Below are 72,089 nucleotides of genomic sequence, written 5' to 3' on the forward strand. Positions count from 1 at the left end.
ATATCGGGGCTGCATACAGATTAACAATTGTTTCCATTTTGTGAAGAATTAAAATGACGAAAAGGGGTTACAAAAAACTTAAAGGAAACCAAAATCCAAGAAGAGAAGCATTCTTATTGGAAAGAGTAAAACGAGAGGAACAATATAAACAAGTTTCATCAAATCGGTTAGAGAATAAGCGAGTTATGGAAGTTTGAAAAGTCTTGTTGTACTTAATTTCTATAGGGATCCTCAAATTGGCAATCGTGCTTAAAAAACTTATTTTGTGGACAACCATCCATTTGTTTTGTACACATATTTTCAGATTTTCCCCTTTATTTTACATAATTCACATCATCTCCTGACCTTGACATATATGATGTGGATTATATTTTCCCATGACATATGTTATGCTCAGAATGAGGCAATGTGTAACTTCAAGATAATAGGGAAAATCTGAAAAATTGTGTACAAAACAAATGGAGAGTTTTCCACAAAATCATACATTTCTACACAAAGAATTAAAAAAGTTTAATCAATTTTTGTAATTGTGAACAGGAAAATTTGAGGATCCCCGTAGAAAGTACAAGACTTTTTAAACGTCCATAACTTGCTTATTTATAAATCGATCTTGATGAAACTTGTTTTAAATTGTTCCTCTTATTTTACTCTTTCCAATAAGATTGCTTCTCCTCTTGGGTTTTGGTTTCCTTTAATGATATATATTTTGAAAATGCATCAGGTCGTCCTTGAAGGGGTACTCCGGATTGGAAATAATTGTATCTAAATGAAAAGAGTAAAATTCACCGAGCAAAACGCTGTAAAATCATCGAATCTGATAACATATAGGTGGAGGTGCCGTGGCCGAGTGGTTTAAGGCGCCTGGCTATATACATAGAAAGTCCGGGGTTCGATCCCCGGCCGCGGCACCTATGCCCGTGAGCAAAGCATTTAATGTACAATGCTCTTTTATCCTGCTTTCAAAGAAATGTAAATAATATATGCATTATTGGTAACTTGGTGTGCACTTGTTTAAAAAAAATATATATATAGCCAAGTTGTTGAATTTCTAAATAAGCAATATTTTGTAAAAACATGCACGCCGTCATCATACGCATTAGGTGGGCTGATGATGGCTGTGTAACATAAACGTTTGTACACTCCAAAATCTTAAACTCTTGCACTTCAGTCTCCTATGCTCTCCTGTAAATTCAATCTCCAAAGCTCTCCTATCTTTAATTAAACTAAAATTATCAAACTGAAGATTGGGTGAACGCAGAATAAATTAGAACTTAACACGATGAAGTCCAGATCAGCACTGACTTTACTTTTCAATCTAATCTTCTGGGAAGTTCTGCCAATGTACCCACATTGGATAATCATAGAAATCAACCAATCAAATACAAGGAAAATGGTATGAACTATAAAATGAACTAACCCTATTTAAAAATAAGAACCAATCAGAGAATAGAGAAGGGTGATCATGAGTTAAACTGAATCCTAATGAGAATTAAACAATAAGACCATGTGGAGTGGAAAGCTAATGGAAAACCAGGAAGCATAACTGAGGGGAAACTGAATGAAAGAATGAAATGCAATGAACCTGTGTTGCTATGTGAGATGTATTGTGGAGATGGAATGAAAGATGAGATCATGACAATGTATGTGGATTGTGAGGATGGAAAGAAGGATGAGATGAGTTGGAATGGAAATAAACAAGTTGAATGTAAACAATAAAGTATGGAAAGCCAAATGTAAGAGTACAGATTAAATAAATAAACCCAGCAAAATTTACTGTTACAGCTGCATGTCCCCCACTTTCCCTTTTCTTATGTTAATACATGAAATTATTATTATTTGACATTTTCATACATCAGATATGTCTCCCTTAAAACAAAATAAGTTGCAGCAAGAAATATCTTGGGGATGTGACATCCTCAGCTCGCTGAATGCATAGGCTATTGATGAGGACATACAGAGAACTGTTGTACTGAAATAATGCAAAGCTTTAAAATGTCATAATTTTTTTGTTATTCCTTATCCGATTTTGATGGAATTGTCAGTGTTGCTTTCATCCGATTTTACTCTGTTAATAATAGGTCCATGATCTGTTGAAATTATAGTATTTCTAGAAGCGCGTTTTATAATATCATTATTCCATGGACGATTGTAGTAAAACTGTTAAACATAATTTTGTTCTTTAAAAATATAACAGTTTCGATCTCCGTTCACCCCAATTCATTCCTAATATATTATCATTTCGATGATCAAAACGTGACCGTTTGTTTGACCCATCTCTACAATTTTTTTTCCAAGTAAACAAAACTATAAACCAGAAACTGCCAAACGGTTCAATACTTCGTTGGCATTCGATAGTAAATAAGTATAGCCTTTGCTTTCGTCCCTCGATGCCTGATGTATTGAAAGCAAGTCGCGCGTTTCTTACCGATTGTTACGTCATCGACTGAGTCCATCTGTATTCATTCGTTCTAGGACATTGGCTACTCAAGCTAGGATATCTGACTGACGGGTGAATCAAGCGTGACCAACTGAGCAACAACAAACCGCCGATGAATTTCTATTATTTGAAACCATCAAGTTATCGTATATTCTTACGATGTATTAATAATTTATAATATACCGCCATTCAGACGCAAAAGCTGAGTATGTATAATATCATACGTCCAGAAATAATGTTAAAACTACCATTCGCAAGAAACGACCCGCTGTGAGACAGAACTTTATAGGAACATACAGATTTCCTATATTAAAACGACGCATCAACTTACGACCATTCCTGCCTCCTCTATTGAAACGATCGACGTATCAACATACATTCAGACCTCCGTTATATGAAACGACATATCAACTTATCATAAAGGAGATTTTTTAAAAGTATATTCATGTATTAAACAATTAATGTTTAATAATATTAGTCTTATGTTATTATGTAATTTTCTGTAAATGTGATCAAATGTTACCTTTAATAATTATTTGCAATATTCATTTCGTGTTGTAATGTTTTGTGATACATGTATAATTTGTTTGATTATGAATATATTGAAATAAAAAAAATTGTTTCAAATGAAAAAAAAATAAGTCCATGCAAATTGAACAAAATGTCACCCCCCCCCCCCAACACATCACTGTCTGTGACCAACTTTCTTTCGATTATAGTACTTGTTGAGTAGATGGCATTTTCGCATATCACTTAGGTTTGCCATGTTCATAGAGATAGATTTATCAATAATGAATGCTTCATCGAGGTAATTAATCAATTGGATTTATTGTTAACCCCCATGAATCTCCTTACAAGCATTAAGTCCGTTCACCTGACTGATTTTATTGTATAAATGTGCAGGGGGCATGCAGGTCCCGTTATAACTGTAGTTTCTGATATTATACACGTTTAAAGGATCACTCGAAAATGAAAGTGTTGTGTATTGATTAATTGGAATGAAATTAAACACAAAGCAAAACACTGCAGTTCTATTCAAAGTTGGAGGAGAAACTAGCTTGTTTTTTTTTGGGGGGGGGTCGCGTACCAACAAGAATGTGCGGTGATGATTCAATCACACAATTGCATAATCATCAATTCACGATTATGTATATTTCACAATCACTTATTTTAGTAAAATGAATAGTAACACAGGCCTTCGTAATTACAAAAATAATGAATAATGGAATCAAAGTTCCAAGAGAAAGGACTGAACATTAAAACTAAAGATGATAGTCAGTTTTACAATTAAAACGTAGCTGGAAGCCTATGGTAAACCATGCACAAAAGTTGAAATCAAAAGAAAATGATGATCATGTGTGTTCACATGACACCACACCCGGGACCACACCCCACGAGCTGGTATTTGATTCCCAAACAGGACGCGTAATACTGCCATTAATATATTTGAAGCCTACGCAAGCAATTCTGCACATCATTTATTGATAATATAAACATGTCTACTAGTTTTCTCATCGTTCAGCAATTAGCAATCAAGAGGGCAATAAACAGAATATAGAGTGTGCAGTTACCACGGTAACCGTGGTTACAACTGTACAAGTGATAATTGTCTCCGAGCCAGATGTGTGAATTGTATACGTTCTCACATAAACTGCGGAGATGATTAAACGACAATGTCTTGGAGATTGTCATCATATACATATTAAACTCCAAGGCCCGTATTTTGAAGTCGGGTTGAACTTAGACCATGGTCTAACTCTGTGCTAAAATTATGGGAAGCCAAACGTTGCAAAATTTTGTTTACAGTGAATGCTTCTCATGTTTACTGTGCTCTTTACTAATTCTTTAATGGTGAAGACAAATGTCAAACTTATCCTTCCCAAGCAGTTGGTAATGTTTTGGGAGTCAAATGAGCTGAAACATTGATCCTCTACTGTTAGAGATTTATGTGACAACTGGCTTTCCATAGTTAAACCACAACTTAAAACCAGAGTTTAAATTAAACCCGACTTCAGAATACGCGCCGAAAAGAGTTCAAGAGTTTACTTTCAAAAGAATGTAAAGAATGTTCTGAAAACAAGAATGAAATAAACACATTCGTCCATGTATACCTATATAGTATGTGCATACATAATATTAAACAGGTCAGTCAGTTTGATTAATAATGACTTCCTGTTTCCTAGCGCTATTCATGTAATTATTATTACCCCGGTCATTAGATACTTCACTGTTCCTAACATAGAATGCACCAGCTACACTTCCTAGAGAGCACCCTGTGCAGGTAAAGTTTTTGTGTTTTGTTTGTTCGTTTGTTTGCTTTTATTTATTTTTTTGCACATACACAAGTGCACAAAACATCACGCGTGCTAATCTAATCACATCGACATTAACGCAATACGAATGGAAAACAGTTTTACACGTGGTTGGAGAGTGACACTCATGTCATGTGTCTTGCCAAAGGACGTAAGTACCGGATGGGTTTCGAACCCTCGACCCTTGAATTAAGAGTAACGCGACTGAACCACTACGCCATATCATCATGACATCAAAACGTGTTGTTTTTTGTGGCGAAGTTATTATGCAATCTATATATAACACTGGGAGATGATAAATGGACACGCGAACTTATCAGAACTGGACGCCGCAAATCAAGCATTGATCAACATTAATAATCAATATAGTGGTCTCCCAACAAAGAGTACCCAAAGCCCATTCATTCCCTCCTCAATGTCACTTTCAAACATTTCAAAGTATTTATTGATCGACCACCATCCTTCCCCTTCATACTGCTTTGGTTACATTTTGTTTAGCGTTACCTTCTTGCTATTTGTTTACATTTTGTTTTAGCGTTACCTTCTTGCTATTTGTTTACATTTTGTTTTAGCGTTACCTTCTTGCTATTTGTTTACATTTTGTTTTAGCGTTACCTTCTTGCTATTTGTTTACATTTTGTTTTAGCATTACCTTCTTGCTATTTGTTTACATTTTGTTATAACGTTACCTTCTTGCTATTTGTTTACATTTTGTTATAACGTCACCTTCTTGCTATTTGTTTACATTTTGTTTAGCGTTACCTTCTTGCTATTTGTTTACATTTTGTTTTAGCGTTACCTTCTTGCTATTTGTTTACATTTTGTTTTAACGTTACCTTCTTCGTATTTGCTTACATTTTGTTTTAGCGTTACCTTCTTCCTATTTGCTTACATTTTGTTTTAGCGTTACCTTCTTGCAATTTGTTTACATTTTGTTTTAACGTTACCTTCTTGCAATTTGCTTACATTTTGTTTTAACGTTACCTTCTTGTTATTTGCTTACATTTTGTTTTAACGTTACCTTCTTGCTATTTGCTTACATTTTGTTTTAACGTTACCTTCTTCCTATTTGCTTACATTTTGTTTTAACGTTACCTTCTTGCTATTTGTTTACATTTTGTTTTAGCGTTACCTTCTTGCTATTTGTTTACATTTTGTTATAACGTTACCGTCTTGCTATTCAACAGTGTGAATCACAAGTTCACATAGTCGACCATGTGAACACACTGTGAACAGTCACACTGATGAGGTGTCAACAGTGTGAAAACATCTTCACACTGTTGAATGTGAGCATTTTGTCAATAATATTTTCACATAGTACACTATGTGAATTGTTTTCCAGCAGGGATATTAGTAGCAATTTCAACTATCTTAACATCATGCATATTTCTAAAATCACTTTAACAGGATTGGAACCATGGCCCTGGGAAGCGGGTGTTCTGTGTTTTTTTTTTTATGATAGGCAGCACCCCCATGGAAACCTGCCCTAGGTATGATAAATGGCAGAAATGCAATGAAAATTTAACATATTGTAAAAAAACTTTTTTTTTGCTTTTTTGCGAAACCACTTCTTGCTTCTCGAATTTCTATTTATATATATATTTTTTTATTTTTTTTTTGCTTTTCAAATTCACTTCAGCACCCCAACTAAAAAAAATCGTTCCCAAGGCCCTGATTGGAAATAGCCCCTGAGTGGCTCTCCATTAACAATGTTCGATAAGATACTTAAAGGTTTTCATTTTGCTTCACTGAGTTTATATGCTTATTTACAGTATTATGCCTAAATAAACTGATAAAAATAGCCCAAATCATGCATAAAAGGACACGAAGCATGTCGAGTAGGATTACATTAAGATTTCTGTATATGCAATTATCTTTGAGTAAAGGTCGAGTAAGAGCTCGGGGGGTATTTATTATTTTTTATACATTATACCATTCGAGTGAGCAGTGATAGATGGTGCTATCATTTTTGGTTGAGCTACTGCACTGCAAAAAAAAACACCGGTGTTAATTTAACACCATTGAGCCTGCATGGTATCTATACCGAAAAACACCAGAGAAATGTTGAAACAACACCTGTCGAGAATCAAACCGATATTGGTTTGTTTAACCATGGTTTAACACTAATTGGGGTTGCTTTACATGTCAAATTGGTGTTAACCTAACGCCAAACCGGTATTGTTTCAGCACCTCCCTGCGGTGTTTTCCGATATATATATACCAGGCTGGTGTTGAATTAACACCGGTGTATTTGCAGTGTGTTGTTGGCACGCATTGGCAGCGACCCCCCCCCCCCCCCCCGTTCTCTTTCCAAGGGATGGTCCACGAGACGGTCCACAAGGCTGTGTGTTACCTCCATTTGTCTACGCGTATACGCACAGAGATTTTCTTCTGTTTTTTCTGTTTTCTGTTTTATGGTAACTCCCGTAGGAACTCGGCAGGACAGCATTTTGCTAGTAAACGCCAAGCTGGTATACAACCAATTACATAGGAAACATTTTACGTCTAGGTTAATCAATCACAGTGGCCAGGTGGCTGACCTTCTAGACGACAGATATTACTCTCGGGCCTTTTTATCAAAGTGGAAACAGTGGCAGAGTGGGGATTCGAACTCACAACCTTGCGATTATGAGTCCAATGCTCTAACCACTGGACCACACGACCTTCTCAATCTTGTTCTCCAATGTAAACTGACATATACACTCAGGAAACCCCCAATTTTTAACCATATACGTTAAAGTCCACTACACACCTTTTGGGCGTGTTTTGAAACTGAAAGCAAGGTTTATAAGATTAGCCTTAACAGAAATTGATTTTGAGGAAAATAAATATTATCTGCGGCCTAGTAGTAAGACTATCTTCCCAAAGACAGGAGTTTTTGCTATAGACCTACTTACACAAAAAGCTGTTACTAGTGTTAATAAAACCCCATTTTGCTTAACCGTATTCTTCCAATAAGCCTGATAATAAAAAGAGTTTGAAATACCGAGCAACAATCTTGCAATAAAAAAAATTCTTAATGAAAAAAAAAGCAAAAACAAAGACAAAATTTTTCGTTGTTTTGACTGGAAAGAACACACTGTGATCACAGTGTGTTCACAGCGTGTTCAACATAGTAGACTATGTGAAAATACTCGAATTCAACAGTGTGAAGACATTTTCACACTGTGTAATACATCGACAGTGTGGCTGTCCACAACGTGTTCACATGGTCGACTATGTGAATATATGAATCACACTGTTGAAATACTAAAACTTAACAATTTGAAGCTGATTTCATATTATGTTCCACACTGTGAACGCACTGTGACATATACTGTGGGACACCGTATTCTTTCCAGTAGGGAAACTCGACTGTAAATTGTGTTCATTGACTGAAATTTTTTGGTGTGAATATGAACATGGTAAGATAAGTTAAGATTGATTTTATTTACACAGTCACGGTTAAAAAGCCCAAATAGTTCACAGACTGATTTCCATTGGAGCCGTGTGGAACATAATATACAATTGACATATAGTAAACATTTCAAAAAATATGTAAACATAAACAGAAGCATGAATGAAAACAAAGGAATTATAAAAAGGTGAAGAGGAGGGGAGGAGAGGAAGAAAGGGAAGAAGAAGAAGGGAAAAGGGATAAGAAAAATGCAACGAAGAAAATAAAACAGTAGAAAACTGAGAAGAAGAAAAAGAATAATAATGATAATAATAATAGGAAGAAAAAATGATATCGTTCTCAAAAACATCAATAATATACAAAATGAAATATCTATCGGGTAATTGAATCATCGGGTAATAGTACTTGTGATTATGGAAAAGTAAAATGTCAGAGTAAATTCATGTTTCTATAATGGACAATCGAGCACAAGAAAACTAATACATGATTGGATGTTGAAAGCTAAACACATAAATATGACTGGAAATTCATGATAACTAAATATGCCCTGAACATAATAAAACATGTTGTTTTAACAGTTTAAACAACCATGCTTAATTTATTAAGAATTAAATATAAAAATAAAACTGTGTTGTTTTATATATATCAAGCACTAGTTAACTATATTTAAACAATTACTGTAAGGTTCATTTAGTAAAAAAGTCGTAGTATAAAACCTTTAAACAGCGTTTTACTGTATATTGTTAATGTACATGTATATATATTTACATAAAATACATTTTCATACATTCTATAAACTATAAATAGTGTCTGCTGTGTATATCTATGTCATACGTATGTATGTATGATATATGTGTGTATGTATGAAGTATGGGTTGGTGTGTGTGTGTGTGTGTAAGAGGTGGAGGTGGGGAGGGTGCGTGGGTGTGTGTGTTTGTTATGACACAAATCTTGTAAATTATCACAGATAATTATTTTTGCATCGGGTAACTATATACCGTGTTAGTCAAAAAAATTACACCTCACAAATCTCCAATTTAAGGATAACATGTGTCATGAAAACATAAATATTACATATCGCCTGAAAGAGTGTGTATTCATTTATTCATCCAAATGTTTCCTAGGTAATTGGTTATATACCAGATTGGCGTTTACCAGCAAAAGCTGCCCTGTCGAGTTCCTACGGGAGTATCATAAACAGAAACAGAAAGTAACTTGTAATATCTAATTCCCATTGTCACGAATCGCGCCGCGATTGAAACGGTGGTCTAAATCGTGAAGTTATCGTACTGATCGTATCAGATCGTAATAAGATCGTATCAGATCAGTCGAGACAATCGTATCGATCGTAGAAAAATGTTTGAATGGTTTAAAAAAATCGCGATCAGTTACGAAAGGCCAATCGCGGTGTTCGTAACCATGCATGGTAGCGACACTGAGAATATTACCAAGGAAATTTTGCGTGGGTCGAGCGTGCTTGAGATACACTTCATGTTGTTTTGAATGTAATTACATTTCTCTATTCTCACAATTTCCAATTCTTTTTTCATCAACTTATCAGCCATCCAATTGATTTTTATTCCAACTGCGGTACTTTCGTTCGTACTTGAAGATAATTATTTTCCGGTCATTATCACTGAATAGGTAATTTGGGAAAGATGCAAGTACAGTATTAGCAGGAATCCGCAATTTCTCAACCTGTTGAGTAAAATCCTGAGAGCAATTATGGAATATAGCCGTATTCAAGGTCCAATCCAATTGACTTTCTCTTATGGCAAGTTGCATTATCAATCCTTCCAAACATTACTTAAATTCGACATCAATATTTTCCGCAAACGCCATATGAACTTTATTTTCATGGTATGTATTAGTTAGTTAGTAAGTTTTGAATATGGAGTTTTTGATGATCATGGACACCACGATTATTGAGTGAAAAAAAAAAAAAATTGTCTTGGTCGGTGCATGCGAGTCGATAAAAGGCGCATTCTTTCTTTCCCCCTCTCCCCCACCCCTCGCCCCATCTCTCTCTGCGTGTATCACTCTCCCACCCCCCCTCTCTCTCTCTCTCTCTCTCACTCACTGCCCCCCACCCCCCCCCCCCCCCCCCCAGCTCATTTTCCTAATTCCTTCAGACTTCACTTTCTGTCTTTTTCACGGTCTCGGATTTCCTACACTAACGAACGGTCAATAGTATCGACCTGAATATCTCTGCCAAAGTCAATACCATGAAAAGTGGATCGTTAAATAGAAGACAATGACCTTAGTTTAACAACCTATAATCATGACCGTTGCTGAAGACTGCTTTGTTTGTGTTATTGTTGGGGTTTGTTTTTCCGCCTTTCACACGGTTAAAAAAAATCGTAATTTGAATGATGATTCCAGTGAAAAAGAAGGCTAATGACGAATTTTTTAACACGTGTCAAACCAAACTAGAATCACGAACGCTAATCACAGTCACGATTTGAAATTCCAGTTAAGTTTCACTCAAATTACGGTACGAATGTTACGTGTGAAAGGCTTGACCTTCAAAACATCTTTTGGGGCGGAGCTTACGTGTCCTTGCAAGCACTTCCGTAGATAATACATGCTCTCGTCGTATCGATGCAGTGCTTTGATTGACAAGTCACCAAGGACACATACCGTTTTCGAGTGAGCGTGTGAAAGGTCCGATGATTCAAGATTTACATGTGAAAGGGTCTTTTGTTTTGATTTGATTTGATTTATTTATTTACCAACAATATTCACATGTTTACAGGGTATAAAACAAATTGCATAACAGTTACACATGTATAAAAATACGATGGTAAATGGGACCAGAAAATAGCACAAGTGCTAGTCGAGCCTGGAAAGAGAATGTATGTGAGTGACAAATATTGGAAGATGTAAAAGAGGGTTGGGAAGTTGGGAGATTGATTGATTGATTGATTGATTGATCATTGATTGGAGAGAGAAAAGGAGGTACAAGGTATGTTGGGGGTGAAGATAGCGGTGGGGTGAATTCTCTACTTGTCAGGGGAAATAGAACCAGATGGGTATCTATACAATGTATAGGCCTATAGTGTACACAAAACTTGAGGGGAAATTATCCTAAATTTGAATGTATGTGTGTCATCGCGAGCAAATGATTATATTCATATTGTTCATTGTAAACAATACATTAAAGTATGAATTTATGTTGCAAACAAAGCATACACATTCGTTTTAAAAATCTTCGAAAAAGGCGGGATTCAATATAAAAATTGTCTTGGAAGAGTCCAGTGTATAGGGGCATAATTATATTTGTACTGGAAACCTACGGTGCTCACTATGTTTCCTTCTGTATTTCTTTCTTCTGAATAAAAATATATATCTGATTCTCCAGAGCTAGCGTGTTTACTTGGGGATAATAATCATTTTAAAAAAATGCTGGACAAATGAAACTGATTATGAAAAGCTGAAAGGCTTAAAGATTGTTGACGGGAAGAAACATCCCATGCGGTGTAAAGCGCTAATATCAATCATGGCCATGTAAGGGTAGTCATGGTTAGGTGAACCGCATCATGAGCAATGAATCAAATGTTTGTTTATGAAAAAAAAAGTGGCTTGAAATATCAGAATGACAATTCCCAGTGGTGTATTGAGAGAAAAACCTTGATCGATAGGGCCAGATATAGCGTATCGGGCAAAATTTATTAAAAGTTGGGAGCGAGCGAATCGAGCGAGCAAAAATTTCGACATTTCTATTACAAAAATCTAATTTTGTGATAGATTTCGACATAATATTCCGAAAATAATATTACTTTTCACCCTTTCTCTCTTTGCATTTTTCCTTTTCTCTTTCTTTCTTCCTTGGATGTCATTTTGATTTTTTTTGGTGGGGGGATCCCAAGCCTTCCTATATACCCCACTGACAATTCCTTATTAAAGGTCAAGTCCACCCCAGAAAAATGTTGATTTGAATAAATATTAAAAAAATCAAACTAGCATAACGCTGAAAATTTCATCAAAATCGGATGTAAAATAAGAAAGTTATGACACTTTAAAGTTTTGCTATTTTCACAAAACAGTGATATGCACAACTCAAATGAGAAAGTTGATGATGTCCCTCACTCACTGTTTCTTTTGTTTTTATTGTTTGAGTTATGCAATATTTCATTTTTGTTTATAGATTTGACAATGAGGACCAACTTGACTGAATCATATAGTATTAAACAATGCTCATTCCACATGTTCGGGAGGAATTAATTGTTGTTTCACTTGACAAGGAGGAGAAAAATAGAATATTCCCTATTTCATATAATAAAATACCAAAGAAATAGTGAGTGGATGACGTCATCAGTCTCCTCATTTGCATACCCACCTGGATGTGCATATAACTATTTTGTGAAATTAAGCAAAACTTTAAAATATCATAACTTTCTTATTTTACATCAGATTTTGATGAAAATCTAATGTTCAGTGTTATGTTTGTTGGATTTTTTCTTTTTATTAAATCAACTTTTTGTTGGGTTGGACTTGTCCTTTAAGCAGAAATAGGCAAGGAGAGATAATTGACTTTTTGACCTTTTGATGGAAAAAAAATTACACAATGCCAGTTATTTTTGTGCATTCACACTCACAAAGAATTCTTCATGCAAGGAATGTTTGTCATAACATACCCCATTGTTCCCCGGCGACAAAAACTTTAAAATTAAATTTCAAACTCATGCTTATCCGAACTTAATTAAACGGTAGAAAAGCAATGAATAGTACATTATCTACATGCGCCCACCAGTTATAGCCCTGTGAATGACGATGTTTTGTTAGGAAAGCGCACAATTTCACGCCCGAGTATATCGATCATGTTAACAATGAAGTTTGCATTGGAAATCATAATTTGCCGTGGGAATAAACTGAAAATATGGCGTTCTCATCAATGCATATTTATGGGGGAATATTCCCATCCCTTTTTTCTGTTATTTACTATTTCAAACTGCTTCTTTACAATTGTTTGCTTTATAAATCGTCTGGATTATTTTGTATTCAGTTTGTTTCTCATGCAGTGACTTCAATTATTTTGCATAAACAAAGATGAATACGTATTGATATAAACGTCAATATTATTGAAGGAAATAAATGTAGACAAAGTTGCTATTTGGGGTGGATTTGAAAACCTTTAAATGCTAGAAAATTCAAAAATAATATCCTTCATACTAACATTGCAGTTGCCAATATCAAAGAAGTCTCTACTAAGGAAAAAAATACTCTATAAAACTCTTAATGGTAAAATTAAGAGTGCTTTTTTTTAATGATTTAAATTTCTGTTAATTAAGGTAACCATACAATATATTGCGAATCTTTAATAGAATCTCAAGATGTCCAAAGCTCATATTTCTGAAGAAGAAGGAGAAGAAGAAGAAGGAGGAGAAGAAAAAGAAGGAGGAGGGGGAGGAGGAGGAGGAGGAGAAGGAGGAGGAGAAGAAGAGGAGGAAGAAGAAGAAATACCACTACAATAAGACATGAAAAAACAGGAATCACATCTACCAATGACAGATCATCAAAGTAGCTATAACTAGGAATAATAATTGTCATGAATTAATTGTTCATGAATTAAATTCTAAACTGTACATGACATATGAACTGTTGTCGTTAGGTGGCGCTATACAGTTTGAAATTTAAGACACATTTACTGTCAGTTGCAAAAGGAGCACTTTCCATTAGCTGTGCTGCACATTGAAATAATTGATTTTGATTAGGTATATGCTTATCCCCTAAAAGATGCTACTTCTAGTAATTTTGTATTAAAAAATATTGATTAATTATCAATGTAACCTTTCCCTTTTATATTGATTTTATCTTTATCCTATCACACTATAATAATAGTATCATATTGTATGAAAAAATATATGTAAATTGCAATGTTAAAATCGCAATGTTTATTGCATGAGATGTAATGCACGCCATTCTGAATTTCCAATTTAAAATTTATTTTAAGACAAACAGGTTAAAATAAATCGATCGCAAATTCCAACAAATAACCAAATCAATTAGATTATTTGCATATTGGGGTTGAATCGATTGTGACTCCCCTCCCCCCTGCCACATTACAGACAATTCTTTCTGTCAATCAATTGAATTTCTCCATCTATCAACATAATTTCCCATTTTCTCCCTATTCTCTCATCCCCACCTCCTTTCTCTCTCTCTTCTTCTCTCTCCAAAACTAATTTCTGTACGCAGTAAACATCACCCTTTTCCCTTTTGTTCTTGTTTGACTCTCCTTCCTATCTCTCTCTCTCCCCCTCTCTCTCAGTCCCTCTTCTTCTCTCCCAATCAATTTCTATCTACACTATCACTCTCTTTCTCCTTTTGTTCTTGTAACAGTCTCTCCTTGTTAATCCTCAATTATTCTTTCTCTCTCTCTCTCTCTCTCTCTCATTCTCACGGTCCCCCCTCCCCTCTCTCCTACATTATTTTTTTTAATACTGTATCCTTTTTGTTCTCCTCTTTTTATTTTTGTTTTCGCTCCATCCCATTACTCTACAATATTCATTCTCTCTCGTAACAAATTCTTACACACCCACATGGAAAAAGCCTTCATACTCATCACGATATCAACAGAAATTATCAGACTTGATGCGATATCCGCTGATGTTGTTCAATAAAAGCACATTTATGTCATAAACTACTTACAATCACATTAAAACATCGTGGGTTAGTTCAGCCTGAACAGTTGGAAAACAACAACAACAAGCCTCAAGTGAATACAGAAAAGTACACGAATACAGAAAAGTAAATGAATACAAGTCATTTGAATACATCGAATATTACCACATCACTCCCAGAACACAGAGGTTAGCGATTAATCGTACGCTCGATTTTCATGATTGAATGTACATTGTGGTCAACGGGATTCAATCGTAGAAGAATGATCTACGGTCATTGCTAAGCTTTGTTTTACCAGACCCATGTGCAAGGAAGTGAATAAAAATGAGTAAAAAATGGAGTCACATAACCAATACAAATAAATATGTTATGTACTCAGGCATGTATGTAAATCACAGTATCACTGCACTCTTCGAAAGGTGACACAACATTTGCTCCTGCGACAATTGCTCTGGGCTTTATTTCGTCTAAGATATAGGGTTAGGGTTGCCATAGGGTGTTATGTTAACTTTAGGTTTAGGGTAATGTTTAGGGTTAAATCCAGGGTTGAAGTTGGTCATTTGATTAATGTATCAATATCAAATAAAGGTGTGGAATTTGCAGTGGAGCAATTGCCGCCAGAGCAAATGTCATGGAACCCTCCGAAAGAATTGGTCAATTAAAGTAACCAATCTGTTGGTCAATACGTGTCCGAGCGATCAAAGCGGTCAATATCAGCCAGAATTCGGGTAGATTCTTCCCAAGAATAAGGTCGCCAGACACCCATTCACCAACTCACTGGTTGTTTTAACCAATCCGTTTCAAGAGTGTATGGATATGCATGGCTTTGGAAAAAGCGCCAGTATGGGGTGCTTCATGGGTGTCTAAATCAATCTGATAATGAAACTTATTATAAAATTATGGGCTTGCACATTTATATCTATAAATATCTGACTATCATCTGCTACAATAGCAGTCCAATTACAACTAATTACAGCAATACTTTCTTAAAGGTATCATGTTGTGCAATTTGATTAATGAAATACACAAATTCAATAGGAGTTGTTAATCTGAACAAGTTTCTTACAAATAGGATAATAGGAAAATACAATATAATACAAAAATTAATCATAAGAATGTACTAGATATTCCCCTAAAGTTGAAAATGATTTTTTAAACATTATTGGCAATTGAGTTCAATTTGTAGTTAATTTTCCTGTCCAATTTTACTAAACATGTTATATTGCATCATACAAAATAAAACATATGTATCATTTTACATTACAATCATAAGTACTAAATACACTCTAAATTTCAAGGGTTTTAAATAAATCTAGATCAGGGCCCGTTTTCTGCGATTGATTGCATTGACTACAATGTACAATCACTCGTGAAAATCAAGCACACGATTAATCGCTAACCTTTTTGTTACAGGACCCAGGTGTGAATAGTGGCCAGCTGAATATTGGATTTATTTACAATCTCAAGGATTAACTTCGAAATCTTAAAAGATTGAAATTCAAATCTTTTAGTTTTATATTTAAATCCACAAGGTTTAATCTAAATCTAATATTCGATTGGTCACCATTCACAACCGATCTTGATACACTTTAAATCCTTGAAATTTAGAGTGTGTACTGAACGAGTCTTGTTTCAGCCATCTCACTGATTTAAAGGGGAAGTTCACCCTGAAGAAATGTTTGTTGTAAAAATAGGAGAAAAAATAATCAAAAGTATTGGTGAAGGATTGAGGAAAATCAATCAATGATTAAGAAAGTTATTAAAATTTTCAGCTTTGGATTTGTGATGTCATAAACGAGCAGCTGCCCCATATGTCATGTAATATGAAATGTATATATTTCAATCTTTCGAAGGTTCATGACTTATTTTGTTTTCTTTTAGAAATGGGTGTGAAATGATTTGCCTATTAACATAATGAAAGTACCGTAAAAACCGTTTTCAATTTTCTGAAAAAAATGACATTTCATCGATTTTTTACCATACGATATGTAGAAAAGCTGCTTGCATATAACTCACCAATCAAATAATTTAAAATTCTAAGAACTTTTTTATTCTTTGATGGATTTTTCTCAAACCTTCGGTAACATTTTTCATATTTTTTCTGCTATTTGTACAATAATCTGAAATTTGGCAAATCAATAGAGTGAATCACAGGCTTTCAGAATATGCAACAACAAAAATCAATCTCGAAAATTTGACCAAAAATGAGGTTTGAGCCGGTTCGTAAAATCACTGACGATTTGACGGGCATTTTCAACATATTTACCGTGTTCTTTACATCTGTCATGCATCGCAGAGCTAAATCTGCCTATTGTCTGTATAGTAAGATTGTGCACAGATTTCTTTTGGTAGGATATCTTCCAATCCCGTGATGTTAACTAATATCATACGCTACAATTAGATTGCCACAGACAGTCCCAATCACATTTATCAATGCAATTATAACATCAAATCACAAATATCGTATCTCTCTATCATAATCATGCAATAATACACAAAATCATTGTGAAAATAATATATATTCAATTTCTACATTCATAATCTATGACCATGCCTAAATTTAATTGGTGAGCAAATCATTGAGCCTTGAAATGAAAAAAAAGAGAAAAAAAAATGGCAGTCAGCAGAAAATTGACTGCATAATCTTTTGAGAGTTCACTCTATATCTGAACCTCTCATTATCATACAGCGCATTTATGCATCTTTCCATAACTCCAAAACTACATTTCTATATTCATATTCTTTGCAAGGCTCTGTCACCAAAAAAAACAAACAATAAGTCGCATCCATTATCATCTTAAAGATAAGAATCTGCGCTTTCCGACATAGAAAATATTCTGTTTGCGACTGATCAAGTGTTTTGTGATGGAAGGTATCATATTCACTATCAGTATGTCATGATTCAACACTTAACTAGGCCTTATGTCATCTTTAAAGATAAATGCCAGTTGTGGTAACGATTTCAAAATGAGTTCGTACAGAATCCAATGAAATGACCACCAAAGTGTCTGTTTGTATAAATAAAAAATATGTGCCAGAGGATTCTGGAAGTAATCGTGTAATTGCTGAGCAATTAGCAAATAAGCACAGGATTCGAGTCAAATGTCGGCCCGACATTCAAAGCAATAACAATACACTGTCCCACATGCGCTTATCTGGGTTGGTAATCTTCAGTGTGAACATTTTCCAGCTTAGATTTGAGGATTTCACAAGGTTCAGTTTATGTAACTGTACTGACCAGATCTAGATCCATGATTATTTAGTGACAATTAAGCCTGGTTTTACAGACTTTCCCATGAAATCAGTGTTTACTGCAACTACTATCATTTATCTTTAAACAATGAGCTTTAATCTTAAATCCTAATATTTCAGGAGAAGAATTTTTAATATGAATACACCCTGTAGATGAATACTGAAATATGAAAGAAAAAAAATGCCATCAATTCAAGCTCATCTGAAGATGTAAAAACTACTAGCCCCCTCTATAGTTTGATGCCAGTCAGTCAGATGAGTTCCATCCCACTATTCACCAAACAGTGAATACAGTTTAGTGAATACAGTTTGAATAGATTTTTTATCATTATATAAAAAATATAAAATCATACTATTCCTCCACTATTAATGATACGAGAATACATTTATTGCCTTACAAAAAAACATCATTTTAAAGACATAGCTACAGAATTAAAATTTTAGGCACAATATAAGAACGGTGGAAAGTTCAATGCAAAGCTCACTGTTAACATATATACGAATGTATATCGGTGGGAATATTTGACTATAAATACCCCTAAAAATGTCATTCATTTCAGTACATATTCATTGATATCAAGTTGCTCGACTGTGCAATTACTTCTGAAAACTAAATTAATGCATACAGTATCTGACCAATGAATATTGGAGTCTTGCGTATGAATTATGACTTGTAATTTAGCTTTGATATTATACATGTAGTTACTAAAATTGAATACATGATTTAAGAATTTCAATTATAAGATTAAAAATACACACAATTGATCATTACTTATTTCATACTTCACAGGAATTGAGATGTAGACAAACACGATTCACGTGACTATTTAAAAAAAAAATTATTAATAAAATATGAAAAATAACACAGATATTACAGATAGATAAGCAATCAATTAAAAAAATCTTTGGTACCATTTGAGATGAAATATTACACAATTTGGCAACCCTACCAATGCAATATAGAAAACATTAATTCACATTTTACACACAATAGAATTTATCCTAACTATGATGTTATGGAACAAATAAAAAAAGGGGGAAAATGCATGCGAGGGGGGGTAGTGGGAGAGACAAAGGAAAATAAAAGGTGACAGGGAGAGAGGGGGAAAGAAAGAGAGAGAGAGGGGGAAGAAAGAGGGGGAGCGGAAGATAAAGGGGGTGGGGTTAGAGATGGGATGGAGATCTAGATTGTTTGCAGTGATACTGTGTAGTTTAGGTTGTTCAGAAGTCCGAACAAAGTTACATGAATACCTGAAATCCAGACGCAGTTTGGCATAAGAATTTGGCAGTTTGTAAATTGGAGCCAACGGTGACCCATTTCTGAAAACAGGCATATAAAAAAAATATTATTCTACAGTTATATAGTCGTGCAGCATCCTGATCTACTTATATCTTACATACATCATGAAAACTGCACAGCTGATCCATTAGCTATATAATCAACAAAATCCAATGTGTTACCATTCAAAGCTGATCAGTGAAAACAAGAGTAAGGATACCCTTTGCAGGGGCCTCGGAAATGGGGGGGGGGGGGGGCTTCAGCCCCCCCCCCCCCACTTTGAAAACCGTTCCCTGGCCCCTGCTATGTGTTTCATTTATAATTGATAATAGTATGAAATCATCATTCTCTCCGACTGCAAACCATTTATTTAAATGATAAGAAAAACATGTTAAGAACATACAAAAAATATACAATTGGAATGTGCAGTGAAATTTTCATGCAAACAGTATAATATAAAAAAAATAATCATAAGAATATTGATCCTTAAGCAAAATGCAAGGTTTCAGCAATATATCATTAACACCGCGGTAGATTCATAATGCATAACATCATCTAATGGTCCACTTGTCAAACAATTCTGTGTGGTGCATCACGGGAAAGATAGAGTCAAGAAATAGTCAGCCATGGTATTACGGTAAATTGACAATTCGTCCACTCACCACATGGTCTAGCTTCATTTAGTCTAATGCCATTCCGTCCATCAACATTTCGTCTAACAACCATTCGGTCCAATCATCACTTCGTCTAATCACCAGTTCGTCTATTACCATTTCGTCTAATAACCAGTTGGTCTAATACCCATTTTCTTTTTATTGATTTTGCACAATTAACACTTTAGTTTGATTAGACCACATGGTACATGGACTGAATGGCTATTGGACCAACTGGTTATTAGACGGAATGACATTAGACTAAATGAAAAAAGACCATGTGGTGAGTGGACGGACTGATGGTAGACCAAATGATAGTAGACGAGTTGGCAATTGAACGAATTGGCATTAGATGAGTTGGAATAAAGAAAACAGTATAAATTGATGGTAAAAATATGTTACACTTCTTATTCTAAAATTCAAAATTCTTGACTATTAACAGAGTGTGAACATGAAATTTCTGTGGTCATTGATTGGTTAGTCTTTACTGCATGAATAAGGAGCTTTTATCTGTGATGTGGAATATTCAAAATATGGGAAATCAGCGTTATACTACTCATGAATTATGAGAAGAGTTCAGCATTGAGAGAAGGAAGAGCCAGTGTTAAGGGCTAGAATGTGAAATCTAAGACCCGTTCTCAGAATACTTTCCTAAACTGGTTTCCCTTAAACCAGTTTAGGAAACTAGATAAGATCGCTTTGCCAACGTTCTCATCAACATCTCCTGAACTGGTTTTCAGAACCCCTTCACGCAAAGCGGTCATGTTGCCATGCCGACATCCTCAGTGGGATCAAAAGTTTTGTGCGAAATTTGAAAGCGCAGTGTACATGTAGTTATTCTTCCCATGTGCGTGGAGTATAGCACGTCGGCGAAGATCGCTTCCTGAAGAATGGCTGTGTCCTCTACGCTTAAACCAGGGCAAAGCGATCTTGAAAACTACATCGCGAGCTGGTTTTCCGAATCAGTTTGGAAGATCGCTTCCATGACCACTTTGAGCGTTCGCATTACACATTTAACTAGTTTCCTGTAAACTAGTTCTAGGAGTGTAATGTGAGCGGGGTCAGTGTTATGGGCTAGGTTGTAATATCTAAATCGCCCTGGAAAAGGTGGAGATGTCAATGGACAGGCATAAAGTCAAGCCTGTCAGGACTTGTCACGTGGGGGTGCTGTTTAAGTTGCGAATCCACCCTGTTTATGTTTGGCTCTTTATAATCTTATACTGCAAAGGCCGGGTTACACAGGGATTTGAACCCGTAACATGCATACCTACCAGGCGTGGTGGCTTAGTGGTAGAATGAACGTCTAGTGAATAGGAGGTCACGGGATCAATCCCAGCTGAGTTGTACCACAGACTTTTAAATGGGGCATTCTTGTCTTCTTGAAGTCTAATGGTTTATTAGAAAGTCCAGAGAGAAGAAGGGGTAATAACAACACGTCAGGGACCCATGACACAAAGCTTAGCAATGATCGTAGAACGTTTTTCTACAATTGATTCCATTGACTACAATATGCAATCAATCGTGAAAATCAAGCTTACGATTAATTAACCTTTGTATTACAGGACCAAGGTTATGCAGAGCCCCCTCGGGGACTAGCTAATAACAGAAATGGCTACCCTCAATAAATAAAAGCTCAGAGATATCATTATTATTCAATGATAGGAAGCATAGTAATAATAATCTTACCAAGGGTAGCCACTTCACTTCTGAAAACTGTTCTCCCAGCGGGCCCTGTTTAACATAATACTGTTTTTATTACCTCGGCTTTAGCACAGTTACCTTGATTGGGCGCTCGAGCATCCGAGGAATTTCTCCCTACCAGGTACCCTGGGTCAAGTGCAGCACAATGTGGCTTGGATTCGAACCCACGTCCCTCTGATTGAAAGACGTTCATGGGTTCAATTCTACTGTAGTCCGTAGGGGTTAATTTCCCTCGGCAAAAATTCATCCGCACTGGCTGCACTCGATCCAGGTGAGCTGAATGGGTACCAGGTAGCATTTATACATTGAATGCTTTTCCACCCTTACAGTAGCTCAGCTACAGCAGGGGTACTAAAGTGATACCAAGTATCGAACTCAGTAGAGTATTATGCATGTACAGCTGCACTATACATACATATAAATGGACATGTTATATCACTATGCCATATACTATCTCACATACAATGGAAACTATACTACGGATACATTGCAGATTGCCACATGAACAAAACAACATACCATTTATATACTATAATCATAATCTATGCAATTCATTCAGCCTGTACTATCTCCTCTTCTCCTCGCCCCAGTGAAAATTTTGCCCGATCATGGAGTAGAACCTCTCATTGTGGGGTTTGAAATATCTATAGACTTTATGAATGACGGACGGTGATATGTGAGGGTGCTCGCGGCCCTTGGTTTCCCCGAGACAGTCCGCCGTGGTGTCCTCAACGGACTTCTTCATGCAGTAGAACCCCTTGGTGGAATTATACACAAAGTATCTCTCATCGATGATGGTATCGATCTTGAGGAACCTTTGAAGCTTCATCAGCTGCGGGACCGGGTTCTTGATCATCTCGTCGCCGCTGATAAACAGGAACTGCGAAAGCGGGAAGAATTTTAACCAACGTTCTAAGTGATCCGCGTACCTTCCGACCATCAGAGCGTAATAACTGTCATCGACGACCCCCGTCTTCGGATCGGGGACGGCCAGTCTCTCAAATTCGTTCTCTTTTCGTCGACCTGTGGCGACTGATTGAACGTAGTCGGATATTGCACGGACGACTGGGTCGCGTACGACGACGATGAGTTTCATGTTTTTGTCTAGCTTGTGTATCCGTTCAGGTGCTTCTTCTGTTATGTAGTAGCCTGGTGTCTTTTCGATGGTGATTTGTCCTGGTTTACTTAGAGGCATACTATCTCTGCAATGTGGAAGATAAAAACAAGAGCAAAATTAAATTGTGAGATACATGCCAACATTGGTTAATTTATTTGTGGAGCGTTGTGGCCCAGTGGATTAGTCTTCTGACTTTAAAACAGAGGGCCGTGGGTTCGAATACCAGCCATGGCGTAATTTCCTTCAGCAAGAAATTTATCCACATTATGCTGCACTAAACCCAGGTGAGGTGAATGGGTACTTGGCAAGATTAATTTCTTGAATTGCATGAGCGCTGAAAGGCAGCTCAAGCTAAAGCCGGGGTAATAATAATAATAACTATGCGCCTCGGAATAGAATATTTCTAGCTAGATGGCGCTATATGAATGTCTTTTAATTATTATCATTTTTATTATTATGTATTTGTACATGTACACATATAAAAATATGCAATCCAATTGAGAAATAAAGATAAGGCAATATCTACAAAACTGTCATTTGCAGAGAGATCACAAAAAGGAGTGTTAAGTTTCTAAGAACTGGTGTCAGAAATAATAATTGATAAATTCATGATAAATATTTACAGTTGGTGAGCTGAATATGATTTTTATGATGTTGTTGTTATGATAATGGTGGTTGATAATGGCTGTAGTGGCGATGGTCTTTGAAGTGATGATGATGGCGAAGATCTTTGAAATGATGATGATGAGGATGAGGATGATGCTGATGATGATGATATGATGATCAGCTGATCATCAGCATCACCCACCACCATGTATGCTGTAGACAAAAGTCACACACTAGAACACTGAGGAGCTCTCAGCATCTCTAATTTAGATGCAAATTCATGTGCAGTCTCGCTACCCCACTAGGCGAGGAACGCTTTCTCAGAGTACCCCAGCATGACATATCAAGATAAGCAGGTGAAAGCATTGGAAACTCAACCCGAGAATGTAACATCAGACCGGAGAGTGGAAAGAGTTTGGAGTCTCATTAAAATTCAGCTGTCTCTGACTCTGCGTGATAGGTTTTGCACACTAACTGAAATGTGAAAGAGAACCTTCCTAGGATCCATAATCAGGGGGAACAAGTAGGTAGGATGTTCAAGAATATGAAAGAAAAAGGGGCGAAGTAATGAAGCCTTTATTTACCACAATATTACTGTAATATTGAGGCACCTTTTCAAGAGTTCAATGTGAAAATACAAGCAAAATATGCGTTAAATTAGGAACAAATACTGGTTAATCACGGAGGTAATAACTACATGGGTAATTCACTGGCCCGTATTCTGAAGTCAGATTTAACTTAGACCATGGTCTAACTCTGTGCTAAAATTATGGGAAGCCAAATTTTTTGTTTCCATTGAATTCTTCACGTTTACTGTTCTCTTTCCTAATTCTTTAATGGTGAATACATCTATCTTATATTCATCATTCCCAGATGGTTAATAATGCTTTTGGAGTCAAATGAGCTGATAAACTGAACCTCTACTGTTAGAGAGATTTATGTCACAACTGGCTTTCTCTAGTTAACCACAACTTTAGACCAGAGTTTGAATTAACCCTGACTTCAGAATACGGCCATAGACACAGACCCTCATTAATATTTATACACCTAATTCACTGACAATTTGATTCATGAAATGCTCTGCAGGAGATCGAGTTCAATGGATATTGCACTTGCTATTGACCGAAGACGGCTATCTGAGGTCATCTATTCCCTGACAATCTTACCATAATTACTTCAAAAGAGGTGTAATATACCTGGATAAGACCCTGGAATTTTGTGTAAACACACGCAAATCTTCCCATTTCCAAAGGAAAGCAAGCAGGAGATCCAAGAAAAGCAACCTTTGGTATTCGAAAGGATTTCTCTCCGCAAGTGTGATGGCGTTGATGGACAAAGTCAAATGGTTGTCTAACACATCCACTCATATTTCAAGATGTCCACAGGGGTATAAGTGCAAAAAAACATAATATGTGACTCTTCTATTGACAATACTAGAATTTCATGAATGTGTTTTGCATGATTTACTAATATCATCAAGATACCAGTCCAAAGAATATTTCAATTATGCCTACTGTGATTGGAATTTCGTTTTAAAAAAGGATACATATTATGTTTTCTCAATTTAGTGGTTTAATTCAAGTCCCTTTGGGCAAATATCCCCCAAAATTACTACATCTTAAATAATTATATCATAAATATATTTCTTTTTTTTTACATTGTTGTCCCTGAAAGTTAACTTTTTTTTTCAATTTTCAAGATATACACTATTTATCCAATGTTGTTTAAAAAAGTAGAATAGGCTCATATCGCATTCCAGAAAGCAAGATTTAGGACTAATGAATACCAGGCTACGACCAAGCAGAATTCATGTAACACAAAGTGCACATTTTCAAGTTCGTCGACTCTTCTTCCATCCCGAACCTCCCCATCGAATTCATAAAACTAACCCCAGAAATTCCCCGCATCAACAGGACCTAAATCAACTAAACATCTTGCCACCATCTTGGGCAATGTCGCCCTTCATCCCCCATCAGCTCCGTGGCTCATTGGGGTCAATTCAGGCCTTTTGTCCGCCCGTGACCCCTCTCGTCTCCGCAAGCAACCCCTCCATGCTCCCAGACTCCCCTCACTGCCAAATGCAGGGATGTTTTTGTTCAGTACCTACTTGGGTTTATCTTAGAGCTGAAAGCAAACAGGAATATTATGAAGGATTCCATGAGAGGAATGGAATAGAGACAGACTAGGCATTCCGATATATAAACTGATTTCTGCAAGCATGCTGACCTAGTTAAAGGGTGATTAGGTGCCCTATAAGCAATGGTGTGGCCAATTTAGGGCATACTTGGAAATAGAATAAGAAAACAAAATGGATTAAGGTTCAGTAGAGAGTCATGTAGGAGGGGTATCTTTCAAATTCTGTTGGGGGCTTCAGTAATTTTGAATATAAATTTGAAATCACTATTCCAGCCTTTCCATGAATCAAACCAAGTTGGAAGAATATGAAGAAAAAAACAAAAATCACTCAATCTTGTAGATAAACAAAGAAGACTAAAAAACCTCATCAAATCTCTGGTGAAGCACAGTGGTCACTTCCCCAAAAATGTGCAACCAAAATTTGTAACAATGTCATCTTTATTACCCCATCTCCCCTGCATGCAACCTTTCTCCTATGTGACACATCATTTATATAAGTCCTAGAGACAATTCAAGGTCAGCTAAGATGCCATTCCAATTCAGAATGAATAGGTTTGTTGCAATAGCCCATAATTAAACATTTTCAAACAACTATTCAGGAAAGTATGATTTTCCCAATTTTGAACTTTCATCTTTCAATTTCAACTAATATGTTTGTTTTTTTAAACTAGGGTGCGTTTATCCGCCACTTTTTTACCCTAGAATCATGATTTGAATCATGATTCAAATCATGATTCTGCAGAATCACGATTGCGTTTAGTCGAAATTGAATATAATTATGATTAGAATCACAAACATGAAACACGAAAAAAGGGGCGTTTGGAAAGACGTTTCTGCAGAATCACGTACGAAAATGTTCGAATAAACGATATCGTGATTACAATCATGATTATATGACCTCACTGTTGTGTCGGGCTACTTTCGGTTTGACTCTTGCCAAGCTCAAGGCGCTCTATATGCTCATTGTATGTACATGACTATGTACTATGAATTCATTTTTTGTCATGTTCAAGTTCTGTGTTGGTCATCGCATCGTCCACTACTTTTCATTTTTTGGTCATGTCTTCAACTTCAAGTTCTAGTAAATGAATTAACTGGACAGACAATGATCTCAGTTGTTGTTGAGTATACAGTATCAATATCAAATTGGATCTACGCTGAAATTCACTTCCGAACACCATTTTGGATAAACTAACAAGATGAATAGAAGCATATGGACCCTTTATGATAGAAGTAAACAAAATGAGGTATAGACTGAATTCTGATGGAAGCAAAAGAATTTTCGAGAGCCGAAACACGTGCGAAAAACTTCCTCTGTCAAACTGCGCACTAGTGATGCGCACTGGATTGGCCCGAATCTGAGGAGAAACAGCATTGGAATGAAGGTCGTCTAAACGCTGATTCTGTGATATTGTGATTCATGTTTGTGTTTTGAATCATGATTCAAATCATGATTCAAATCATGATTCTGGCTTGAGGTCGCATAAACGCAGCCCTAGACTGGCCATTTAGTATGCAGTGCTTAAAGATGAAAAGGTATTAAATGACCTATATCTTGACTTGAAGTGGGATTAAAACACGGTTAAATAATCATTCAGGACTACATTTTCACCTAAGTAGCTTAAAATAATCACTTGAAATCCTTTAAAACCTAAATCTACCAAAGAAGCTCAGTTCATTGAGGCAAACTTTCATCAGTGACTTGGATGTACATATAAAGAATGAAACATGAGAGTAAATGGAGAAGTCAACCTAACCCCCACCCTGGGCAAAAAATATAATAGATATATTAATAAATAAATCTATAAATAAATAAATAATAAATAAAATAAGAAAATAAATAAATAAACAAATTTTAAAAAATTGCATCTTCAGCCCACCTTTTGCATATTCATGATGTGCATGTAACTATTTTTCGCAAAATATATTGCTAAACTTTAAACTTCAAGATTCTTATGAATTTCTTTGCATTTTACTAGATGAATTTTACTCTATTTATTTAGATATGATTATTTTCCAGCCAGGAGTAACCCTTTAAACTGGATTATAGATGAAGAATGGCTTCCACAAGAGTGTGACCCTTCCATTAGATCAGGATTAAGAAAGATTCAGTGCAATCTGATTTGGGACCAGTCCAAGGAGGTTCGAATGCAAAGGCTCACATACAAAGAAATCATATTTCACATCTCTGATGTATGGCCCCAGTTGAATACAATACTTCAATACAATGTGAATTAACCAGAAATAATGTTGTCTTGCCACAAGGAATGAAAAATTCTTGAAATCCCCTAGTTAGCAAATGTCAAATATTTGAACAACTCCATTGTAATCCTTGAGAAGTAGGGGGAAGCATGCAGCAACGATTGTCCCTCCTTTTATTCCTCGATGTTTAGGGTGGCTAAACATACAAGGTACTATAGCAAACAGGAGCAGAAGCACCCTCCCTTCCTTCAGATGCCAGGATTCCTGTACCAATACATCAATCAAACACTTCATATCCAGCGTGATGAGATTACTTATGTTTGATTTACCATTTTCCCTCTTGAGATTTAACAGAATAAATCAATAGGGCCAATTTTGTTTTCTCCTGCCCCCTTTGCCCCTCCACTATCTCAGTAGGGCCGTCAGCACCAGCCCGAGTTTTCAAATAATCGCGCTATTTCTGATCCGGCCAATTATCCCGATCTGAACAAGATTATTTGTAATGGAGACACAATCATCACAATAGTTCGCTGGATTGCAATCCTAAGTCAACTTAGGATTATTTGCAAAATAGCGCGCTATTTTCGATTTATCCCGCTAATTCGTAGACCCAGATGCACTCGTGATTATTTATACACGGCGTCAGACCATAATGAATTGATTGCCTCGCTCAAGCACATATTCCTCTTCTTGCGCTGGTGTAGATGGGGTTTCTTGAATACCAAGATTAATCACGAAGAGCTGGCTGATCGGGCTAAAATCTCGAGATTGAGCAAACTTTGGCTGGTGCAGCACCGCCTAGTATCTCTTTTAAAAAAAAACTTTTCCTCTCAAGCATCTCTTTTACATTGTTTATGTAGGCATTCTTTTCAACCTAAACTCTATTAATTCACCAATCTTAGTGTTAAATTCAATTATTCACAAAGCTGGAGTAGATAGGATGCAATCATCCAAAAGTGAGATATATTAAAATTCTCCTCCCCTACCTACCCAAACTCCCCACATCCTTACCCAATACCCCCTCCCCCCACATCCTCACCCAATAACCCCCTCCCCCCACCCACACCCCCACCCCCACTCTCATCCCCTTTCCCACTCTCTCAACAAATAAAATATACAACATAAAGGCAAGAGACTGAAGAGAGATGTTTGCATAGAGGTACAGTAAGAGAAAGGAAATGATCCGATCCGGCTGAAAGTGCCCCCTTCTATCGACCTTTTTTTTCTCCAATGGACGCTCTCTGCATCTGGTGCATCTTCTTATCTGCCAGACACTTGCCAATGTAGCTCCATGTACTAGCTTCTTCTGAATCTGCTACCACTACATTACGGCCTATTCATGTAGTAGTGGGACCCTTGAAAAATCTTGAGTCTTTAGGTTTTTATTAGTATATTAACAAATCCTATTATGACTAGCTTTTTTGTGCGCAAGAATGTGTAATGCCATGACACTCCAATTGCACCAAATGCTGCCTTCTTTGATTTTTTTTATAAACACTTGCTCATTTCCAATAAACAAATATATCAGGCTTTGAGAAAGTATAGTGGAATTATTTATCCGAGGTTGGTCTGGCAATTACTATTTTTCCCCGAGGGGCGAAGCCCCGAGGGAAATATAGTAGTTTTGCCAGTCCAACCGAGGATTAATAATTCCCACTATGCTTTCGAATGAAACGCCTGATATATTTGTTTTATATCCTACTTTTAATAATTTATAACCAAAATCTATGCGCTGAGCATGCAGAGTCCTGTTACTTGCGTTGAATTACCTACTTTTCTCCGAGCCACCGCGCTCAGCGGAACGCAGATTACTGTCTGCGCTGACGCATCGCGCTGGACTTGCGCGGGAGAGAGAGCGCGCAAGCCGGTGCGCCGAGGTATCCAGTTTTGTGAAATAATGTGACGTCAGAATATTGGTATATCCAAAAATATATCGAGGTCTGACGTCACGCAACATCATAGTTGAAATATATTCGGTCACATGATGCTACTTGAACCAATCACTATACAGGATTTACTCTATGTAGGATATAATACCCAATATCACTGACTTCATGAGGTCATATCTCATGCCCCCATAGACCGATTCTCACCAAATTTTGAAAGTGGGGGTTTTTCATCACGCGTTACCAAAATATGGTATAAAAAAACGCTGAAATGCTAAAAAAAGCTTTTTGTGACGTCATCACTTCGGTACTCTATATTAGGCACATATTTTGAGAGAAAACATGTGAGAAGACATTTTATTTTAGCTTCAAAAGTAAAAATATAACATCTTTACAATGTAGCTTTAAATAAAATGTCCTGGGCAAAAAAAAACTTGACCCTACGAGATTCCCCAGTGTACTCAGAAACTCTGTAAATGTTCTCTGTATTAAAAGATTTGATTTAGATTTCCTGCAAAGCGGATTTAAAGGAGTATAGAGCCTACCCAACAATGGATGAAGGGCATACGGATTCCTAATCCCCATTCATCTTAGAAAAAATCACAAAGTTTCCAAAGCCGCGAAGGAGATTAAAAATGAAAGTCTTAAATCACTGATCTTCTTCTTCAGAGGGTTGTTATACAAAAAGTTGTAGTTCATTCCCACTTGTACACGCGGTATAAAACTCATTGGCCAAACCTCATTGGCCAAACCATGATATGGACACTACCATGGCATTAATCAAAGAGATTGTGCATTATATATCATCTTTAAATTGGCACTTAAGTGTGACTTAGTTTAAGTCACACTTAACTCTTGGCGAAATATCCCTGAAAGATCTGCTCCATTTCAGGTCTGCTTTTAATTTATGATTTAATCTAATTTACTATATATCTGTAAAAGTGTGAACACAAAAATTTTTGTACTCTTTAATACTCATAGAATATATTCTATCAAAAAGCAATGGCATTAAAAATATTACATATCAAGTCTTAAAATTCACTTGGTGGTCAAGTGATGAAAATTCATATTTTATTTCATATTATTCAAAATAGACATGAAATGAAAACTCCGAAAAATTCGCTCTGCCCAATTGATCGTGGGCCCGTCAGCCGCTGTGCAGCGCCAGATCGATGGGGCTCTATCCCTTTAATTGTTGAACGCCAAACAGGGTGGCAGCAACTCCCATCTTTTAACATCTTTTGGTCTGATGCGGCCGGGATTTGAACTCCCGACCTCCCGGTTGTGAGACGGACGCTCTACCAAATGAGCTAACTCACCGGTTGATACCTGTGGGTGTGTGTTTATTTGAAATAAGTCATTCCATTTCGGGCTGAAAGAGGCCACAGAATAAAAACACAAAATTGTATTATATGGGAATAGCTTAATAATGTTTTTTTTTTATTTGTTCATTTACTGGTATATCTATTCAACACTTCCAAGACAAACTAAGAATATCATCTTATTCAAACTTTCTCATTCTTGTCAAATAAACATTTATCAATAATATATCATGGCGATGAATGGATTAATTCTACACCATTCAAAGGACAGGGGAAATGCAACCAGGTCAGGCTTGAATAATGTCTCTCGGTGTCAACATCGCACAGGATGCATGTCTTTACTATAGGCTCCATCTCCCGGCCTCAGCCTTCAATTCACCTGTATACCATTGGAATATATAGCTCCATGATCATACCTACATGTACATACATGTACTCAGGTGTTTCTTATTGCATTACATCATGCATGAGGCATTCCACAGGTCTCGATGGAAAAACAACACATTGATCCGCTGATGCAGTTTCAAAATGCCGACAGCAAATGCTGTGAAAGGCACGCATGTGGCATCCATATTGGATAGGGATATATATGTATATGTACGGATAGCAAAATATGGAGAAATTGCTATGTAGGCTACCTGGATGCCTATCCCTCATGTATTCTCAGGTGTTTCAATTTGTAATACATCATTGTGCCCCCAAAACCCTGACTGATATATAACACTGATCTACATGTAAATAACAACTGGTAGTCATGTTTTGCTGCTGTGTTGGGACATACAATGTATATTGTTTAAGAGATGAAATTGAAATGAGCTTAAACTACTCAATTGAAAACAACTTCATTTACTCCCTTTTGGGGGTTATAATCTAAATATGGATAATGTTTATTGAACCATTATAACACTCACAAAAAGGAAAGGATATACAACATATGTATATGACAATTACAAAACAATTTTTCAGGACAAAGTAAAAAAAAGGTGAAATCATTATAATATCTGATCGTACCACAGAGATATCACTTTATACCTCCTTGATCATACAAAAATTGTATGAGTATGACCGGTATTCACATTGCGCTAGATGGATGCAAATGAAATTATAGCCATCAACATTCTTTTTCAGTTTTTTTTTTTTCTTTTGTAAAATCTAGTAAGCTACCTGAGTTAAAAGAAAGTTTGCCTCTAAATAAATTCTGATGAAAGAACACCCTTTTTAAGATTCCTTCATCATCATCCCCATCCCCATACTCAATAAAAAGAAACAGCATACTTTGCACGTATTTGTACACCTAATATCTAATTCCTGACATGAGGTAATTAATAACGATCGTCAAAACAATCTGATGGCATATCAACACCAGCCGCATATAGCGCACGCTGAGGCACATGTCATATACATGTATGAACAAACAGCCCTGGATAGTCTAAACATGTCCCAGACATGATGTCATAGCAGCAACCAGATAAAGATGGCCAGATGATACACCTGGGGGATGAAGGCCATACAGATGTACATGTAGACGTGTCTTCATCAGCTTAAGTTCACACTGATATGTTGCACAGTCCAAAGTGTCATTACATCGTTGCTCGAGCATGAATTCCACCTTTGAGGGCCGTCTGCACCAGCCCGAGTTTTCAACTTAGCGCGCTATTTCTGATCCGGCTAATTATCCTGATCTGAACAATCTCGAGATTATTTGTAATGGAGACGCAATTATCACGCTACTTCGTAGGATTAATCTCGAGATTGCAATCCCAAGTCAACTTGGGATTATTTGCAAAATTTTACGAATTACCCTGCTAATTCGCAGGTGCAGACGCACTCGGGATTATAATGCATCGATGCCTCGCTCGAGCAGGAATCGCTCTTCTTGCAATGGTGGAGAGGGGGTTTTCTTGAATCTCGAGATTGAGCAAACTCTGGCTGGTGCAGCACCTCCTTTAGAGCTAATATAGACAGTGTTTCTTCCATCTCGAGAATAAATCTTAAACTGGTCTAATCAGGCTAGAATATCTAGACTGAAGACACCCAAGGCTGACAGAGGACCACCTGATGTCTCGCTAATGAGAACTATGCAGTCAGCAGACCAGTAAGAGTTTTCAACATGAGATAGTGATCTAATGAAGATGATGAAACACTATCTTTAATAAAGTAAAAGAATACTGGTTAAAGAATTTGAGAGGTTTATTTACCATTGGTCCAATGCCAATTCATCCAATTACCAACTCGTCTACTATCATTTGGTCTAGCATCAGTTCGTCCACTATCCACATGGTCTAACCGCCATTTCGTCCACTCACCATTTCGTCTAATAACCAGTTGGTCCAATAGCCATTGAGTCCATATACATGTACCCCTGTACTATTTCGTCTAATTGGACTAAGTGTTAATTGGGCAAAATGAATGAAAATAAAATGGATATTAGACCAACCGGTTACAAGACGAAATGGTTATAAAATAGACAAACTGGTGATTAGACAAAGTCACGATTGGACCAAATGGTTGTTATAGGAAATGTTGATGGACGTAATGGCTTTGGACTAAATGAAGGTAGACCATGTGATGAGTGGATGAGTTGGCAATAGACGAATTGGCAATTTACCCTATGAGGTCGACTGGAAAGAGTGTATCACTTTGACACCGTTCTCACTACGTTCCTTAAACTAGTTTACTGGAAACTAGTTTAACGCGTAGTGAGAACGGTCGAAGCGATCTTCCAAACCGGTTCAGAAAACCACCTCACGATGTAGTTTTCAAGATCGCTCTGCCTCATTAAACTGGTTTTAGCGTAAGTGAGGACACAACCGTTCTTCGGGAAGCGATCTTCGCACATTTTAAACGCGCTACTCCACACGACAGGTGCATAGAATGCCTACGCTGCGGTTTCGAATTTTGCGCGAAACGTGTCACACCACTGAGAGCATTTCCATAGCAACAAGATCGCTTTATGTGAAGTGAATTTGAAAACCACGTTCGTGTGATCAAGTGGGAAGGCTAGCAAAGCGATCTTCCAAACTGGTTCCCTGAATCGGTTTCCAGTAAACCAGTTTTAGAAAGCGTAATGAGAACGGCCTCATACAGTATGTATCCCCCTACCCTCCTCTCCTACTGTACCTCTTCTCTTGTTACAGGGAAAGCATATATACCCTGGAAGATGATAGTCACATACTGTCACGTCACACTGCTAACTGTGACGTCATTCGCCTGCATGCTAACAATATCTAAAATCAAATGGGCCGTTGATAATTCAATCATGTTTCACATGCATGCATAGGTAGAAGTCCTTTTTTTTCTTGAATCAAACTTTCAAAACTACATAAATTTGATTAATCATATTTTTCTTGTAATGCATACATGTAGGATTTTTTGATCATTTTTTCCCTTGAATTAATCTACCAAAACTACACAAATTGGAATGTTAATGCAAAGAAATGACACATACAATAGTAATTTTGCAGTGTTAAGTGAGCTGTGGGAATAATCAACATTAGATATACTTCTATTAGAACCCCCCCCCCAAAAAAAAAAAAAAAAAAATCAGGGATTTAAAAATTATCTGTATGTCATTGTCAAAAATTATTATCATCAAAAGTGAAAAGCTCCATTACATAACTTTTTAAATAGACCAAGATTGACTTTTGATAATTAATGTACATAAATGTAAATGTAAATAAACTTTAATCAGTCTTGTATTAATTAGTTTACCATCAGGATAATCTCAACCCTCTAATAATCAAAGCATTGTAATTGATCTTCCATTGATTTTTAATAGCAATAATCACATAATCCCATCAATGCAATCAATCATAAAAATCAATCTTTGAATAAATCTGATATGAAAATTTGTGTCAAGTGGGCCCAAGCGATGATCCTAATGGGAGATGGGGAATATTTATAAATTGAGAGGTAGTTGAGTGACAGAAGGCAGTCACTGGTAGAGAGATCAAAGCAACAATGACTTCTTTCTTGCGGTAGAAATAAGAAAAATACATTAGGCCAAATTAACCCGCAAAGAAAACAAGACTCCTGAAAAGCTGAGAATCGAGTAAAAAGGGGCTGAATGAAGTTGGATGGGTGTATATCCTCGGGGGAATTGATCTTTAAAAAGATGGCTAAAATTATGGAAAAAGTGTGGTGAAGTTCGTTTGATCTCAACAGGTACATTAACGTCTTTAATTTCTTTAAGTTCTTTTAATAAAAAATCAATTTTCTTACTTTCACACAAAATCCTAGTTTGTGTCTGTAGTGTAAGGTTAATTCTTTTTGGGGGGGAGGGGGATAGTATACAAGATCAAATCAAATCAAATTAAACATATTAAATTTCTGTTTCATATTTAGATCATACATTTCTTTCTTTTTATACCTCTCTGCCATATTCTTTATAATATAACTATCTTCAATGTATACTCTAAACATTCTACAGTTGCCCAAAGCATATTTACCACAAGAATAACTTCTGGATGGACAAAAAAGGCCAAGCGTTTGGTAGAGGTGTTTGTAGCCAAGTGGATAAGTCTGCTGGCTTTGAAGAACAAGGTACAGGGTTCAAGTCCTATCAAAGCACTTGCGTCCTCTGGTAAGGTCTATATCTACATTTGCCACTCTCCAACAAGGTAGAGTATATGGGTACCTGATAGAAAAGAATTCCTTGAATTCTTGAGCACCTGATCAGGGTAATTTACTAAAGCCAGGGTAGTGGCACGAGACACTATAGAAACATTAATGTTCTACAAGTATAAGTATTAGTCTGCACTCTGCAGGCACAGACCCAGATTGAAACTTTGATCAACAAGTGTGTCTCCACGCAAAGACTAGCACATTTAAAACTTGCTGCTTCAATTGGGCCTTCAGTACACAAAGCATGAGTAGACTGCACATTCAGACTCTAAACTCGAGTTGAAGGGTTTGCCCAGCAGCTAGACTATACAAGTACATGTATTATAAACATATTTATGTCACCAATTAGCAATTATTGTGAGCGTTGTTCAATGTGTTTTAACTTCAAATAAGAAATGTTTAGAGCTGTGCGAGATCTGGACTGATAATGACTCATATGTTTTCATTTCATATTTTAGAGAGTCAAACTACAGAACATGAAAACGGACAGGTACATTGCCGTCTACCATGTGAAAAAAATTATGCACAATGGAGAGAATCATCACAAACATTAGTGTCTATGGCTGGGTCTACTCTGTACAGCACAACAAATATCAACCGACAAAGGTAGGATATTGGCAAAGGAAAACGGATGGCTTGATCGCGTCATCACCAACAACTATTGTGTGCATTTATTCCACTGCAATGCTGCAGATCTTGCCCGCGGCTAAATTTGTTCATCTTCACGCTCCCCTACATTTATTACGGAGAGCCCCAGGCACCAAAACTACTTATGTACAACTACTTGGAGGAAGAAAAGGGACGCTGCATGAGCCTAGTGTCAAAAATGCTCTGTTTGTTCTGGGGTTTCCGTTGTCATTTTCTTTTTCATTTCTCCCTTTCACCATGGCGGTAGAAATGCTTTCAATAGTTCAACAGAAATTTATCATACACAATGACATTTATAGCTATAGGCCTACTTTGAAAATATTTTAACTAATGGAGAATAATAATGATAATTCTGAGTCAAATTAGCTTAAATTCATCATTTACAGATAATTTATGAAAGAAGAAAAATTGTTGTTTTTTAATTTTGCACTAAAAATATTTGATTAATATCAAAATTATCACATAAAACTGTAAAATCCTATTTTTGGATTCTAAAATAGGTAGGGTGTACACATATAAACCCTATGTATATCTATTAATCAAACACTTCATGCAACAACTTCCAGTCTAGTCAGTAGAACCTGTGCCCCCTCCATCTACCCTAGTCCCACACTCTCGCATGCGATGCCCCTACCCATGATGCTACCTGCTACGCCCCCATGATCCATGCGCGACAATCATCCACTTAACACAGTCAGGCAGACACAATCAGCTAACCTCAAGGATAATCACATTCAATTCACTTGGTTTTCATCACAAACATCACCTCGCACACCATCAATGCAAACATACCATGTCTGATTCACTGGGGGGAAAACTATTGTGAATTCCTGGTAGAGACAGGAGTGTGACTGCGGAGGAGGAAAAAGTACATTGTACTATCAAATATATTCCATATTTTGTACCAATGTTTTCTTTTGAGTTATTGTGCTAGATTATTGAGTACTACATGTATGTACATGTGTGAGCAATCACCATTATTATACCGAGGTTTACCAATCCTAGTTTATACCAAGGTTTTATTTACCTGACTGCTAAGAAAGCACGAATGCCTGTGAGCAAGCAACCAGGGACCAACGGCTTAAGGTCCTCTCCGAGGGACCTGGTAATGAGGATAAATGCCTTACCAAAGAGCACTAGCGCACCACTTGGGAATCGAACCCGGGTCACCGGAATCCGAACCCCCCGCTCTACCGACTGAGCTATCGCGCCTCCCTGGTTTCATATACATGGTTCAAGTACTATACAACCATGTATAGGCTCCTGAAAGTAAAATACCTATAAAAGCAGACACCTGGATCCTTTTACTACTTATTGTTTCAGCATTTTATGGAGAAAATAAATTGTATAAATACAGCAATACCATTCAAAAGAAATCATTTCAGATAAAAAAAAAAAAGGAATAGGCCTAGCTAGGCCTATACATTTGAATGATAAGACATCCAAGGTTTGAAAAAAAAAGTGTTAAAATGGCCAGTTTGTCAATACCCTCAGTAAAAGCACAATTCCCAAATGCAAATCATGATACCAGCCTTGATGGCAATTGAAATATTAAATGGAATCAATAGATCTACCTGTAAAGTGTAGGCCTATGTCTTAAAATATGAAAACTTTTTTTCCCCATTTTATCTCATGTCTTCACTGCTCTTTCAACACAATGGTCTTGATGGCAAGTTCAAGAGGAGGAGAAAAGTACAGGAGAAAAGAAAAATCTTCTTTTCAGATCAACCTGTGATATCAATCTGCTGAATTCAATTCTGGATGTGAAAACTTGCCACTCAACAGTCGTCCAACTGTTGCACAGTTGTGCTATAGGGAAATGTCATTATCACATTCCCAGGCAGTAACATTTGCGGTTGGTCTGACATTGACACACAAAAATTTTATCCTATGGAAATGTTCATTTTCCCAGCTTAAGAATACATTTAAAGGAAGAATTATCAAATTCCAAATAACATTTCAACAGATATGATTTTAATAAGTAGGCATATCACATAAAATTCATATACCGGTATGCTTCTATGCTCCTGGGCCCTGTCTTACAAGGAGTTGTGATTGATCCAATCAATCGTAACTCTATGGAAATCCATTAGTATCATAATATTTTCGACAGGAAATTTGCACAATGTCCTTTGTAAACAAAGAGAAGCGCAGTGAATTTTCAAGAAAACAATGAATGCATGTATATACATCATAGCTAGAAAATGTTTTGAACAAACGTGCATAATAGATGTTGATGTTGATGGCCGTCCATAGTTGTGATTGATCGGATCAATCACAACTCTTTGTAAGACGGGGCCCCGATCAACCACAACTATGGACGGCCAGCAACATCAACATCTATTATGCACGTTTGCTCAAAATGTTTCCCAGTTGATATTGATTGCATCGATCGCAACTCTTTGTAAGACGGGGCCCTGGTGTTCAATTCAATCGGGGAATTGTCACTATAATAAATGCCTACATGTAGATCTACATGTAGATGTATTTGGAGTAGGGATGTTTTTCTGAGAAAACATCATGTAAGTTTGACCAGATACATTGATTTACAACCCAAAAGTGTGATCTGCAATAGAGATATTTAAAAGACAATAATACCCCTTTCATAAACCCAATTATGCGGCTAATAGCAGCATAATTTGGTCGTAAAATCGGAGGAGGACCAGAGTTATCCGCATTATTCTGATGCTGCTATTATCCGCATAATAGCGGCATCGGGACAAGATTTTGAGTTTATGAACGTATTTCCAAATAATGCGGATAATTGCCATGGTGCGGTCACAAGGTCACCCTTTTCCAACACAACCGCATCGGAGGGGGCGTGTCCAGTTGTCATGACGATTATCCGCCTTTTTCAGGACGGGCGCTCGTAAAAATAATGCGGATAATTTTCGGAGTTTGTGAACACAATTTTTATTGAATTATCCGCATTACTCTTAGGCGGCTAATTGGAGGATAGGTTTTGTTGGGTTTATGAAAGGGGTATAAGAGTAGAAGACCACAAATCATAAAGTTATTCCAAACAGCCAAACAAGGGGGTCATAAATCACACCTTAAACAAGGCATGAAGTTGTTACTGAACCTCTAAAACGCTCTCAAGAGCACCTATTACAGGCCAATTGGAAGGAGGTCGTGGGGTTATGATCCACCGCTGTGGGAAACACGAGCGAACGACCTGCACCCTGCACGCAATCTTGTCTCTGCCGTGTCTACAACAAGGAGAAATGTGATGGAGATGTTAATGCTACAATAACTCAATTGTAGCATTACTAGGACAGTACTTGAACTGAATGATGATCCTAAGCACTGTTTAAAGACATTGAAATTTGTGAGATATTTCCTATTTTTGAGCAAGCGCCATGAGCGCCCAGCTGAGGCGGATACCGGCGCTATACAAGAACCCATCATCATCATCATCATCATCATGTTTTGAGTAATTTTATCTCATCATCAGAGATATCAGTTCAGTTTCAGTTAAGTTTATTTCACTTCCATTTTCTGATAATAAACATAACAAACATATATACATACATGTATGAATGTACATAACAGAATAAGTGTCATAAGAATACTTCAATAATTAATTAACAAATTCGTAGGAAATAGTCGAAGTATATATGATTCTTTTCGTTCCAAACACATTTTGATAATTAGACAAATTATAGATTACAGTTAGCATGTGAAAATGAAAATGAGGGACTTATTAAAAAGCAAAGCTTGTAATGGTAAGTCCCTTGGGATAAATTTGTAGTAATATGTATGAAATAATAAAATTTGTAGATATGACAAGCTAATTAGCACCGCGGTCTTTAAATCATGACATGCTGATAGTAAAAGCTCCTAGGTCAATGGTACAAGAAAGTTTCAGGTGATACTTCATCCATGAAATTCAGTTTCGTTGAAGGAACAAGAGGTGGTATCAAACCGCCTCAATCACAAGAATCCCCTTTACATTATGAAAACTTATTCTGGCTCCAAAATACCTGATAGTGATAATTATTCTCGCATTCACACCGCCCCGACACATACCCTTCAGAGACAGATCTTGAAGTTACGCACATGCGCAGTAAGGTCTGATATGCAGACAAGGCATGAAATTACATAAGCTAGCTCAGCAGCCACCCATGGCACCCACACCCAACTACTCGCTGGGCTAATTTCCGTAATTTGCTTTCACACTGCCCAAATACCTGCGACCTTGGAAAAATTCCCCATGAAAGTTCTTGTACTTTTGACAACTAGGTACTATTTAGTGGGTATTTTCTTTCGGAGGTATACACAAAAATTGCTTTTACATAGGCAAATTTATCGTGTATTTTCTGATCGGGGTAGATCAGGGAAAATTTCCCGATCAGAAAATACCTGGAACTGACGAAATTTGAGTCGGTCTGAAACCACCAATGGAAACGTAATCTTTCCCCGCCCTAGACAACAAATTGTAATGCCTGAAAATTTTAATCAATTTGTACAGCAGTCTGAAGTCTACTATCTTACTTTAGAAGGAAAAAAAATATTCTTACTTTCTTTTTTCATGTGAAAAAAGCAACTAAAACTTCTCCGTGCACGCTGCAAGCAATTTCATTGAATATTCAACTGGTGGACTATGAAGAAGTACCTAAACATGTTACATGCTTAACCTCAAAATGCTACACAATATTAAAAGAATAGGCCTTATGGATATTATGGCCCGTATTCTGAAGTCGGGTTTAACTTAAACTCAGGTTTAAAGTTGTGGTTTAAGTATGGATAGCCAATTGTTACATAAATCACTAACAGTAGAGATATAATATTTCAGTTCATTTGGCTCTCAAATCATTCATAATTGTCTAAGAAGTATAAATAAGTGTTTGTCTTCACCATCGATGAATCAGGAAAGAGCACAGTAAACATAAGAAACATACAACTTAATAAAAAATTTGACACTTCTGGCTTCCCATAATTTTAGCAGAGTTAGACCATGGTCTAAGTTAAACCTGACTTCAGAATACGGGCCTATGTATTTTTCTATGCTTTAGTTTCAAAACTCAAAATACACAACATTCATTTGATTTGTGTGGATGGGATAACAGTAGTACTAGATGACAGACTACAGGAGGATATTTGTAAAGGAGCATGGATGAGGGGGTCGATTACAAAGTTACGTTTCGATTGGTGTAGGAGGTCTAGATCACCGTGTGTCACTCCACATACCAGTCATGGCAAATTGTCAGGATGGTGAAAACAAACGCTTGGGTGGGCTACCCCCGTGGTGTTCACACTTGCACAGCATCGCACATGAAGCAAGAATCTGGGCTGGTAAATGGCCAATTCACTCATAACATAGTCTACCTTCATTTAGTCAAATGCCATTGGTCCATCAACATTTCTTTTAACAACTATTTGGTCCAATCATCACTTCGTCTAATCACCAGTTCATCTGCGACCATTTCGTCTCATAACCAGTTGGTCGAATATTCATTTTATTTTCATTCATTTTGCCTAATCAAAACTTAGTCCAATTAGACCAAGTGGAATATGGACTAAATGGCTATTGGACTAACTGGTTATTAGACGTTATGCTGAGTGGACGAAATGGCAGTTAGACCATGTGGATAGTGGACGAATTGATGATAGACCAAATGATAGTAGACGAGTTGGCATTAGACCAATTGGAAATAAACCTCTGGGCTTACATCGATCTAGTAGGTCATCCATTACCATGGTCTTTCCTGGATGACCTATAGATTGGCCTCAGCAGCCCTCTCATTTGCCTTAGAGATGTTCTTAAAAATAAAAATAAATATGCCATAAGTGTGGCCTATGATTACTGAAAATACTGAAATTTAAAGCATGAATTATTGTAAAGACTTTAAAGTATTGGGCCTACCATAGGGCTTTTCATTTACACTGGAAAATCACTTTCAAACTCAGTACAAGAGTATTATTGGTTGTTGTTTTATATAGGCATCGTGCAAGTGAAATTCATGTATTTCAAAACTCCTTGTTTATACTTCTATTCACCTTGGTAGAAGCACAGAACCGAAGAAAAATCCTGTATTGCTGCTTCATTCTAATTTACAATGATTTTGCTGGCAAAGACAATGTATCGTTTTTGAAATCCTTGTCTTGTATGTCATTCTAAAAATATTGATTATTATTCAGTATTCCTTTCCATTGTATGTAAAGTTTACATTCATGGATCTTGGATGTGCCAAAGTACAGTGTACATACATCTACTCTTGATTTTCACAAGATCCTACATTGCACTTCAGCAAATGTGTGCCAAGTGAATCCCTGAGGAAACACCGAACAACAGAATGGCAAAATAAAGTGGCCCATTTTTCATCATCCAAAAGCGGTCTCACCTTTCTGTAGATGAAAGGGGGGAAAGAGCGCCCATGGGACATTAAACTGTGTTAGACATACACAACCTATGTGATTCACACATTTCTTAATGTGTGTTCCAACGGTTCTTGTTTCGATCATGGACGTTTCGATGCAGTAGCAGGTCACGTGTCAACATGGTAGCTGAACGAATTTGAAACTTTAAAGTTGTACAACACATCCTGACCTTTTACATTTCCCAACAGAGATGCCCTTATAATTCACTCTCAAAGAATCAATAATAAATCATTTTTATAAGAAAAAAATATTGTTCTCAAGACGATGATTTATGGCTTGATCTTGTAAGGTTCACTTTGAAATAAAATACCTGGTATTTATGACTTGTCTGGGGCATTGTGACAATGTACTTCCTCAACTTTCTTTCATCATAAATACCCCTTTCATAAACCCAATTATGCGGCTAATAGCAGAGTTATCCGCATTATTTTGATGCTGCTATTATCCGCATAATAGCGGCATCGGGACCAGACTTTGACTTTATGAACGCATTTTCAAATAATGCGGATAATTGCCATGGTGCGGTCACATGGTCACCCTTTTCCAACACAACCGCATCGGAGGAGTGTAGTTGTCATGACGATTATCCACCTTTTTCAGGACGGGCCCTCGTAAAAATAGTGCGGATTATTTTTGGAGTTTGTGAACGCAATTTTTATTGAATTATCCGCATTACTCTTAGGCGGCTAATTGGAAGATGGGTTTATAAAAGGGGTATAAGACAAAAAAACTTCCACATTTCTTTATTATCGGATAGCTGGTACACACAAAAACATTGAGCTCTTGGATGTTTGCAATTATTGCAGATACATTATGCATTATTCATTTCATCACCTTTTTTACAAGTGTCCTCAATTGCTTACATCCGCCCAATGACTGTATACAATGGGGGATATATAAGTAACATGGTTTTGTTGCCATCATGATTCATATTCAATTGTAATTGCACTTAAATATAATATTTCTTTTATCTCTAATAGTCATTGCCAAATTGTTTTTTTATAATTCAATAATACTTTGTGTTATTTGTAAAACGTATTAAAATCTTTGTGATTGAATTTCATGGGTGCAGATATTCAACAAAACCCTAGATTTTTAAAAACTTCAGGGCAAAATATTTGTATGTATGCAGCACTTGCAAAAGATGAAAATGAATAGGCCTATAGTATAAACTTTCAATGTTCAAAGTTTGAAACAAGTGAAAGACATGTACATATAAAAAGATCGAACAAAAGCAAGGAAGGGTTTAAATTTAATATTCTTCTAGCTCTATTATCAATCTAGTTAATATTTTAAAGACTGACCACCAAATTAATGAAATTTGACGAATGGATTTTGTAAATCTCCATTCCTATTTTCGCCGTTTTACTTCTCAATAGTTAAATAGAAGAGCCCAGTAAACTCTTGAGAATCCAAAATCTCCCCTAAACCCCAAGGATGATTTTTTTTTAAATCAAAGAAAATGGAAAATCATAAATGAACTTCAGACATTAAAGTCACTTGTGAAAAAAGAAGAAAATACAGGCAAGGCACCACCCAGTCAATTAGCATTTTGCACCAACTTCAATTTCAACTTGGCCTCATTTCACAAAGCCATGTGCCGGAAAATATAGGTCGTCATGAAAGAAAACATTGGCATTGAAGGTTAGAAAGGTATTCCGCATCATTCAAGAAAATATTGTATTGCCATGCAGTTGCCATAACAAAGCAATACGATTTCTGCAGATCCACGAGCTAATCCAAGCAGTCCCCAAGAAGAAAGGAACAAAGTTGAAAGTACAATTGAACATTCTAGACATAGTTTCCACAGTTCGGAGTGGAGTCAAGGCCTGGATTTGAATGAGAAATGTCAGTCAAATTCATCAAGTCAGCCTATTTGAAATGTTCGCTTGTGATTGTATGCTCTGCGGCGCACTCGCACATCATCTTCTGAAGAGATTATAGTGAAATAATGGCTAACAAGAAGAACGGGGGAGGAATGAAAGACGATGAATAAATTATTGATGAGCTAATCTCCGGCAAAAATTGAAGTTGTCAAACTGGTAGAAAAAGAAGAATAAAAAAGGGGAAGAATGAAAGATGATGAATAAATTATTGATGAGCTAATCTCCGCCAGAAATTGAAGTTGTCAAACTGGTAATCATGATGGGCTGAAATTTATGAAGCAGTATGTTTTTTAATCTTCACTTCCATTCGTCACTCATATTCAGCCTCAAGTCTAGGCTCGGACTCAGTGCAGCCATACACAAACTTTGATTATGAATATTGAAAAAATAAAAAAATACTGTATATAATAATAATAATGGTATATTTTTACCCAGGGTAGCCACTTCCGTTCCGAAATCTGTTCTCCCAGCGGGCCCTGCTATTATTATTACCCAACTAAGCTAGGCTACCTATTCAGGTGCACACAGCTTTTTGAGGAATTACATACTGTACTTCCTGCCGGTACCCATTTACCTCACCTGGGTCGAGTGCAGCACAGTGTGGATACTCCTTGCTGAAGGAAACTACGCCATGGCTGGGATTTGAACCCACGACCCTCTGTTTCAAAGTCCGGAGACTAATCCACTGGGCCACGACGCTCCACAAAATAAACAAAGCTGAAGACAAAAAAATGAATCAATCACAAATCTAGTTTTCTCATTGATTTGAGAACATTTTGTTCAAGTGTTGTAATCAAGGAGGGAAGATCAACAAAATGTATTCACATGTATCATGGTATTTAACTGTTAACACTAGATGTGGCAAAGATTATAAATCATATAATTTATGTTCTGTGTCCATGAATGATGCTGGTAGAAAATCAGTATTCTATCTCTCCCACTTCTAACTCTCTTTGCTTTCATTCTACTCCATCACTCTGCCGTTTTCCCCTCTCCACATGAAAACCGAGTCCCGGCTTTTCATTTTTTGGCAGTTCCAATGTTGAAGAAAATTTGATTCATGTTTGCTCAAACCTTTTTCTCTCCTTCATGTGGAGCTACCGTGATTGATTCTTTTCCAATTCAAGAGACATGAGGCTCCTGTCCTTTGAACTTACACGCTCTGGATGTCATTTTGAATATATCTCGAACGGATGGAGGTGCAAGTACAGTATGTAGTCCTGGGCCCTGTCTTACAAAGAGTTACGATTGATCCAATCAATCCTAACTCTATGAAAATCCATCAGTGTCATAATTTTTTCTACAGGAAATTTGCACAATGTCCTTTGTAAACAAAGAGAAGCACAGTGCATCTTTAAGAAAACAAAGAATGCATGAATATACATCATAGCTAGAAAATATTTTGAACAAGCATGCATAATACATGTTGACGTTGCTGGCCGTCCATAGTTGCAGTTGATCGGATCAATCGCAACTCTTTGTAAGACAGGGCCCAAGAGAGCTGTTTCTGTATTACACTGCTGCATAATTTACACACAACAAAATGTATTTAAACATGAACCGGCATAAACCTCAGCTGGTCTCCAAAACATAATTTTGAAATAATTACCTTCAAAGTTTGGATGTTTTTCAGACGCCCATAACTTCGCGCTTTGAAAGAAACCAGAGCAATTATTTTTAATACCAATTCAGAACATATATTCTATTCTTTTATAATATGCAAAATTTGAATATTTGAAATGAAGTGCAGGTTATGCATTTCAGAAACTAGACCCTAGATCTATTAATTTTTTACAAAAAAAGAGGGTTTATGTCACTTTGTTAAACCAGGGAATAATTTTGCTTTACAAATTTAAATAGCATTTTTGGTCATAAGAGAAAAGCTCTCAACTAGGTTATGTACAGTCCTAAGTAAAAATGTGCTACACAAAAGACTTTATGCATAGCAGACTTTTTAGCAGCCTTTCAAAAATGTGGAGCAAGTTGCAATGCGATACCAGAAAAATTATTCCCTGAAAACCATGCATATTTATACATATATTTTTTAGTGGCATAACAATTTTAGGCCGTCTTGCCCGAGTGTATGTATCTTATCTTTCATGGCAACAGAATACAACAGGCCCACTACAATAGGCATAGGATTTTAGGATGATTATCTGCATACATTTACGCTATATATCAAGTTATATCAAGATGTACGATTTTCATTCATACAGCATCATTCTGGTGGAGAGGGGATATATCTCAACTCACACAACATAGGTGGTTTCAGACCGCCTCCAAGTTTGTCAGTTCCAGGTATTTTCTGATTCGGAAATTTACCCGATCAGAAAATACCAGTTAATATTGGCAATGTGAAAGCAAATTGCGCGTAATCTCCCCGAAAGAAAATACCCACTAAATAGTAGGTACTTGTCAAAATTACGAAAACTTTCGCAGGGATTTTCCAAGGTTGCAGGTATTTTGGCAATGTGAAAGAAATTTACGGGAACTTTTAGCCCAGTGTGTAGTTGGGCGCGGGCCCCTTGGGTGGCTGCTGAGCTAGTGATTTTGAATCTCGCGCCTCGTTTGCTTATAAGACCATACTGCACATGCTCCTAACTTCAGGAATTTATCCCGAAGAGTATGTTTCGGGGCGGTGTGAATGCAGGAATAATTAATGGGTATTTTTCAGCCTAAAAAAGTTCTCGTAATTTAACGGGGATTCTTATGATCGTAACTTCAGGAACTTATCCCAAAGTGTATGTTTCGAGGCGGTGTGAATGCAGGAATAATTAATGGGTATTTTTTTAGCCGTAATTTAACAGGGATTCTTATGATCGAGGCGGTTTGAAACCACCTCATGTGTGAGCAGGAGCCACACAGGATGAAGTGGTGTTCCTCCAAAATAAATCTACACATGGAAAGTGTAAATTGTTTGACCTCATGAAAAAAAATTGTATTTTCATGGGACAGAAAGTAGATTTCCTCTTCTCATCTCTTCCCTCCTTAGTCATCATCCAGTTGTGGTAATGATCTCAAAATGAGTTCAAACAGAATCCAATGAAATTACCACCAAAGTACTTGTGTATACATTTAAAAAAATGTGCCAAATAGCTCTGGAAGAAAATGCGTAATTGCTGAAAAATGAGCAAAATAAGCACAAAATTCCATCAAATGTCAAATAACGTTGTGTCGTTTCAAGAATGCCCTCAACACCACACTTTTTAGCATTGCAAGCACGCAAAAATGCCCTTAGTAGCACGCATAAGTGCATTGCATAAGGGCGTTTCTGCACCGGAGCAGTGCGCGAAAATGTTTTGCTAAGGGCGTTCTAGCACAGACACGACAATATGTTGCTTTTGATTTAAAAAAAAACACTCATTAAGAATAATGTAATGTATGATGTATCAAAGCCTACATAATCAACATGACAAACAAGAATCTGGAAAGCTATAGTTTCACTAGTTATAGGGCCTTAAAAAACATAGGTCTACTTTTGATATATATATATAAGAACTGAACCCATTGATTGATGTTAAAGAATGACATTGAGTATAGATTTTTGCCAAGTCAACCATAAAAATAAAGAAAAAAATAACAGAACGATCCCCTTGAGACTTTCATCGGTCAAGGTGGGAAAAATATCCTTTTTCATTATTACAAACACGAGGAAATAAGGTGTTTTCACACCTACACAATAACAAAAAAACATCTGAATGTATTTAGTCTTCATGATGCCTACAGACCAGGTACTTTGCTGTCACGACTAGCAAAATACCTTTTCTGATCTGGGTAAAATTCCTAATCAGAGACCTGCCTTCAGTACCACAAAGGTTAACGATTAATTGTACGCTTGATATTCACGATTCATTGTACATGTACATTGTAATCAATGCAATCAATCGTAAAGAAATGTTCTACGATTGATTGCTAAGCTTTGTGTCACGGGCCCCGGGTATTTTGAGTTTGTATAAAAGCACCTGAATAGACAAATGGACCACTGCCATCTAATCTGGACAAACTCTACAAAAAAACCCTGTTACCATGCTCAATGGATCGAATAAAATTGAAAAAGAAAATTATACTGTTATGACAACCTGCATAATGGCCACTTATCCAGCCTGCAGGCCCATCCCTTTTCAAAGAGTTTTAATTTGGACACTATAAAGCCAAATAGAATGGCGAAAGCTAAAATTGAGGTCAGGGTCAAGATTTTATTATGGTCAACTGGCCTGGAGAAAAAATAATATTGCATCAAATGGACACACACAATAAAAACTCAAATTAGATGCAATGTAAATAAACCACAGCCAAAGACTTTGCGTGACTCATTTTCATATTTCTGATCTTCTTTTTTCTTACAGAAAAAATTGTGAATTTGTTTCAGGATTTGTTTGAGGATGTTGGGCCACCATTCAAACCCATGCACAATGTTCAAGACAGAATAATGTAGGATTTTTCTCTCTTTTTAATAATACCGATGGATTTTTCTAAAAGGTGCGCAGGCGGCCTGACCTCCTAATAAAAACAACAGATCTTTATAAGCTGGGTCAATATGTATTCTGATTTACCAACTCCTAATCCTTATTTTGATTTTCATCAGTCTTTACATTTCAAGTTTCTTTCCATTTATCTGGGGTTTTTTTCCAACATAGAGTATTTGTTGAATTTTGAAAAGAGTAGACATGGATGGAGTGCATTGGACATTGGTTTGGACATCATTATGTTGAGAAAGGATGTGGAAGGCATCATGCTGTAGTTTCAGGTGGATGGTCAGATCATGAACCTATGGTCAAAACGGAAGGGGACAAACGAGAGAAGACATAGAGGAAGCAAGAAGTTGGGAAGAATAAGGGTGTGTTCAATGTCGGTTTCCAAATTTAAACGGCAACATGGATCATGATTGAAAACGTGATTACAAAACGCGATAAAGTGAGAAACAAAGGGTCTGTTCAATGTCCACTATCCCCAGTCTAAGCAGGGATCCTACTAGTAAACGTTTACTAGTAGGAACCCTGCTTAGACGTCTTTCAAATCATGATTCAGAGGAAAATTTAAACGCCAAAAAAGATGCGTTTGTAAATGCGATCAGCTCAAGTTTACGACCTTGAGCATCGAGAATCCAACATTGAACACATTTGCGTTTTGAAACAACTTTAAATTTGCTCTCGCATTGGGAGCCTACACAAACAGGTGCCAGAACTTCCCTTTCTTGTGATGGGTCAAACTGAGCACTAAAGCTATACGCTAACGAAAGCGGGAAATTTAAAGACGATCAACATAAATGGCTTTATATTTTTGACACTGAACGGTGCCACGCTGATTGTGTTTTGGAAATGACTTTTCAATCATGATTCGTGTTGCTGTTTAACTTTGAAAAATCGAACACACCCAGAGAGGGTTGGATTGAAAGAGGAAGATAGAGTGAAATGGGAGATGGACCAAGAGCAATTCTGTCCCTGTTTTCAAACAGCAGTGATTTTAGTTAGAATATAAATTTTGTGGCCATCTTGAACTGGGATTGAGCAAAGTCTCAGATCACAGATTACTGTGGAAATCAGATGATTACAGTAGGTGGTTTCAGACCGCCTCGAAGTTCGCCAGTTCCAGGTATTCTCTGATCGGGAAATTTACCCCGATCAGAAAATACCAGGTATTTTGGCGGTGTGAAAGCAAACTACGCGTAACTACCCCGAAAGAAAATACCCGATAAATAGTAGGTACTTGGCGAAATTACGAGAACTTTCGCGGGGATTTTTCCAAGGTCGTGGGTATTTTGGCGGTCTGAAAGCAAATTACGGGAACTTTTAGCCCAGCGTGTCGTTGGGTGCGGCGCCGTGCATGGGTTGCTGCTGGGCTAGTGATTTTGAATTTCGCGCCTTGCTGCTTATCAGACCATACTGCGCATGCTCGTAACTTCAGGAACTTATCCCGAAGGGTATGTTTCAGGGCGGTGTGAATGCAGGAATAATTAATGGGTATTTTTCAGCCTAAAAAAGTTCTCGTAATTTAACGGGGATTCTTGTGATCAAGCGGTTTGAAACCACCTAGTGTATTCATAATCCACTTAACACTTTCCCTGGCATTTATCACAGTCAATGAAGAACAATATGCCTCCATGGAGCAGTCAATCTTATTATAGACCAAACATAAAAGAACCCTGTCAATCCACTCAGGCATTATCTGAAAGCTATTGTAAGATCGAAAACCATTCATTCTTTCTGAAAATTGATTAGATCAATGAGATATAACTATCTCCTTTCTCAGTAATGCTGCCATTTATCTACATGTAGCACCCCACCCCCTCCACCCCCCCCCACACACACACACATTATAAATACAGATATAGGCCCTATTCTATAAAAAAAAATTATCTCCTTCCAATGCTTTAAATTGGTTTAATACCATCTTCTGAAAAAAATATATATTTGTTTTTATAATTCAGACATAAATTTTAACCCTATCAGAATCAAATTTTGATCACAACTTTCACAGTATTTTTCAATTTTTTAAACAATTTTTTGAACAACTGTTTAAACAATTGTTTAAACTTTTTAAACTAGTTGTTTAAACAATTACAAAAAAAAGTTTAAACAACTTGTTGTTTAAGTGACAGGCTTAAACAAAGTGCTATTTTTTGTACTTTGTATAGTAGCCATGTACTGGACTTCTGTCCAAGGAGTAGCCATATGATTTATAAAAGGGGGTGTGTTCGGATGTACACATTCTACAAAGCAACAAGATGCAGGCCTAGCCTAGGCCTTGTATGGTGTTGCAGTACCCCAGATCAAAAGACAGTTACATGTAGCAGTGTTTAAAGCACATTATCAATTCTTTGGAATAATAGCACCAAATAAATGAAGATTATTTCCCTTTGTTATTGTTCAATAATAGCAATTACTGCTGAAAGTACTATTGCCTTTTCCTTTACATGAATGACATAAAGAATCATTTAAAATTGTGGCACCGTACAAGGTTGCCTAATTCAGAAAACATACACTGCTTTCATCTGTTATTACCGGGAACGGATAATGCTTCATGAATGTCTGTTTATCAAAGCAATGTTTGGGTTTCTTTCTTTATTTTTTCGGAAAATTTCTTCTTTTTTGAGGATCTCGTTTTCATGCTTTAATTGCTCATAGACCCAGCAAAGATGATATACTTTCATAATGAGTTCTTCTTTTTTTTAATGGAGCCAGCAGCCAAGATTTTACTGGAAAATTACATCTTATAATCTCTCAGGACATAATCAAGTGCTTCAATTGAATTGATGTTAATTTTCAACAAGTATTGACCACTAATCCCCTAGAGATAAATCATTGGCTCATCAAAACATGATAAAAGTTAAGTCCTTCCCTTAAAATGAGGACAGGTGATAAAGAAATATTTGACCTCATAAAAACTCCTCAAGTCTGATCGCAGCTGACCTTCTCCTTGGTGCACATATAATTTCCAATTTTAATGATGCCTTCCACAATTTATGATAAAAATTGAATACAGCCCGGCGCCCCATCCTCCCTAGTCTACAGGAACAGACCTTTGGTGTTTGAATACTGTTGCTACAGAGTCTGGGGTCTAGTCTTCACTCAAGACATGGTATAATTTGTTAATGAGTCAAATTTCAGCCTGCGTACAGGTATCATTTGGTATGTTTTTTATTTGATTGATCATATTCTCTGCATTATTAATTTCTGTATGTTTGAACTCATGATTATCTTTTTTACCAATGTACAGGCAAGGGAATTCAAATTACAATCGGGTTAGGTTCAGACTGAAAGGGGAAGTTCACCCTGAAGAAAAGTTTGTGGTAAGAATAGCAGAAAAAAAATAAAAATATTGGAGGTTTCAGGAAAATCAAATAAAGATTAAGAAAGTTATTAGAATTTTAAGTTTGGGATTTGTGATGTCGTAAAAGAGCAGCTGCCCCATTTGTTATGTAATATAAAATGCATAATCTTAAGTTTTTAATGGTTTATGATGACTTATTTTTGTTTTCTATTTAGGAACGGGTGTGAAATAATTTGTATATTAATATACTGAAGGTACAGTAAAATGCATTTTCATTTTTTTTAGAGAATGACATTTCTTTAATTTTTTACCATTCGATATGTAGGAAAGCTGCTCACATATGACGTCACAAATCAAATACCTGTAATTAGATTTCTTATAACTTTTTTATTCTTTGATGGATTTTTCTCAAACCTTCGGCATTATTATTTTTTTTTTTTGTACTATTTTTACAATAAACTTTTTGTCAGGGTGAACCACCCCTTTAACTGAAGCCAGAAAAATACAAAGGTTTTCAGAAAAGGATTATTTTTTTTGGGGGGGCCTTGTGTACTTTTACTTGATTTTCAAATAGACTTCAAACAATGTACGTCAGTAACATTTTAAAAACCAACCACAAATCAACCCCCCATTTTATCCAACCACCACATGTGTAAAATTTGAATTCCTCCCATCCCCCCCCCCCCCATAATAGGCCTATATCCACTTCGGCAGGGAAATTTTCACATTGCCACCTTTCTAAATGGTCATTTGCTTCCCAGCTGGATTTCAATTAATAAGCATTCCAACTGTTTCTCAATGATAGACAAATCAACAACAATAACACTATTTCATAGCATGCCTCGGGCAAGAATATGGGCAGAAATAGGCCACTGCGAGATCAAAACGAGAAATGAATACAATAATTGAGACCACAACAAAGTTAATGTTTATGAGTACAGGGATTTGGAGTAGTTGAAGTACTGTAGGTCCATGGTAGAAGAGATCTATTCAATCGAATTCTGGTGAATCTCATTAAAGGTCTATTCAGGTCATTTTTATCATTTTGGCATAATAATTACTTTTTTTGTGGACGATTAATTCTGACCGGTCTTTTTCCCCTGAAATTTATCATTCATGCATGCATACATGTACATGTAGGTCGACAAACATAATGATGATCTATGTTAATGTACTTTAATGCAGTAGGTCTACAAGAACCAACATGTGTTCATGTTAAGAAGATGTATTGAGAAATAAAGGTGAGGCTTTTATGCTATATTGTGATAACAAGAATGATCCCTTTGCACATTTGCCAAAAATTTGGAATGGGGCTCCCTGCAGAGAAACATCTAGGGTGAAAAAGTGAAGACGGGAGAAACATGGCACCAGAATGCAAACATACATGGATTGTGATTTGCACAAGAAAATTCAGCACAAACATCTGAATGAATTTCACAGATGTATGTAAACTTTCATAACCATTCTTCTTTGAGTTTGATCCTTGACACAATGCAAGTAAACACAAGAATATAGGCCAACATGTAGCCTTTAACAGTACAACAAAAGAAATAACTTGTGTACAAGTTCCAAAGAAGGATTCAACTAAGAAAAATGTTTCACTTATTTGGCAATTCGGTGTTACAATTCATGCAAGGCTGACTTGATATTATCCCCCCCCCCCTCCAAATAACGATAACAAAAAAGGTCTACATGTAAAATGAATGGATGGATGAATACATAAAACAAATAAACATAAATGTAAATATAAATAAACAAAGAAATTAGACAAATAACTAATAAATGAACAAACAAAATAAACAAACAAACAAATGAACAAACAAATGAATTAATTGATTAATAAAATAATTAATTCATCAATTAACCATTTAACAAAAACCTTTCACAATATACAGTTTATATAAAAAAGTCAAGATAATAAAAATAAAGCAGAGATTATTCCCTCTGCTCTGGTAAGACGATATTACTCCGGTACCTTTCGCATGCGATGTAAAATGGGGAGCCAGGATTAATTGTGAGTGCATTTTCACAAATGAAACATTTGCAAAAGGAAACTACATGTAAAAGGGTCCCTGCCTGAGACATTTCTGACTTGAAGCTTTCTTCAATATTTTGACACCTTTTGTCCATTCAGCTTCCCAGAGCAAGGTAACACTCCTGAGAGAACCCATTTAACCCTTTATAATGTTTTCTACTTTCAATACTCCCCTGCCATTCAAGAAGCTTTTTGTTATCTTCTTTAATAGCAGATTCGAGAATGAGAACGCACCATTTGAATGCCACAAGAATACCCCATGTACGTGCATACTATGAGAGTTGACAGAAATCTGCAGCAATTTTGTGTGTCTTCTCTTTTTATCTTGCAATATCTGCATTCTTAACAGTTTTCAAAGTTAGTGTAAAGGCCAAAATCATTACTGTTATTTTTACAGAAGTGGTCTAAAATATATTTAGATATTGTACTATCATTGGTATGAACAACTTCATTCAATCACACATTAACTCTTCAAAATATAATTTGAAAGCGTTTTATTTCAAAATTAAGCGTTTTGTCCACGTACTGAAATGTTCTAGGTAAGTCCACGAAAATATGAAATGACAAATCATCAATCCTTCTGCTTGACATTTTTAGATTACAGGGTATCTGAACTCTGAGGAACTCTACTCTAGTCTACAGAACACATGAATCCTGAAATTATTTTTGACAAAACTATTGAGACAAACCTATTCTCCTGAAGACGACAAGAACACACTTGTCGAAACGTCGAGATTGGGTGGTCCTTTCCAGGACCAACACTTGCCCAAGAAAGATACATGGTGTACCATGAAACCTACTACACTATTCTTCTTCGCCATGCAAACCTTCAGGGGCGGTATTCTGAAAACCGTGTTAGCACAAAAACGGTGTTAGCTAACACGATTGGTATTCTGAAAATCGTGTTAGCATGAAAAACACGTGGCCCAAGAGATAACACCGCGCATGGTCATGAAATACGCAGAGCGCAACGCGCAAACCCCCATACGCGATGTTAGGGAGGAAGATAACACGAAATTTGGTATTCTGAAAATGGTGTTAGCTAAAATTTTGTTCAAAGATAACACGAACATTTAACACTGCGTTAAGGAGAGGTTAAGTTGATATTTCTATGTCAGGTTTAATTTTTCCTAAAGTGCTTTTCATGCTTTTCAAAATTTACATTGCATATTTATTTTTTCAAGTTCTTAAAATAATTGGGGGCATGTATGAATTATGCTTGCCCCCATATTTTAGGGGCGATCGTCCCCTGCCTGGTCCACAATCGATCGAGGCCTCTGTCTCCTGTCCATGCTGTCTGAAATAATCCATTCTTAATTGTCACAATCACCCCTCCCGACGTCTCTTTCTTGCTCTAACTTTTATTTAGCTGTATGCGCTTTCAAAAATGATGTCACAATATGCAAGCTTCGTGTAACCGAGCGCGCAGTCCCCTTTTCCCTGAAAATTGTGCGCGATTTATTTCTTTAACAGCGCATTTGATTGGATTAAATAGATGCAGAGTGGGAGGAGCCGAAGATAACACGAAATGAGATAACACGCAGATAACACGGTTTTCAGAATACCGATTTGGGGGTATGTTAGGGGCGTGTTAAATCAGAGAGATAACACGATATTTAACACCAAAGTTAACACGATTTTCAGAATACCGGCCCAGAAGTTACATTATTGAGACACATCTACTTATTTTATAAAATAGTTATCTTCCCATCTCATAACTCACGACTTCATCGTCTCTGGTATGCTCGAGTCTAAAAGCATGTCTATTCAACCCACCAAGTTGATAACTCAAATTTATCCACGATGAATAAAATCAACCATGCTCATCCAACCACACACTTTATACAGTTGAAATGCACAGCCCATTCCAATCTGCAAATCTCATTAGAGCCCGACCTTGGTATTTTTTATGAATCTTTTCAGAAGTTCAGACTTGACTTTTGGCGAGGGTGAATCATATGAAAAACACCCTGGGGAAATACAAAAAGGGATTATGTACACAGAACCCGAGTGAGCTACATCTGTTGTAGTTGTAGGTAAACAATTTAACAGTAAAATGTTGAATTATTGTTTATAAAAAAATTTGAGAAAAAAACATGTATGAAAGTCTTACTCAATTATCTGTTTTGGGGTGGGGAAAAGTGTGATGTTGTTATACAAAAAAGGGCAATGCCATTTATTTCACATTGGTAATAATGGTATCGAATTTGCAACTATGTGTTTGTTCTTTGGAAAATTATGAAATTAGATGGCATAAAAGGATGTCAAGTTTGTTTATGCATTTGAACCACCTTTGAGAATTGTTCAATGTAGGCCTACATTAAACTAACATTGAGGTAATTTTGCTGAGCTATGATTCAGTACAAAACTTAAAGCAACTTCTGATATTTACAGAATTCATTTTGCCTATTTTCACAAGTGAGGTATTTGTCCACTTGGCTTTGAACTACCTTTCCTGACATTGCAGGCTTCATGCATGCTTGAGAGAATACTCTAGAGTAAGTGTATCTGTAAAGGAAGCTGCGTCAAATTTAGAAGACTGTATTTTAAAAAAATCTGATTTTAAAAAGAAGTAGGCCTATATAGAGAGAGAAAACATTCTAGGATGATCTGATAAACCTTAATCTACTTTTTAAGAGATAAAGGAAGCTGCGTCAAATTAGTACACTTTTAAAAAAATCTGATTTAAAAAAAAGTAGGCCTGTATACTTGTAGAGCAAAAAAACACAATATCTAGCATGATCTCAGTGTTTCCCGAAATTCGGGAAATTTCAGGAAATTTTGACCTTTTTCCGGGAAAGGTTTGGAAATGAAAAAATTCCAGGAAATTCCGGGAAATCCAAAAATTACAATTAAACAACAATTAACTGTAGCTACTTTTAATATTCATGTTATTTTTTAAAGAATTTTTTACCTCGACACATAGCTAAAAAAAATTCCGCTCGCATTTTGTAACTTTGTTCCTATTCTTAAAGAGGGCGTGGACAAAAATACGCTTATAGGGCCTATTCCCTGATTTGGGTCACATGGACCAAATTTCGGCTCACTGTTTTATTGCCTAATTTTTTTTTAAATTATAATTGAAAATTCCAGGAGATGTCTATGAATTTTGATAAATTTTGGATTCAGTTTCAGGAAATTTATTTTGAATCTGTGGAAACACTGGATGATCTGATAAACCATAATCTACTTTTTAAGAACTAAAGGAAGCTGCGTCATATTAGTAGACTGTAAAAAAATCTTGAATTTAAAAAGAAGGAAGGCCTATATGTAGAGCGAGAAAACATACTAGGATGGTCTGATAAACCATAATCTACTTTTTAAGAGATAAAGGAAGCTGCGTCATATTTAGTAGACTGTAAAAAAAATCTGATTAAAAAAAGTAGGCCTATATAGAGCAAGAAAACATTCTAGGATGATCTGATAAACAATAATCTACTTTTTAAAGAGATAAAGGAAGCTGCGTTATTAGTAGACTGTAAAAAAAAAAGTAGGCCTTATATACTGTAGAGCAAGAAAACACAATATCTAGGATGATCTGATAAACCATAATCTAATTTTAAGAGATCTTTAATATCAAAAGTAGTTCATCATCTGTGGTCATCTTTCTTCTGTAGAACTGTACAATTCTATAAAAGTGCTTGAGTATGAATTCAGCCACAAACCATCAATTTACTGATGCTATCTATTTCTAAAAAAGTTTCTGATAATATTTTGGATGTGGTATTTTCACCCATTTGATACAAACTACAATCAAATAGCCCAAAGATCATAGCAAGAATAGTATGGTAGTATGAACTACTGATCACAATCATGTAAGCTGCCAAATTTGACCTCTGCCTAATATTAAAGGGGAATCTAGCCTTGGCCATAAAATATTGTGTTGGGAAGGAGAAAAATAAATTAAACAGAATGGTGAAAGTTTGAAAGAAATCGGACAAGCAATAAGAAAGTTATAGCTGCTTTAAAATTGAGATCACTAATAGTATGTAGATTTCAAATTGGCAACTGGGTAAGTAAATTATGACAAGGGGCAAGGACAAGTTTCCCATAGGTCATGTACTTCATTATCAGGGGTTTGTGGTTTTCTCTCAAGTACCCATTCCCCTGGGGCAGTAATCTAAATATAACCCAGGTAGTATATTGTTTTATGTCCTCATGAAAGCAAAATATAATTTGAAATAAAACTTTTGGGAAAAATGACATTTTAGCCATAATATGTATTGGAGTACATGGAAGAGTAGTCCTTGCCTTACATCACTATGACATCCCATATGCAGCCAATTTGAAGTCTCCATGTGGTAAAAGTGATTACCAATATTTACAACTTATAAAAATTCATAACTTTCTTGTTGTTTGTCCAATATTGTTCAAACTTTCACCTATCAACTTGTCTGATTTTTCTTTTTCTTATAAAAACAAGTTTTTATTTGGGTTGGATTCCCTTTAAACCTACATGTACATGTAAAGTTGTTAACCATCCCATGCCCCCATCCTCTTCTCTCTATCTCTCTCACTGTCTGTCTGTCTGTCTGTCTCTGTCTCTCTCTCTCTCTCTCTCAATTTCAATCTCAATCTCAAAGAATTCTATGATTCTTACCTGTACCATTCAAGCCCTTTATCATAGTATCGATCAAAGAAGTGCATCTCCCTTGTAGCTGCTGCTACGTCAGGATGCAAGGAAATAAAATTAAGGAGCGCCCTCGTTCCACCTTTCTTCACACCGATGATGATGGCCTGAGGAAACCTCTTACTTGGTTTGTTTGCCTAGAAGAATGAAACATGAAGGAATCATTTATAATTTAATAGAAATGTATAAATAGCTTTTTACTAAAAGGAAATGTTATACTCCCAATTCACATTTTACCTTTGACATTGTGAACATGCCAAGTTCAGTGTTAAAAGCAGGTGTTGGTTTGGGGGCAATATACATGTTGTAAACACCATCCAAAACTGGAGCTGGTGTTGAGACTTGCATCACTTGGTTTTAAGCATGTATTTTTTTTCTGTTCCAATTGATACTAGTCAGAACATTATAACTTGACAAAGGAAAGTAACATCTCAAAACCTCGACCGACCTCACACATGGCACAAATCCATGGCTCCCAGCTGAGGATCCATCAGTCAATCCAACATATAAACATGACTTGTAAACAATTCTAAAATACAAACACACACACATTGCATCTTGGCAATGACAGACAAGTAGCTTGTTGGAAAGTTGAAATCATAGAAACTGCTGTATCTGCAAATTATCTTGCAAATTTTGCCTGCTGCAGTGGGTGCTAAAGAGGCCATTCTCACTACGTTCCTAAAACTAATAATAATAATAGCAGGGCCCGCTGGGAGAACAGTTTTCGGAACTGAAGTGGCTTCCCTGTGGCTAAATATACTGTTATTAATATTATTATTAACTAGTTTAGTGGAAACTAGTTTAACGCGTAGTGAGAATGGTTGAAGCGGTCTTGGAAGCGATCTTCCAAACCAGTTCGGAAAACCACCTCGCGATGTAGTTTTCAAGATCGCTTTGCCTCGGTAAACTGGTTTTAGTGAGGACACAACCATACTTCGGGAAGCCATCTTCGCACATTTTGAGCGCGCTACTCCACACGACAGGTGTAGAATGCCTTGAACCTTGAAAAAGTACTCTCCCAAAAAGCGTGTACACACGCTGTCCTGGAGAGGGTTGTGCTGTGTCAGGTGCTGCCAGTGCTTCAGGTGATGTGGTGATCCTGTGGTGGTATTCTTGGTGCACTATATACAGTGTGCTAGGTGCAGTGTGCGGGTGGTGCATGTCTGTCCCTCTTACAGCATCTTAAGGGGAGGGGGAGGCAACATTTGCTGAATGGTAGGTAGGCCTACGCTGCGGTTTCGAATTTCGTGCAAAACATGTCACCCAGCTGAGAGCATTCCCATAATGACAAGCTCGCTTTATGTGAAGTGATTTTGAAAACCACTTTCGTGTGATCAAGTGGGAATGCAATCTTCGAAACTGGTTTCCTGAATCGGTTTCCAGTATTACTAGTGTTAGAAAGTGCAATGAGAACGGCCTCAAAGATTTCTTCAGGACCAGGTACATCTTACAAACTTTGTGGGGTAATGAGTCAACATATTGAGGGGTAGAGCATGGTGTACAGGACAAAATCGGATACTTCGGGCTGAAAATATTTATAAGTAAATAAATAGAGCAAAATTCACAGAGCAAAACGCATTTAATTCCATCAAAATCTGATAACAAATAGCAAACTTATTGAATTTTAAGGTTTAGCAATATATTGTGAAAAAAGCTAATATGCACGTCATCATGAATATTCATTAGGTGGGCAGATGATGTCACATCCCCACTTTCCTTTTTCTCATATTACAGAAATCATAATTGCTTGATTTTTTCATACTTGTGCGAATGTGATATCTCCCTTCTTATGAAATAATTTGCATCAATAAATTGCACTGCATCAGTTGTCAATCAATCTTTTTCATTCTTGGGGGAAAAAAATTAATATACACTGTACCTAATTTCATAATATAAAATACAAAAGAACAAGTGGGGATATGGCATCATCAGTTTGTTCATTGAATATTCATGACGACATGCCTAGAAATGCAAATCTTTAAAATACCAGAACTTTGTTATTGCTTGTCCATTTTGATCAAATTTTCAGTGTTTTGTCTGTATGATTTTTCTTTATCTGTTCAAATCATACTATTTCAAGCCTGGAGCATCCCTTTAAGTCATTCACTGAGTGAAAATTTGTTTGGGTTTTTTAATGAAAATTTTGACCTAAAAAGAAACCTTTAAATTTAATACATTTCACCCTATTGTAAAAATTAAAAAATAAATAATTAAAACCCTTTAAAAATTAAGATGTTAAATGTCAGCAATCTAATAAGATTTGGTAAAAACAGGAACTTGCTGGTTTTCTTATAATTTCTTTATTCTCACACAAGATAAAAATATGAGCTACAGGCCTAGTGCCTATTGCACTCCTAAATGAAGCCATTGCAAGAGAATCCAACTGATATCACATACTAGATTGATTCTCCTATTTTACAATGGTCCTTAATAGTAGTAGTACTGAGATTCTCAAAATCCTTACCTGGCTACCAAACCACCCTCTTGTGACTGTTTACTCAAAGGCAGAGATAATCAATACATCTCACATTCACAAATCCTCAAAAGGTGGTTTCAGACCGCCTCGAAGTTCGCCAGTTCCAGGTATTCTCTGATCGGGAAATTTACCCCGATCAGAAAATACCAGGTATTTTGGCGGTGTGAAAGCAAACTACGCGTAATATCCCCGAAAGAAAATACCCGATAAATAGTAGGTACTTGGCGAAATTACGAGAACTTTCGCGGGGATTTTTCCAAGGTCGTGGGTATTTTGGCGGTCTGAAAGCAAATTACGGGAACTTTTAGCCCAGCGTGTCGTTGGGTGCGGCGCCGTGCATGGGTTGCTGCTGGGCTAGTGATTTTGAATTTCGCGCCTTGCTGCTTATCAGACCATACTGCGCATGCTCGTAACTTCAGGAACTTATCCCGAAGGGTATGTTTCAGGGCGGTGTGAATGCAGGAATAATTAACGGGTATTTTTCAGCCTAAAAAAGTTCTCGTAATTTAACGGGGATTCTTGTGATCGAGGCGGTTTGAAACCACCTACTGATGCAATAGCATTCCAATACTCCTTTCATTCTATAAAGATCATCACTCAAAAACCACAAAGTACATGGAGAAACTAGAAAGTCTCTTTCGATATTAAGCACTAGCTCATTAGAAGACTCCATTCACAAATGAACTTGGTTATCAAAGAGTTAATGGGATTAAAGTAATCACCTTTAAAATTACACGAAGCAGTTGGATTATACTAGGACTAATCCCCAAGGCTTAAAGGTGTTGAGATTAGAGGAATTTTTTATCTCTTGAAAGTCAATATTGGATATTTGTTGATTTTTTTTTTTGGGGGGGGAAGGGCAATGTGAATATATATTAGTACATGCATTTAAATGCACTGAACTAGAAAGTGAACTCATTTAAACATTTAATTAGAATTAAAGTCTACTTAGTTATAGATATTACCTCTGTCATATCATATATTATAAAGTAAAGATATTACATGTACATGTTGTACTGTAACATACATGTACACCTATATCTGTTCACAGTGAACAAGATACAGAATGGTAACATAACAGATTAATGTGTTCAGCTGCTCCAGCTAATGACAAAAATGTATGTTTGATTTTGAAGAAAAAAAATGAAGACATTGATTATTGAAATTATTGCATACATACATGTACATGTACTTATTGAATTATAAATATAAGGCATATAATTTTTAGCCTCGTTGCTTGGCTAAATTGGCTTGACCAACCAAGATCCATCTCTTGGCCAAATTGAGTTTTCTTGTGTGTAATACATTACATGTACCGTATATCCCCAAGATCCAACAAAAACTGCTCAAAATGAATGAAAAACTTAGGAAATCCCCATCATGTACTGGAAAATCATTTCATTTGTCTTGATATAGTTGAATGAACTACCAGTTTATTTATTTATTTATTTCTGATATTTTGACAGGGTAGCCCATTCACCAATAAGTAGTGGTCTTCCATGGGGCCCTGAATAACAATAAACATATTTACCAAATGCATAACGTATACGGTGTACAGAATGTTACAGCATTAAGATTCACATTAGGATTTGAATGTAAAACGAAACATTAACAAACTTAGCAGCAAACAAAACGCAGACGGGCACTCGTTTGATGTATAATAAAATATCAATAAATCAAATTAATTAAGAAGGACATCTTGAAAATACTGATAATATACACCAAATCATTAAGGTCATGCTAACACAAAATAAGCACAACAGTGGATGTTCCGCAAGTTATTTATAAATTACAAGTTCTTTTAAACATTCTCTTAAATGAAATGACAGAAGGAGCGGTTCTAATTGAATTATCAAGCTTATTCCATTCAAATATTGAAGTAAGTGCATCTTGGACTGGAGTCACTCTTACATTTATCACGGACCTACTACTCTGTCAGAGTAGTACGTCCATGCATTTATAAACTCAATTGAAAGCACTCCCCCAGTTAAGCTTCAATGAGCTTCAAAAAGGATTCATTCTTCAAGCTTCAGGGAATCTTTATAAGATTTTAAAGAGACTTAAACAATAAAGAGGATATAATAAAGGATGCATACACCTGTACTAAAGAGATATGTCACTTTCACAAATCATGAAATGTTGTTTCTGACTGCATGAAAATCAGCCTGAATACAGCGCACAACACAGGCACTGGTCCGACGGTCTCAGACCAGTGAAAATTGGTGTCGGGCCAGTAACTTTTCATATATAGATAGATTTACTGATCCAACATGACCAGTAAAATATATATCAAACTGATAAAAATGATATTTTCTCCTCCTTTGTATATTATATACAACTGGCTCTGGTGTCATAAAAAATGGCTCACATGAATAATGTTGTGTGTTGGTGTACTGTTTTTTAATTTTTAATTTATTTTTTTGGGGGGAGGAGGGAATAAAACTAATAAAAGACAGCAAAATAAACTCAAGTCTTTTTTTCATGTTTTTCTTTATTTTAGGGGGACCAGTAAATTTTTGGTTCGGACCAACTGGGTATCTACTGATCCCACATGAACAGGTTGGACCAGTAAAAAAAAGGGTTAGTGTGGAGTCCTGCAGTGAACAGCTTGCTAAACAAGAGATGAATGTGACAAGTCCTTTATTTTAAATTCTGTAAGTACTGTAAAACACAGACTGAACCAACCTTTGGATCGCTTTGTTTCTGCCCTGGACTATCGGCTGAGCTCGAGGTAGAACTGCTCGAAAATTCCTCCTCCTTCTGCTTCACCTGACCCTGCTGCGCTCCCTTGGCGAGGCCCTTGATGCCCTCCGCCGGCAGAGCATTGTGGGGTATCCTATGAATCTTCCTCGAAGGGTTCTTTCCCTGATGACGATGATGCTTTCCATCCCTCTCGTGCACTCCTTTTTTCCGATGGAATGTCTCAAGATTCGAACCCTGTACGTCTTCATTGGGTATGCCCTTTTTAGTCAGTGCAATGGACACAAAGAAATAAAGTGCAGATACGATGACGACCGCAGCCATCATCTTGCGGTGGTACCGCCAACATATTGTGGAAGTCCGTGCATAATTCATCCTGGCAAACACTGATTCACTGAATGTAATATTTACGGCAGCATGGGATCTGTAGGTCAATTAAAATAAAGAATATATGGCAGGTCTAAATCTATTATATGACAAATTTAATACGTGATTATAATATAAATAATTATTATAATAATAATAAATATTTATAAATCACGTATCAAATTTTAGTATTTGTTAAATAATAATTTTTATCTATAAATTGTTCTTCAAAACGGCATTTTGTAGCATCGCTAATCGAAGGTACGTCATAACGAAGCGGTTGAAGGGTCAGACCTATTGTATTTGCTTTGTTGACAAACGGATCAAGGGATCTACACGAGATCGGTCTGGTAAGAAACCTTCAATTTTTAACCTTTTTTTAAACCAATTTTTGAAACCTTCATACGCATAGCATATAAAGGTGTAAAAATTAAGAAAATCACAAAAATTTACGTGATTTTTATCTTAAAAGATGGATTTCCTAGGGAAATCCAACCTTGTTTTGGTGAGTCTCTTATACATATATGGCAGGCGGTTCAAGGCTCCATGATCATATGATGAAGATAGAGTCTATAAAAGACTATAGGCCCTATATCAAAATATTAAAAAATATGACATGGTCATGACATGGTCATGGAGTCCTGTCATTTCAATTCTAAAGCAAAGGCTAGCACTAACCAGTATTTGTTGAATTTTTTACAACTGGGACTCCAGAACTCTATAACCGAGTGAGTCTGTTTGGGGTCTATAATCGTCTATCCCACCATCAGTGTTTACGATCACGTCCTCAAAATAAAACACAGCCACAGGCGGGCTGAAACAGCGAAGAGGTACTGCCGCTCCAGGCCGCTAGTCCGGGGTTGGATACCTGTCAAGGTCCGCACCTAAACAAGTCCCCATGGCCATGCAGCATGCAGCACAGCTTATTTTGCACTTTATTTTGATCCATGTACGGTATAATCCAGTTAAACTGAAAACATTTCAAATGCTATTCCACGCACATACCCTAATGAAGGCCATAGACATTTCTCTACAAATAATATCCAAAAAATGTAATGCCGAAAGGCTTGGATTCCGGAGCAGCTAGCACTAGCAGTAGCAGGATTCGTGTTTATATTTTTTGCAGCAGAATTAATGCGGCCCGCCGCGCGCGCGCGCCGGAGCGAGCACCAAAGATCTTATAAGCGCGCGCAGTACCGTAGATGTTAGTCTGCAGCAAAGGTCTGCAGGCACAGACCGCGATTGAAACTTTGATTAACAGGTGTGTCTCCACACAAAGACTAGCACATATGAGGGCCTCCAGGGAAGAGAACAAAAGAAAAGAAAAAAAAAAAAAAGAAATGAAAAGAAAAAAGAGAAAAGAAAAGAAAAAGAATAGGAAAAAAAGAGAAAAAAATAAATAAAAAATAAGAGGAAAAAAGAAAAAAAGAAAAATAACAAGAAAAGAAAAGAAAACAGAAGAAAAGAAAAATAACAAGAATAACAAGCTGTTGAAAATGAACAAAAGCTGTGGCAAAAATAGTCAATCCTGACTGGTTGCCAACCAAGGAAAGAAGAAGAAGAAGAAGAATCCAGTACACAAGGCATGAGTAGGCTGCACATTCAGATCCTTAACTCGAGTAAAGGGTTTGCACAGCAGACTACATCGATGTGGCCGTGGATCTACTCTGTATTCTTTTTCACCTCTTATTCAATTCCATTCAATTCAACATTTATTTTCAAAGGTAAAAGTCAGGGTAAAAGTATACATCTGTAAAAGGTACCATAGTTGCCAGCTCTACTGCTTTTGGCGGTAGTCTACCACTTTTCACGCATATTCACTACCTAGTACCTACCGCTTTTACTCTCCTAACAAGGCTACCGCTTTTTAATAAATCTAGTATAGCCGAAATATAATTTCAGGTTTTACTAACATATACGCGATTCAATTGACAATAATGCTCCCAAACTCGTATAAGATATACTTTGGATCGTGATTTTCTTCTGAAGTTTCATTTCGTTATTGATACGTGCATTTATTCGTACCCTATAGAAAATAATTAGTTTAAACGACTTAAGCAACTTTTTAAAAGGCTTTCAAGTCTTTCCCATAACACCATCCTTAAAAGATGTTTGTGGACCATTATCTCGCTTGCTTTGCTCGCTGCACAATGCTATGGTATTAACTGCAAATATCACATCAAAGGCATAAAATATCCATCAAAAACATTATGTATCCACGTATATAGCCCTCGATGTGCCCCCGAAATTTTGAATTTTACTGGTCAATATTATAATTCTACCATCCAACTCACCCTTACTCAGGCGCATAGCCAGGGGGGTGGTGGGGGCGGTCGCCCCCCCCCCAAAACGTCCCCAAAAAGAAAAAAAAAGAAGAAAAAAGAGAGGAGAAAAGGAAAAGGGAAGGGAGGAAAGGGAAGAAAGGTAGCTTTGTTTTTTTTTTCTTTTTATTCTTTTTTTTTCTCAAAAGAGAAACTCCTTCACTCTTGCTCTATTTCTAAATTTATATATGAATTTTGCTTAAAAATGGTTAAATGACAATATTGAAGATCTCCATTGTTTCTCCCACCCTTTCTCTAACCCTGTTTTTCCACCTCAGCTTTATGTGTTTCTTGCCAGTTAAAGTTCAAATGTATTTCAGTTAGGACATCGAGCTTTCATTTTTCCCCCATGTGGGGGGGGGGTTACAAATTGATTTTCTTTTAAAGTGCTCTGTCAAATGTCTCGTATATGCTCTGGATATCAAAAATCTAAATTGTGAAGTAAAAATTCCTTTCGTGTATTTATCAAAATTTCTTTTCAGGTCTGATTGTCAAAACTTATCAGCTGGCGCTGCGCTCTTGCATTTTCACTAGTGGGGTTTGTAGGCCTATATACTTCTGTCTGAATTCTGTCTGAATTCTAACAACCAACTTAGAATTCCCTTTGCACGACAGTTAATCAAAAAAATTGACTTACGCTTTGCGCTAGCATTATTTTGTTAAAAATATATTAATCCATACAACCTATTCATAACTACAAAAAGCTTAGTGTCCAGTTTTAAAGGAGAAATATATTGAAAATCGTAAAAATTGAGAATCATATATCAAATCAAAGGAGAAAATAAGGAGAACACGATGGTGTACATCATTTATCATGGAGACCGATGGAACTCAGTTAATTGATAGTTTAAAGTTCTCTCTCTGAATGCTTCAAACACGCAGAATTACGTCCGCGAAATTGGGGATTTTTTTATGACGTCACTTTCTGTACGAGAGGCGTGATTGGCTCTCCCACGTGAAGCTCCACTTGCATGCAAAATCTGTTGCGAGTGTACGTTTTGATCAATTTGAAAATCCAAATCTAGATAAAATTCTGGGTTTTCTTTCATTTCGTGATCGAAGTATTCAGTGACAGTGTGGAGAAAACGTACCCTCGCAACAGGTTTTGCATGCAAGTGGAGCTTCACGGGGGAGAGCCAATCACGCATCTCGTACAGAAAGTGACGTCATCAAATTCAAGTCAATTCAGAGACCGATGCGAGGCATATTTCGGAGAGGCATTTTGAGCGTTTTTTAATCGGCGATTTTCACCTTATGTATTATTTTCGTTATTTTTGAATGACCCACTGATAATCTCCACATCATTACCTTTCCATTGACATATAATAAGACCACATTCATAATCAATATAGTTCTCCTTTAAGGCCTTATTATCAACGAATTTCGCGCTCTCATTAGATGATTAAAAATAATGAAATGATATTCTTTTCACAAATTCCTAATCTTTAAATTGTCCCTTTTTAGATTAAAATTAAAAAAAAAGTTTTCTGCAAACTTAGCGCTCGCATTATTTGATTCTTTAAATGTGTTTCGTCTTTAATATAAAAACAGTCCTAGAGATCCCCTTTCGATCAGGCTTGTATGTTTTAAAAAAAAATGAGCTCGCGCTTAAGGCCCATAGTAATTTAGTTATATTCACATCTTGTTAATGATCACAATGACATTTTTAAAAATTTGAGCTCGCGCTTCGCGCTCGCATTATCTAATTAGGGTTTTAATTTGTATAGTAAAGCTAAGAAGTACAGTTATAAGACTACCCCTTCAAAGAAAGCAACTAAAATGAGCTTTGCGAGCGACCGATCAGGGAAAATGTGTACGTATGGATATATCCCCCCCCCCCCCTATATTGGCGGTAGCTGGATCCGCCACTGAAATAAACACTAATTAATTTCCTTTAAATGTTTGCCAGAAAATGTAAACGTCCTTAATTATTGGGGTTTACATCATCATCAAGAGCTTTAAAATGAATAAGATTTATTTCAATATCTGCAATGTCTCTAGCTCTGGGAGGGGGGCGTGCCCCCCCCCCCCCCCCCCCACTCCCAGCAGACCCTCGCCGAGTCTACTGCTTTTGCACTCTTCCATGTTGGCAAGTTACAATACAATGGAGGTAGCGTACTAGGCAGGGCCCTGGGAATGATTTTTTTTTTGGTGGGGGTGCTGATGTAAATTTGAACAGCAAAAAAAAAAGGTTTTTTTTTTTTACTATATTATACATTTACAACAAAATGGAGGTCAAATTGGTCCCGAGAAATTTGAAAAGCAAAATATAAAAAAAAACGGAAAGGGATTCACAACAAAATGAAGGTCATTTTGGTAACATTTTTCGATTTTTACACATCTTCCAGAATACCTGGGGTGCTACCTAAATAGAGGATAATACACGCAGCATGCACCCCCAAGGATTTTGGGGGGCGCTTCAGCACCCCCCGTTTCCCAGGGCCATAGGTACGAGGTGGATAAATTCTGTTTCTTATTTTCACTTAGAGCTATATCTATAATTTACGTATATACCGTATGCGAGTATGAATACTTGACATTGACAATTGTTTTTGTCTGAGGTTTTTTTTAAATCTCAATGATAGTCACCCCCCCCCCCCAAAGAGATGTTATTACAAAAGGGTAAAGAATAATAGATTGTTGCAGTCGATCCAATTCATCCACAATTTGAATATCTTTCTATACATTGTTTGAAATGTTTTTTGTTTTTTTAATTGTCGTATCTTTTTTTTCCTTGTTAGGCCTATTACTATATGCCAATATTGTTTATATTATTTAGTTTCTGTAAGTTCTGAATAGGCCAAAGTTGGACATATATCCGAAAGTGAGTGAAGAAAAAAAAACCCATCCGGTACGTGACACTGGCCTGTGCCACCAAATTGAATAGTGAAGTGTTTGTTAGAAACCGTTGAATGATTTCAACTTTTGAAAATTTACCAGAAGTCCAGAACAATATTCATAATTTTCTTTTTTGGTAAGCAAAGTAAATTAAACAAAGTAAAACAGGAGTCATGGAACAGTTTTTGAACAGGGACTGACCATGCCAAAAATATATTAACAGATTGAACTTTTACACGTTTGTACTTACATGTTCATTAAAAGAAAAGGATGGGTGCTACGGCCCTAGCCCCTTCCCCCACATGTTGTGGCCCCTCATTTAAGTCGAGCAGTATACTAGAAGGGGGTAGAGTCAAGCAAAGCAAGCGAAAAAGTGAAAGAAAAGAAAATCAAAGTAAAGAAGGTAAATAGGGCCTATAATCAGTTTTAAAAAAAAGTAAAGTAAAATAAAGTAAAGTAAAAGCAAATTAAGCAAAGTATAACAATTGAATCAATCAAAGTAAGGTAAAGAGAGTTGAAGATAAGTGAATATGCCAAATTTGTAAAGGCAAATAAAAAACAGCAGTCATTTATTTTCCTAAACTTTTTAAAAAAGCCTTTTTCTTCTATTCAGAATTCAATAGACCTATGATTCTAATATAACATTGGTACAATTCGTTGTATGAAAACTTTATAGTTTCATATGCATTGTACTTTGTCAGACATTCTTGTTTTCTTTCTTTCTTTACAGAAGAGATTTTCAACATAAGTAAATGATTATATCTTGCATGCAATAAAGGAATTATAAAAAGACATAATTATTCATGGCCCCGTCTTACAAAGAGTTACGATTGATCCAATCACTCTTAAGTGTATATGGAAATCCAAGCATACCATAATTTTTTCTACATTTTTTCTGGTTACTAAGGAGATTGTGGAAATATAGGAAATTTCCACAATCTCCTTAGTAAACACAAATAATCGCACTGAATCTTTAAGAGAATGATGAATGTATAAATGTACATCATATCTAGAATATATTTTGAACGAAATTGTATTTTAGATGTTGACGTTGCTGACCGTCCATAGTTGTGGTTGATCGGATCAATATGAATTAGGATAATCAAAATAAAGATTTTCTCATTAAACAGGAAAGAAAGGTGTATAAATTACTTCAAGCCATTTTATGAAACTAAAATGATTATGGTACATGACACTGAGCATTTGATTAAACTTCATTAATTATATTATTTTCATTTTTCATCACGGTTTTTGCAATAACTCTTTTCGCTCTGCCGCCCCCTACAGTCCTGAGATAGCACATCGGATTGGTCAGCTGATCTAGCGGACGACAGAAGTCGGCATGATTGCATGCTGCAGCTGCAGCTGAATAATTTATCCGGGTAAAAATATCCGCTAACTCACGGGATCATAATCAAGATTCAAGGTTTCATTCTATCTGGTAAGTTTGGTTCGATATTAATTTTAGAAATGCGGTTCCGTCTAATTCTTATATGTTTAGTTTCATGACGTTTTGTTCTTCAGGGTCTAACTTTGTTAGAGACTCTAGACACATCAACGTGAGCTGAGCCTGAGCCTGAGGGGAACTGGCCCGAAGATTCGGGCCGATTGTCCCAGTCGTTCTCATTGACTCTCTCACTGACACTGGCACTAACGACTAACGTTAAGTGCTGTCCTGGTATAAAGAAATATAATGGTTAGACAGGAATAACCGGGCAATCCTGTATTTTAGGGGTCTAAATTATTTGGCATACTTGTGATATAGGCCCCGCTCGAGAAAAAAATTGTAATCGATCATAATCATACCTCAATAAGACAATATCTAGGTTGCTTACTTCAGCTCAGTAATAATACTCGTGATATTATTTATAATTATACTAGTACTAGGCCCCGCTGCTGTGTTGAATGGCTTAGAATGTCCGTTCGCTGGGCCTGTTTCACGAGTATAATACTATAACCGTTATATAGGCCCCGCACTACGGCACTTCAGACACTCCAACACAGTAGCGGGGCCTATATCACGAGTATAAGCTTGCATCCTAAGATAGTCGCGAAACTGGCCCCGTCCAAAGCGCTTTTCCCAGCATTCGCACGTGTGTGGGGCTCGGATGACGGCTATTAGTATACTCGTTATCGAGGCCCCTTACACTGTTATATTATGGAAAATAACGTGGTCGTGGGGCTTGTTTCCCCGGCCGGTGAGAATTATCGGGGGAGGGCCTCCAATTTATTTTCCAAATAAACAAGGAGAGAGAATAATAAAAATGTGTATGTATTTATACTTCTTCAGAAATTTATTTGTCGATTTACTTATATATTAATGTAGTTATTAATTTTTATTTATTTATCAAACTATTTCTATTGATTAATTAATGTATTTTATTCATCATTTAATTTATTTGTTTTCAGTTTTTTTTCTTTTGTGATATAGAGAGTCAGAGGTATCATTTATTTCAATCTATTTTAATTGATTAATTAATCATTTAAT

The 72,089-nt window shown here is 36.5% G+C and overlaps 2 protein-coding genes across 2 annotated transcripts; both read right to left on the reverse strand.

Moving 5' to 3' along the window:
- Positions 1-14,753: 14,753 nt before the first annotated feature.
- Positions 14,754-32,901, reverse strand: LOC129268971 (heparan sulfate glucosamine 3-O-sulfotransferase 4-like). The gene is made up of 2 exons (XM_064105841.1): positions 32,726-32,901; positions 14,754-22,857 (listed from the first exon to the last, which is right to left on the reverse strand). Exons 1-2 carry the CDS (start codon positions 32,899-32,901, stop codon positions 22,221-22,223), a joined length of 813 nt encoding a protein of 270 aa, XP_063961911.1. The 3' UTR covers positions 14,754-22,220.
- Positions 32,902-57,339: 24,438 nt separating this feature from the next.
- On the reverse strand, positions 57,340-65,549 carry LOC129269624 (heparan sulfate glucosamine 3-O-sulfotransferase 3B1-like). The gene is made up of 3 exons (XM_054907134.2): positions 65,448-65,549; positions 64,062-64,500; positions 57,340-59,034 (listed from the first exon to the last, which is right to left on the reverse strand). Exons 2-3 carry the CDS (start codon positions 64,449-64,451, stop codon positions 58,864-58,866), a joined length of 561 nt encoding a protein of 186 aa, XP_054763109.2. The 5' UTR covers positions 64,452-64,500; positions 65,448-65,549; the 3' UTR covers positions 57,340-58,863.
- Between the last annotated feature and the right edge of the window lie 6,540 nt (positions 65,550-72,089).

This window comes from Lytechinus pictus, chromosome 10, assembly GCF_037042905.1.
Source record: "Lytechinus pictus isolate F3 Inbred chromosome 10, Lp3.0, whole genome shotgun sequence".
NCBI lineage: Eukaryota > Metazoa > Echinodermata > Echinoidea > Temnopleuroida > Toxopneustidae > Lytechinus > Lytechinus pictus.

Bases quoted from the DNA above. Each gene is read 5' to 3' on its own strand.
- LOC129268971 (XM_064105841.1), bottom strand. From the start codon at position 32,901: ATGGAAGAAACACTGTCTATATTAGCTCTAAAGGAGGTGCTGCACCAG. The intron at 22,858-32,725 runs GTAATTCGTAAA...TCCACATTGCAG, and splicing joins TGCACCTGCGAATTAGCAGG to AGATAGTATGCCTCTAAGTA.
- LOC129269624 (XM_054907134.2), bottom strand. From the start codon at position 64,451: ATGAATTATGCACGGACTTCCACAATATGTTGGCGGTACCACCGCAAG. The intron at 59,035-64,061 runs GTTGGTTCAGTC...TCATTCTTCTAG, and splicing joins AGAAACAAAGCGATCCAAAG to GCAAACAAACCAAGTAAGAG.